Source organism: Gastrolobium bilobum, unplaced genomic scaffold, assembly GCF_033153095.1.
Source record: "Gastrolobium bilobum isolate Gb01-03AN ecotype WA unplaced genomic scaffold, APGP_CSIRO_Gbil_v1 utg24763, whole genome shotgun sequence".
NCBI classification, from domain to species: Eukaryota; Viridiplantae; Streptophyta; class Magnoliopsida; order Fabales; family Fabaceae; genus Gastrolobium; species Gastrolobium bilobum.
In genome coordinates, this window is record NW_026898295.1 from 433,359 (window position 1) to 505,447 (window position 72,089).

Consider the following 72,089-nt stretch of genomic DNA (forward strand, 5'->3'; position numbering starts at 1 on the left):
AACCTTTTGTTTAGTTATGGATTGGTTTACTTTTCGCTCTTTAATTTAATTGATTTATTCCTACTCTGTGCGTATTGCTTATCGTTTATATTAAATCTGATCAGTTTAGTAGTGAATGATAATCTGAGGGATAGAACCCTAGATAGGAATATTGGGGTTTTGGTCCAGAAAATGGGTAGGATAATAATTAACATGCGTGCTAGGAATAGACGCATTCTTGATTACAAACGTTTAATTTATCTGTGTAATGCTTGATCTCAATTGAAACATTGCAAGGAATTGGGGTTTTAATTGTGATTAAAGGGCTAAATTTGCAAGGAATTGGGGTTTAACTAATAATTGTTTGGATGATAAATTGTTTGATTGTTTATTTTAATTGAGCAATGTGAATCAATCTGTAGTGAAAAGAGGGGATCATAGGGCGAGTGTACTTACCTGCAATATCTCTCATATATTTATCCAAATCATTTTGCATCATTCTCTTATTTTTAAAATCCAAAAATACGTCTTTGTCTTTAATTTCTATTGTTCTTCAAATCACTTGGGTTTTATATCTTGAAAGGACGTTTATAAGATATTCGCTCACAATCCCTGTGGAGACGATAACTTACTTATCACTTTATTACTTGAACGATCAGTACACTTGTCAGATTGCATCAAGTTTTTGGCGCCGTTGCCGGGGATTGTGATTTCTTATATCTTATAATCTTGAATTTCAAGATTTTTCTTTCTTTTTGTGATTATTTTATTTTATTTTCTTCTGTTCTTGTTTTAATTTGTTTTGAACATTGCTACTAATCTTCTCTTGAAGTTTTATGCGAGGCAAGGTTGATCCTACAGAATTGTTATTTGATCCTGAAATTACAAGGTCTGAAAAGAGAAACATGAGACTTGCTCAGAAGAAATCAAAAGTGCCAAGTGCTCAATCTGAAGAAGCACCTGAAATCCCAACCATGGCAGCAAATAATGAAGCTGAAAATCCACTCATGGATACCATCCTCACTCCAGCCTTCAACAGGCCTAATTCAAGTATTGTCCAACCGAATATTGCTGACAATAATTGGGAGTTGAAGTCTTCCATAATTCAGTTGGTGGAGAGAGTTCAATTTGGAGGAGATGAGCATGAGGATCCTCACAGGTTCATAGACCGGTTCTTAATGATCTGTGACTCAACCAAGCACACTCGGGTGTCTGATGATGCTATCCGGTTGAGATTATTCCCTTTTGCTGTAAAGGGAGAAGCACTTAGCTGGCTGGAGAGGCAGCCTGCACGGAGCATAGCTACATGGGATGATTTGTCTACAAAGTTCTTTGCGGCGTTCTTTTCCATGGAGAGATACAATCAAATGGTGAATGAGATCACCAACTTCACTCAAACTGAGGGTGAAACATTGTGTGCAGCCTGGAACAGGTTCAAGGACTTGATGAGGAGGTGCCCTCATTATAATTTGACTGCTGGTAATCAAGTCAGAATATTTTTTAATGGCATCACACCTGAAGATAGAATGGTTTTGAATGGTGCAGCTGGTGGTACTATTAAAACCATGAGGGCGAATGAAAATCATGGGGTATCTTCAAAGTCTAAGAAAGGTAGCTTTCATCTAGAAAGTAATGAGTCAGTTCTGGCTGAAAATAAATTGCTAGCTCAACAAGTGGCTAGTTTGACTTCCAGGCTTGACAGGATGCAGATCGCTAGAGTTCAAGCTCAGTCTGTTGCCTTTGTCTGTGACTACTGTACGGACATTCATGCTCCTAATGAATGTCCATCTCTTGCTTCTTCTGATTCACCTCAACAAATGCAGGTGAATGGTATATGGTATGACCAGCGCCCTCAGCAGCCAAATCTTCAGAGAAATCAGAATTTTTCTGGTGGTGGTGGTGGTAACAATTTTCAGCGGAGAGCTCAGGGAGTTGGCATGGATTTCAAATCTAATAATTATACTCAGCCTTCACAGAATCAACAACGAGAGCCTACTGAGTGGGAAAAAGCCTTTGCACAAATGGCCAAGACTTCGAATGAGATGGCTCAGACCACTAATACCTTTATGGAGGAGACTAGAGCCAACAACAAAAATACAAATGCTTCCATAAAGAACCTGGAGAATCAGATAGGCCAATTGGCAAAGCAAGTTTCAGAAAGAATTCCAGGTACTTTCCCTAGTAACACAGTTACCAATCCGAGGGAAGAGTGTATGGCCATCACAATTAGAAGTGGAAAAATACTTCCATCTCCTGAGGTTAAAGAAAAGCTAGACACTGCAGGTGAGCCAGAAAAAGAAAAAGAAATTGAAAAACCTACTGAAGTGGTGAAGCCAGTGGAAAAGAAAAAGCATGAATTGAGTCCCGAATATGTGAGGGCTATGGCACCGTATCCTGAAAGATTCAAACAGGACATTCAGAAGAAGCATTATGAAAGGTTCTTGGATATTTTCAAAAAGCTTCATGTTAATATTCCATTTGCTGAAGCTTTGGTCAATATGCCAAATTATGCTAAATTCATGAAGGATCTTTTATCAAGGAAGCACAAGTTACAAGAGTGCCAAACTGTAGCACTTACTGAGGAGTGCAGTGCTATCATTACAAGGAAATGTCCTCCTAAGCTTCGTGATCTTGGAAGCTTCAACATTCCTATTGAAATTGGTAACACAAAAATCAGCAGGGCATTATGTGATCTTGGGGCTAGCATTAATTTGATGCCTCTTTCTGTTTGCAAATCCTTAGGGATCACAGAACTAAAACCCACTATGGTTTCTCTTCAACTTGCTGATAGATCTTTAAGGAAGCCTAGTGGAATAATTGAAGATGTTCTTGTGAAGGTGGACAAGTTCATCTTCCCTGCTGATTTTGTGGTGCTGGACATGGAAGGGGGAGCTGATATGCCTCTTTTGCTGGGTAGACCGTTCTTAGCTACATCTCGTGCCATGATTGATGTTGAGAATGGGAAGCTAGAGTTAAGGATGAATGATGAGTCCATTACCATCAATGTCTTTGACTCTATGAAACAAGCTTCTGGCAAAGGAGATTGTTTTAGACTCGAGCAAGTGGGTAAGGAAGAAAAATCTTCTAATCAAGAGCTTGATGAAGAACTTGAGGCGCATAAGATTGTTTCCGCTAAGGAAAAAAAGAATGTAGTGTTTGGAGTTCTTGAGAAAACAAATGATGACAAAGAAGATGGTGCCCCAAAATTAAAGTTGAAAGAGCTTCCCGAAACTCTGAAACATACCTTCTTGGGTAATAAGGAGGCAGTGATTGAAGTACTGAAGGAACATGAGACTGCCATAGGGTGGTCTACTTCAAATTTGAAAGATAAAGATCCATCTTCCCGTACCCACAAAATTCTCAATGAAGATGATGACAAACATGGGAGAAAACCCCAAGGGAGGCGTCATCCTATACGGAAGAAGGTACTGAGAAAGGAAGTGGTGAAACTCGTTGATACGAGTTGGAAGAGACACCAGGAGCTGAAGTTTGACAAGAGACACCGAGACTCTATCTCTCGGAAAAATCAAAGCTTCAAAGAGTTCTTAACATGGCTTCATGGTTTGGAACAAATCTAGGAATGATGGTCTCATACATCAAGGCATCCAGTACCACCAGATCTTCCATTTGCTGAGTCATCCCACGCTGCTGAGGGGGATGACATTGAGGGTTGATTATATCTCCTTGCTGACGGAGATTTTGTATATTAGTTTATTTTTCTGTTTCGCATTTTTAGTTGTTTTGTGTTGGTATATCTCTTTCTGATGTTTTAATGTGTGCATTATAGTTTATCCTATATGTCACTGTTTGTTCCATTGTGCAGGTTTTTCTTCCTTCTTGTGGTCTAATTATTGCTAAGGACAACAATTCTCTAAATCTGGGAATGGTAGGCTTGCATCTTAGAACTGCTGCAATTTTTCTATCAGGGGAGATATTCTAACTCTTTTAATTTTCTTAGTTATTATTTTTTTTTTTTTGTTTGTGTGCTCTTATAAAAAAAAAAAATTTGGAAATTTTGGAAAATATGATTCTAAAGCATGCCCGAGTTTAAATGTGTTCCCTATGCAACTTGCATGATTATATTTGAGGAAGCATATTTGTTATAAAAATCTAGCATGACATTACTTGGGTATGATTAGTTTTCATGATTGCTCGTTTGATTGAATTCTGTGATTTGAAAGATTAATGATGTTTGATGTTCTTGTGATTAAGTCTAGCTTGATAGCCATAGCTAGTGAGGTTTGAGCCTATATAGTTAAATTTTTCTTGAGAGGCCTCGCTAGAATAGCACTCTAGAACTTGCTCTATTTCTCTGTTATGCATGCATTGATTGAAATGATAAAGGCATTTTATTCTTGTTAGCCTATGGCCAAATAGCTCACCTTATGAATTTTCCATTGTTAGCCCCTTTGAGCCTGAGCCTATTTGTTCATGATACCTGATTGATTGTTTAACCTTGTCCATGCCTACCTTGATTGAGATTCAAATTGATATGTTGAAAAATAAATAAGAAATTGAGGTAAGCTCCACTAAGGTTAAGTAATTAAGGGTCATCCACAAAGAAAAAAGAAAAAAAAACAGAAAAAGAGGAAATTCTGGAAAAGAAAGAAAGATGATATGTATGAAGATCTTAAGAATAAATGTGGGTGAAAAGAATTGATTCCCGAAATTCTGTGGGAATGTTAGTGGAGCAACACCGTTGAGTTGAAAATGTTTTTGAGTTGTGAATTTATCAGTTTTTCAATCTCATAGTAAATTAGCCACTATCCATATATCATTACCCCTAGTCAGGCCAAGATACAACCTGTGAAGTCCTTTTGATCAATTGTTGCATGTGTAATATTCCTTATTTTTAGGAATTTAGAGAATATGGTCAAGCTTATGGTAGTGCTATTGTTGTGATGGACTGAGTGATTTCTATCCCCCTAAACACTAAGTGTTGAGTGATACATGTTTATCTTGGTGAGGGGTGATCAAGTTAGATTCTAATGTTCATGAGGGCAGAGAGCATTGTTAAGATTTCTTTGCATTGAATCAATTACTCATCCCATAATTGCTCCAAGTCAAGTACGCTTAACTATAGAGTTCTTCCGTTCTGGGCTACCAAAAAGTAAATGCATCTTGTTAGTATAGGTAACACCAATTAATTCTTGTAAGTTATCCCCAACTGTATCGTCCTATACCAGGACAGTCTTTGGATTCTCTATCTTTCAAGTGTTGTTTCGGTCCATTCATATACCCCCAGCTGCAAGATTTGGCATGAGCCACTAATTGTCCCTTCTTTTGCACGAAAATCACTCTTTACCCTTGCCAGTCCTTGTGATGTTACATGCCCACCAGCTTCTGCCTCATTCATCCTCGAATCACACCGTATTGGGAGAGAGACCCTGCTCTAATACCACTTGTAACGTCCGACCGCTTAAAGGATCAATGACTGTCCTCATAAACTAACACGAGACTTTTCAACGTGCTTTGTCCTCACTCACACACTTCCTGGAAAAACTTCCAATGAGGTCACTCATCCCATAATTGCTCCAAGTCAAGCACGTTTAACTATGGAGTTTTTCCATTCCGGGCTACCGAAAAGTAGATACATTTTGTTAGTATAGGTAGTACAAATTAATTCTTATAAGCACAGTCTATGAAATCCCTCTCTTTCGAATGTTGATTTGATTCATTCATGTATTCCCAACTGCAAGATTTGGCATAAACCGCTCATTGTTCGTGTCTCTTTTGCATCAGCGATAACTTCCTGCCTTGCCGGCCCTTGGGATGGTACAATATTCTATTGGTTTACTTTATTACCTTGTTTGTAATAAGTTAAATTAAATGGCTTAATTATTAAGAGAAAAATCCAAACAATCAAAATTAAAAAGAAAGTCAAATCTTTTTTTTTTACACATGTGAAATCTAATTTAATTTAATTAATATAAGTGGATTTATTTTTTATCTAAATATCTTGGTAGGTCTTTTTTATCTAATTTTTTTTGTGAGTTTATATATGTGTACAAAATTAAATAATTTGCAGCTCTTTAAATTTTCAACGAGCACTATATAACAAGAAAACCATAATACCCTAACGTGATGCACGTTCAATAATTCATTATATAAAATAAGCGCCGATGTATAATATAGAATAAGATATGATAGTATAAGACCTAATAAAATAAGACTTGATTGTATAAGACATGATTAAACTTTAATACTATCTAATGTTTGAGATGATATTTTATAAGATAAGTTATTGTATAAGATAATATCATCAAGTGTTTGATAATGTACTGTATAATATTAAATAAGATAAAAATAATTATTTTTGACAAAATACCCTGTAATAAAAAAATTTATATAATTATTCCAAATATGTCATATGATATTAACTGTTATAAAAATCTATTAATCAGTGTGTCCAAAAAATATATTAATTTTTATAAAATAAAAAATCTCCAATATTTTAAAAATTAATACATTGAAAAATTATTTTTTATTTTAATATATTAATATTAAAATAATATATTAACTTTTGAGAATTGCATTGGTCAATGATATTAATACATGAAGGGAAAAATTAATCTTATGTTATATGTGATAAATTTATCTCTTACACACCATTCGATAACTATGCCACCTTTTTTTTTCAGGTGGTGGAGCCCACAAGTTTATCTCTATGACATGAGATAACTTATCTCCTTTAACATGAGATTAATAAAACCCATACATGAATATATCAATCCCTTATTATGTCTAATCTCATCCCTTAGACCTAATTAAGTTAGACATCATTTTGTCTACCAAAAAAAAAAAAGTTAGACATCATTTTGATGTACCATGGATTCTACTGTATAAGCTTATACTATATGATAGTTATGGCAAATAACTAAAAATGTCATAACATATAGTATAAACTTAGAGTAAGGATATTCTAATTACTAAATTTTTTTACTACTAACTTACTACCCATCACAACACCATTGGATAAAGAAAGAAAATGTTAAAAAGTTTTTGAAGAAAGAGAAAATGTTAATCTAATGGTGATTAGATAAGGAAGTAAGTTAGTAGTGAAAATTTTTAATAGTGAGAATATCTCTCCTCATAAACTTATACTATCAGTCTTATACATCATACCAAATATTTCATCGTGAATTTAAAAAATCTCCCTTAGAAAAAGCTAGTTTTACCATAATATGGGTTTTCACCTTGAACAAGGTTGTATCTCAAGTGAAAAATATATGTGATTTATAAAATATATATATATATATATATATATATATATATATATATATAATAAGAAAATGAATACAAACATATCCAAAGCCAATCGATTGCCGGTTCGCATGGTGAGCCGGGGTTTCGACGAGCGCTAGCGGCCGATGACGGTTCGATCATCTGGACCGCGTGTCCGTACCTTGGGGTTTCCAAGGGTTGTTGTTTGAGGTGCCAGAATTGCGAGAGATCGTTCCAAAGGGTATGTAAGAGAAATTGCTAAACTTTTTCAGAGAATCAGTTACATACAGAATATTGTAGCTGAACATGATAGCGACGACATTATTTTTCCCACTATAGAAATATGCTTTAGATCTGTAGATATATCTTACAAGTTCCTCTAACATGCCCAATTAATTAATCATCTCCCAATGCAAGTTTTACGGTAATGGAATATTTCCATTTCAAGCACTTTCTCGATAATGGTTTCTATGGAATGATATTCCTAAGAATATGCAAACATCCGTTTATTCAACTTGAAATTCTATGTTAGGCTTCATATAACTGGTCTAACCTTTCACCGATGTTAATAGTAGTTTGAGTTTAATTCTCAGTTTTCCAGGTGATATGTTAATAAAAGGTGAGATTGGTTGTCTTCTATGCAACCCCTAATCTAAACTTTCAATTAAAAAAATAAATAAAAAAATTACTCGAAATTTTCGTAAAACCATTTGTTCGAATTCTGAAGGATATTTTATTGAATACAAAATTATAGATTAGTACAAGAACCCAGAATCATATCTGGTCGCTTTATTTTTCTTCGCGATGACATAGGATTACTACGTTGTAATGCATCTACAATCTAGATTAGTGAAAATTGCTGTTTTTTGTTGACTGAATGTATTTAAAAGAAGAGAGTTTTGTGGATTAGATTGGACTACTAATCTTATAATCCAATTAGGGTCCATATGTTTTACACTTTTACTTTTTACCCGACGTTGCTGGACCTTTGTGAAAAGGTAAACATAGTCGTTATGGACAAAGCATTTCTAAAGTAAATATGTATATAAAATGAGTAGGTCAAGAAAATATTATATTTTCTTTTGATTTAATTTATAATGTATCACGATCTTAATTCAATAATGTGTACTTTAGAAACAATTTTCCTAATTGTTACGTAGACATATTTTTACAAACGCTTTTATCATCCCAAAAGTAATCTCCCCTCCGGAAATATTATGAACCAAAAAGAAAAGAACGATTACCCAAAAGAAAAAAAGAAAAAGAAAATACATTGTCATGCTGTTTTGACCCTTTACTTCTATGGTGGTGGTCATCAAAGTTCGAATATGTTGAACTCATTGGTGTTGGTAATAGGCATTATCTGTTCAGTTTGTTGGTTTACCCTTCTTGTAGTAACTATAAAACAATATTTTGATATTGTTTAAACTAGCAACATCCTATAGACCCTCAGCATTTGCCTTTGTGTCCGTCACACACTTTTAACCGTTGATAGTGTCAGCTTAAGGCGGAACTCGCTGGGCTTATGCTCAGGAAGCAAACGCACTTGGTTGGCTAAAGGGGCTACACAAAGAATCATGGAGTCAGAAGTGTTTAACTTAAAAATATGCTGTTTTTAATGTTCCGGGTTCTTTGGAAAGAGTTTTGAATTTTGATGGTTCATTCTCTGAGTGGGGAGCAAACCAAAAACCAAAAATATTTGCTTTATTATATTAAGTGGTTCTGATTGGGGTGTACAAATCCCACAATTATGTACATAAGGGTAATCATCTAGGGATACTACAATGCATAATGCCCAGCTTAAAAAAAGACAGCTAGATCATTTTTGCGTAACCTCAACAAAAGGCATCTATTAAAGCATCAACATCTACCTTTGCTAATCACTCTGTTTAGCAGTAGGAAATGGAGACATTTCACCATCCTTATTATCCTTGCTAACAGGAGTTCCACTCCCATTCTGTTTGACAGCAAATTCTTGTGATTCAGCAGTAGGGATAGATGGAATCATTTATTCATCAACTGCAAGAGTTCGCTTTGAGCCCATTAGGGCAGCATCAAGAACAATATTCTCTTCCAAGGAAGGACTAACTGATGACGACGACACAATAGATTTCTCTTCATCTTGCTTTGATGGTGAAGAAGTAACAGAAGTAGTCTCTCCTCTGCCAGACTCATTGGATGTTAACAAAATAATTGGTGCTGTTCCCTTCCCTGCACTTCCTGCTCTTTCCTTTTGTAGCAATTTTGAGGTCTTCTGGACTGAATCATGACAACCCATATTCTGGGTTTTGGCTTGAGATATTGAGTTAGGTTTATCCTTGGGGTTCACACTGGATACCGGATGTCGGGGTCGATGTCGCATCAAATTTGTCACATTACTTTGAAGTCAGATGCCAAGGTTTCATCATTTCTGGTATCTTTCTCTTCATTTGTTATAGTTGAATGAGTTGAAGGCTTATCTTTATATGGTGGATCTATCAGTGGGAATGGATGGTTTGCCTTTGCCCTGGAACGCGTGAAAATGGTACAATCAAATGGATCAATTTCTAAATCAGTATCACTCTACATCTTCTGAAATGTGCGGATGGGCGTGGCTAACCGAGCTCCATGATGACTGACAACTCTTAGAAGATCCAAGAGGATTGCCTCCTGTAACATAATTACAAATTACAAATTACAAATTACAAATCACATAAGCTAAGTGAGCCACTTATCTATTAGCCAAACACAAAATTTTGAATATATATTAAATAATAATGATATTTTATGAAGAAATGCCTGCCAGAAACAAACTGATAAATTGGATACTTGGGTAACAATATTTTTCAAACATCACTTTACCCCAAGCTAGTTGGAGTCCACATTCAAAAACTACAATCATATTCTCTAACCACCATACCTATACCACCTCTAAAACATCCATGAAACAATATATAACAAAAATTTAGGCTACACAATATTTCTGGAAACACCTCTAAAGAGGTCAAAAAGTATAAAAGCAACCAGCCAGAATAGCCACAAATTTTAGGTCATGAAATAAACTGATACGATCCTAGTCAGCAAAAAGGTGTATAAAATAAGAAGCAGGGGAATATTATCAGTTGAGAGAGGGTATTTTGTGTGGCCGACGTGGATAACAGAATTGGAGAGGCTGTTGAGGAAAGTTTGGTTGTTTAAATAGGGGAAGATGCATTGGTGTAGGGGGATGGATATTGCTGGGACTTTTGGGCACCTCTTGGGTGATTGGGAGAGACTAGAGGCTCTAGAATTCCTCTAGGATTTTAGCTTCACTATTTCCTTTTCTATTATAGCATTTCCAGTTCATTGTATTTTCCTTTTCTTGTTAAATTGTTTCTGAGTTGTTACTATTTTCATATTGTAATACAGATACAAATACATCTATATACAGATCTGTGTTCTTTTTCCATAATCATTGTGTTAGATTTATTTTCTGGTAGGTTTGTATCATAAACCATCATGTGTAACTCAATTTTACAAATTTTGACCAAGTCCAAGTACTATGAATTACAAAAATAGTTAAAAGTTATCATCTGTAATAAAAATAGTTAATAAAAAACCATGGGTGAGGATATTAGTAGTACAATTGAGTTGAAATAACTGCATCAGCAAACATTCATAAGCATTATTATAGTACACCATCACGTTTTATGCATCAGCAATTGTTATAAGCAATCTAGTCTCACCTTAACACGGAGGTACTCTTCAGAATGTGAAGTTTTAACAAAGCAAGATATTAATATCTGTAACAGAAAAAAAATTATAAGATAATGGCAGTGGAGAAATGAAAAGGAGAAAAGTGACAATTCTTCGCAACGTAGTTAAGCAGATAACAATAAGTGGGGCAAAAAAGCAAATAAAAAAGATCTTTTGTAAGACTTCTGGAACATGTATGAGACATTTTAAGAGAAAGCCTTTGACTTTAGTCAGAGCTAATAGCCAACTGAGTCACCCATAGTGGCAAAGAACAGCAAAACATATAGGGCTAAACTAAGTTGTTTAACATTTTTCTGATACTTTATCAATTAGACACCAGAATTACTTAATAATCTGTCCTGGAATTTAAATATCAAAAACAGACATCTGATCACGTATAATAACAGTAGAAGCATAAGAATGAAAGCTACAAGAAACTATCTAAAACTCATCATGCCTTGGAGAAAACAGAATATCTAAAGCTGCAAACATGAGTTGAAGACTATGTTTTAAACAGCAATGGGGATGCGGGATCACTGGAGAAAACAAAAAGAAGAAAAAAAAGTAAAAAGAAAAGAGGATCACTGCTCATGCTACTTTAACGTAAGTACTTCTAGTTTTTATTACAATATTGTGAGTACTGCAGGATCCTCATGTAATTTTATTTTTTGACTGATAGAAATAACTCCCTATCTAGAGCTTGGGAGAATTTTATTAATCAAAAACAGGGAAATTACAGAAAGTTAATACTCCCTGCAAAGGAATAGATCCCCTTGCCCCATTAATACAGAAATACACATGTATCCAAACTATACCATAAACTACTCCTAAATACAGAGCACAAACTGTAGGTTATTAGCAGTTACAAGTCTTACATCCTTAAAACTGACCACACCCACTTCTAAAAATAACTACTAAAACAATTGAACAATAATTTGATTTTATTCTAGGCATTCGAACATGTACTTTCAGTGGTTTAGCTATTCTAGTTTCTTCATGTGACTCTTCATGAAGAGGTGCATTCATATCAATATCTGTAAATTTCTTTTTATTCATGTTACCTCAGTCAGTTAGGGTGAGAATCGTGAGATCTAAGGGCAGGTATTTATTTGAATTCCAGTTTCCATCCTACGAAGTAGTTCAAAATTTTCAAAATAAAAGAAGATTTTGTTGCAACCTAGAGGTTTTTGTTGTTGTTGCTGTAGGGTTTCTATCCTATATAAAGGGCTTTTCTTAAAGCCGAAAGGATTACTTAAGATTTTTCTTAATAAAAGGAGTTTTTCTCCTATAGTTATTATGTCTTAGTGTCTTTCTATTCAAGCTACCTGAGATGGCTAAGATTAGATGTAATGGGAGGGCTACGACTTATTTTGAATTAGAGCTTCGATCCTACATAAAGGGATTTTGAAAGCTGAAACAAATAGTTCAGGTTTTTCTTAATAATGAAAGTTTTTCTTCTATATTCCCTGGTTGTCAACGAGAAGACCAGCCCTCTATTGGTTTTGTGCCAGATCTCCTTGCCTATTCTTTTCTCTTCCTATTTCTCAAGCACTACATTACTAACCCTTAGGCTGTTGCCCTACGTCAGATAGTATAATGCATGATGCTTTTTATCTATAAGGTGAGGTCAGATGTAAGCCACAAGGCATTGAATTGGCAGAAGTAATTTTTTCATATGAAGTAGATAAAATATAATTATCATAGATAAAAGCAAATGTTTTTAAGTTCAAAATTCAAGTATCTTTAAATACACATTTAAATTTATTTTATCTCATAAAATGATTAAAAAATTAAGAATAAACTTTCCTAAGTTGATGATGATATAATGGTAAAGGGCATAGTTACTAATGGTAATAAAAAGGTATTCCACAAAGAATATAAATATGCCCAAAATTTTCATACACTTGATCACTAGCAGAAGAATCTAAAAAGGAAAATTCTAGAAATTTGAACAAGCACAGGAAAGCAGTGCTTTTCATTCTAAGCAATGAGGTATTCTGCAAGATGCATCTCAAGGTGAGCCTTAAGAAAGCCTTTCAAAACAAATATTGAAGATAAAGGGAAGAAAACAAGATATTGGAATTTGTAAGCTCATAAAATATTGTATAAAACAATGACAAGAAAAGGTATCAACCATAAGATCCTGATTTTCTGGATTGATATCCTCTAGAAAAACCCTTCTGTGCAATTTTTTCTGCTCTACTTGAGGATTTTTGGACAAAACCTTGCGCATATCAGCTATAATACTCTGCATAAAGAAATTAGGAAAGAGATTACCTTAGTTTTTCAGATGATGTGATAGACATCAGAAAGTCCCTGAACAATTTTTAAAGGCAAGTAAACCAAGAGAACTCACATTAATCTTGTTAACATCCAAGTGACTGATAGCAAGGTGAGCCTTGATGCGCCAATGAGTTTTCTTACTAAGATTCCTCACAACATTTACACTCAACTTGTGATTAGGAATATGAACTGCTTCACAATCAGCACCTCTAACTATTGTTGGGGACCACCAGCCTACATGCTAAAGAAAATATGAAATTTGAATACAACAGAATTGTAATTATAAAGATATATACTTAAGAAAAATATCCCCTATAATGGAAACAACTGACATTGGACTAACATTATGTTTTCTGCTCTCCAAAACAACCTTTTCAGCAAGTCAGATAATAGATACAAACCTCAACTTTACCAGAAACCTCATATCCTTTAATCTTTGTTTTAATCCGCTCATTCACAACAAATGGTCGAGTTGCATGAATCATTACACTTGATAGGAAGTTTGTAAATATCTGAACGCATCACAAAAATGAAGTGAGAAAGGCAGCAAATAAGAGTCTACCTGATTGATAATGGCTATGCCTAGAAGAGTTACTCTTACAAAATTTGTTGAAATTGGTTATAAAGGATGATCCATAAAATATGCAATGACAAAGACAACTTAATCATTCTCGTTGACAGTACGAAAGAGCCTATACTGTACCTCACGACCAGCAAGGGAAAGCAATACTGTGCCCAAACCACCAGCAGTCAACCACTTCTGTGCGGAGAAACCCAGCAACTCCATGAACAATGACACAGCAGCAACCCAAATTGCAGTATATACAGCTTTCCCAGTAAAATCAAAGCTCATCTGTCATCACAGTACAATTTTTCATTGAATGAGGTTTGCTTTCACACTTCAAGAATGTCCTTAGGAGTCAATAAACTAGATTAACAATTTGAAACTCCCTCACCAAAATATCCAACGTGAAAATGAGGAAAATTATCCTATAACACTACCTCATTCAACCTGCATACTCAAAGTTGTTAAAATGATACTCACACAATCAAATATTTTATTTCCTAGTGGTTGACTACTTCTCTAATCTTCATTTGGAATAACACAACTCAACTAAAGCTTCTTTTAAGTGGTCTCACAACAAAATTAACCCATTCAACATCACCTTTATCCCAAACTAATTGGGAGTCTGCTGAACAAAATTAACCCATTATTGCTGCAAAATGTTATATGCAGAGAAAGGGAAATATGGCAAGGATCTGTAACAGAAACATACATTTCTTTCATCACTGGAGTCATTTGTCTCCATACAGAACTTCTGTACTTGTCGAATTAAGCTGAAAGTAGGAAGTACAAACATAATAGATTATAATTTAAACAAAACACAGGACTCCACACACAGAAATGAGCAACTGAAATAATATTATTTAAAAAAAAAAAAAAGACTACAAGAAACAGGACTCAATACTTTATTTTATCAGCATATTAGTTAAATAAATAAACAAAAACTATCAAATAAAAGGTATAATTGAATAATTAGAATAAAATATAATAGAATTATCTTAGATAAGCAAACTCCTCATTGTTTCTTCACCTTTTTTTTTTTAGAAAAAAGATTTATGCTTTACTACTAGTTACGCATATGTGCTTTACTACTAGTTCTAATAATAAGAAAACAGAAGCTTATCTTACAATTAAGATGCAATATAATAGTAACTTGCTAGTTTACCAACAACAGTGGGGCATAATTCTGCCAGAAATCAAATCTACCTTGAAAAACAGTGAGCAAATGTAAGCACTGTTGACAAAGATCTAACAAAATTCAGCAGCCGTTGCTTCATAATCTGACTGGTTTGTGATGGAAGGACTAATGGATCAAAATCCCTGAAACAGTATATGCTTAGGTGTATCAAAATAGGACTTCACAAACTTCCAGTGGAAAAGACTTATTGATCCAAAAAGATACCTGCAGATGAGCATTACCCCAGACCACAGCAACAAAGGTTGAAAATAAGATGTCATAATATATCGCGAACTACTTTTCTTCCAACTTCTATCAGTCCTCTGAAAACATGTCATGGAACAGAAAGTCAAATAATGATACTACTCAATTAATTTAGACAAACCATGGAATATAAGATGCTAACTTCTTGGAGAAATAGAATCCTGCTCAGGCGCAGGAGCGGCTCAAGACCAAAGACAGCAAAGCCAATGATACCAAGGGCAGGGATCAATTGAAGCACAATTGGTCTTCCTGGTATAGCATTATACGACCTACATCAATTTCAAAAAATAAATATCTTCATAGAGATTGCATTCAGTAATAGATACACAAAAAAGGAAGAAGAGATACAATAAGGACAACAAATTTTAGCACCAGATGATATGACTTACGGTGATAAGACTTAGTGCAAACAACATACGTCACAATTTCAATCAATCTATAAGTAAGGTTTGGTTGATTCCCAATTTCTACCCACTCCACCACCAGCACCCCCAAAAGGGGAACCGGAGCTCAGTACCTCAGAAGCCCAACACAAATCTCAACAGAATATGAAAGAGATACCAAAAAGAAAAGATGAGGGGAAGTAACCATGCAACTGTAGTGTGACACTAGATAGCTAACCACATGTAGTGGCTTGGAGAGGAGTCAAATTGTCACCTAACATATCAAAGAAAGTCCGCTGGCAGGATATACCTCTCAATCACAATTACTCTCCGAATTTACAACCAGTAACATGTCAAGTAAAATAATTTGCAGAAAATACATAAGTAACAAACATGGTTGTTTATAAATGTAGCATTAGTCACGTGACATGTATTTATCAGTGCAGAGGAAAGCCATTATCAGGAAAGCCTATATATATATATATATATATAACACATGGACATGCATATCAACAAATTTGTTGAAACTTCTCTCAACTATAAGGAGAAAAGTAGAGAGAGTGACCTTGACAAAGAAATAGTAGCCACTTTCACAAGTGGGGCCTCACACCCTCCAGCTGGCATTAGGGAAGACCGGCACAACAAAGCATTACATCTAGAAGGTACTGCTCTAAGTGGAGCATGCAATCTGGAAAGGAGGAGTGCTGAAGAATCCTGCCTCTGTCAATTCACAAACAATGTTCTCCATGGATTCAGACTATAAATTAAAGAAACACATAAATCCGATACAATTACTGTATCCATGAAGCAATACGAATGAAACTGACAGACAAGGCAACAAAACTTTAACAAATAAATTGCAAACTAACTTAATGGTTTTATATTATATTTTCTCTAACACTAACAAGTAACAAATGTATCCATCACACAAGAGGAAACAAACAAGAAGGATGGAATCTTTATACATTAAGGCATGAAGGCCATACCAAACCATGTGGCTTAAGATTGATGGTAACAAAACATAATCGATCACCACGCGTCGGCTTCTGTCAAGAGATAAGTAAATTGAAACTCAACATTCTAATTCTACACTGTAAGAAGAAAGCTCTAGGAAAATAAACCAAATCAAATAACCACATACATGACATAAACTACAGCTACCATTATTATTGTATAGCCTAACGTCGCGAGACAATTGTGTTGAACCCAAATAGCTCATTGTTGAATTGAACTGAAGTCCAAGGTCATGCGATGAGCACAACATCATAAAATAGATCGAAACTAGTTTACCCTTTGACAATTAGACCTGCATGAGAGACAACAATAACCTTAGCACCAAAGAAAATACAAGGTTTCATTGCAAATAGAATTATTTCCCCCGTTGTTTTCGAAGGTAAAGCAACAAAAATGTGTTTACCAAAAAAAAAAAAAAGCAACAAAAATGCAAAAAAATTCCAATCATTCCTTAACAATTTTCTCATCAACTGAATTAAGCTCAGGAACATTCATTTATATGAAACTAAAAAAAAAAAATTGCAGTGAAGAAGAAGATTAAGAAAAAAAAAAAAGCAAAGCAAAGTTCATGGGAACAGAAGCTATTAATCACCAAATAGTTAGTGCTTCATTCAACATGCAAAGAGAGATTAGAGAGCACGGACTAAACTGAAATTCCAAGATATGCAAAGTATCTGAGTAATATGCTGATTTCTGATACTGATATTACAAAGATGTGGGAGTAAAGAAAATATAGTAATTTTCGTCGGAAACAATCGCCACTTTGCAAATGTTACGAAACAAACATTTTGATTTTTGGACTTACAAGAGAGTCGTGTCGGAACACGAAATCGTTTCTCGCACGATGACAAATTAGCAATCAAATTCTCATAAGAAAAATAAAAAGCAACGACACGGCATAAAATGGAATAACGAATAATTCTCTTTAAAACTTTAATCGAATCCAACCCGAAGAGATTTGCCTCCCGCGAGAATAGCCGTGATTTATCCAAAATTAAAATAAAATAATTCTCTTACCATTTACTGTTTAGAAGGCGGTTACTATTCAAAGGTTTTAGGATTCTTGTTATTAAATTAAGGGTAAAGAATTTCTTTAACGGAGACAAGTTATCTCACAGAGTTTAAAATGATCTTGTTTTAGGATATAAATTAAAATATTTTTATAATTTTAATATATTATAGGATTATATTAGTATGTATCATTATAATTTTAATGGAGATATTCTTCGTCTTTATCTTTAGAATTTTAAAAAAAATTATATAAGTTTCTCAAAAAGATTAAGAAAAAGTTTTATTTACAATCTATTTTTTTTTTTGGTTTCTCAAGTATCCTTCAGCATTAAGTAGGTAAACCTCTTCCAACAAAGCCTTTTTTTCATACACACGGCCAAGAATCTAACTCCTGTTAGCATGTTTAAGGAACTCAGCTATCTACTGTGCTTTGTTGATGTTTACAATCTATTTTTCTTTACAACTTCTTACCACTCATATCTTAACCGTTGATTTCTGTCAATCAACGGTTAAGATTTTTGGAAATTAAATTTATTAATTCACGATAAATCTTAATCATTGATTGACAAAAATCAATGGTTAAAATATGAGTTGTAAAGAAAAATAAGTTGTAACTATAACCTCCCAAAAAAATTAATATGAATATTTAAAAAAAAATTAAAATGGATTCTATATTTTTTGTAGAGGAAGAAAACGATATTTACTCTTTAAAAAGTTTCATGTACAACAGTATTATACTATTATTATTACGATTATGAGTTATGACTAAGATTATGATGTCCGAGATTTTGTTTCAAAAGTAAAAAATAAAAATTTGAGTATTATTATTAAATTTCATTGTTTACCAAAAAAAACCTCATTGGTTAAAGTGCTCCACAGAAAAATGATGTAGCTTTGGATTTGGATCCCTGACCTGCAGAATGCAGATGAAGATGAATCCATTGAACGTCAACTGGGTTGATCCATGGCAAAACGCAGTGTTTCAATCATCAGTGTAACAAACTCTTTTGTATGATTCTCATTGCTACAATGAGGTTTCATCTATTCGACCAACTAACCCACTCTCAAAAATCTGCTTTTGCTGTGGTTTTCGTGATTCTGTTGCCCCCTTTTTTCCCCAATCTTTTTCACCCTTTGGGTCGTGCTTCACCTTCTATGTTCTCTGTAAGTCCTAATTTTCCTTTTTTTTTTATTTCCTTAATTTTTTTTAAATTAATTGTGACTTGACCCTGGAAAACGTTTGTTTGTGCTTGCATCCATGTAAGAAATAAAGAAAGATTTTATTTTGATGAAAACCCAAATTTTGTAATCAATTAATTGCCATTGCAGGAGTGGAATGCTCCGAAGCCTAGGCACTTGGCTTTGTTAGAGGGTGCTTTGCAACGCCAAACAGTGAGTAGAGTGCATGTTAATTTGACATTTTTTTTTTGTCTTTTAGTTGTTTCAAGATTACCAATTGTTTATTTATTTTCAGTCTGTTGAACTGCAAAATAGTCTTTGGTCTCCCTTGGCTTACCAAGGATGGAAACAGTGTATTGAGCCTCCAAAATCACCTTGTGAGTTCAAATTGTAAATTGAATTCTTATTTTTCTTTTATACATTGAACATTTATATCTCTTGACAATGAGGATTGTGTTGTCAGTGAGTAGTGCCTGCTATTTTCATGTTCCCTTTTAATTTGTTGCAGCACTACCTGAAAAGTCTCGGGGTTATATCCAGATTTTCCTGGATGGAGGTTTGAACCAGCAGAAGATGGGGGTATGTAAATTAGACTGTGTTGATAGGGTGTAATTTGATCTTAGAAATGAAGAAAGAAAAAGAGTAGTATTTTATCATGTATCTCATTAGCGGCAAGTTATTTGCCTCAACACTTGATCACTCATCTAATATCTGTCTCCTCTTTCTCTTTGAAAGATATGTGATGCTGTTGCTGTTGCTAAGATTTTGAATGCGACGTTGGTGATCCCACATTTTGAAGTGAATCCTGTTTGGCAAGATTCAAGGTACATACAGAGTAGCATATTTTTTGCAACCTTTATTTCTTTAATTTTCCAACAAAAAGTAGCTGTTTATCTGAAATTGTTATGTTTCCACAGTTCATTTGCAGATATATTTGATGTGGATCACTTCATTGATGTCCTCCGTGATGAAATTTCTGTAGTGAAAGAGCTTCCTAGTGACTTCTCATGGAGCACAAGGGAGTTCTATGCCACGGGCATAAGAGCTACTAGAATTAAAACAGCACCAGTTCAGGCTACTGCTGACTGGTATATAGAAAATGTCTTGCCTGTACTTCAGAGGTATGTAAATAGCTTAACCTCAGATTCTGCTATGTTCCTTCTTCTTTTTTTCCAAATGTACTTCGGTTTACCACCATATCCATTGCTTTACTTACATATCTACTTGATTTCTGTCCTTGTCAACATCACTTAGAAGCTTTTGATACTAGTAATTAGAGTGGATTTCCATATTATAATTTGTAGGTGTCGTTTCTTTGGATACTGATCATGGTATATAAGCTTCAATATTGAACATGAAAACACATTTCCATGAATTATTGTCTCATTCATTGAAAACAAAAATAGGGAGACTGGGTGAACTTATGAAATACATTCAAATGGAAATACTATTGTAGATTTCTAATACCAATCAAGCCTTTTTGTGTGTGTGTGTGTGTGTGGCAAAACTGATGGTTTAAAGGCTTCATTTGTTTATTCTATTGAAAGTATAAATATTTTCCAGAAAAAAGTTGTATATAAAAAAAACTACAGAACAAGATCATGCCTTTGTAGCCACCTATCACCCAACTGTATCTGTTTTCTAATAATTACCTAGCACTTGCAGTGAATTGCCAGGCAGGCAGATACTTTTTGTGGTCAAACGCCCACTGTTGATTGGCCCTAATAATTGTTTTAGGATAAGTAATTGATTGTAATTCATGGATATACCTATGATCAGAAGAGTGTGTGTGTGTGTGTATTATACTTTGGGTGGAAGAAATTTCTTTTGTGGTGTCTCTTTTTTTGTCATGTAGATGATGTTAATGAGGATTCAAGCTGCATTGATTTTTTTTATTCTTCCTAGAATTATGTGCAAAGTATTCTTATAACACAAAAACTATAGAGGTATCAATCTGTGATATTCACAAGGCCATAAGCCACTCAATGTCTTCCTTTAGATATACATTATTCACAGAAATATCTATTTTCAAATGTTGTAGATTTTCTCGTTGATACAGTTATGGAATTGCTGCCATCGCACCATTCTCTCATCGCTTGACATTCAACAACTTGCCATCAGAAATCCAGCGTCTTCGTTGTAAGGTCAACTTTGAAGCACTGGTCTTTGTTCCACATATCAAGGAATTAGGGAAGGCCCTTGTTCATCGCCTCCGCTACACGCCTACCATCAACCAAGCAGAAGGCAATGACTATCTGCTGGAGGAAACTCACAAGTTTGGAAAACAGCAAACTGGGAAGTTTGTCGTGTTGCATCTGCGTTTTGACAAAGTATAGTCTTTATTTTGGTTTGAGCAGTTTACTAGGATTCAAAGCTTGTGCATGTAGCTTTATAAAATTCTCTGTCATTTGTTATTCTAACTTCATTTGGAAAGTCTTGTTATTGAATTGGGGTTACAATATTCTGTGCTGCGTGTAGTTTTTTATGTAGTTGCAAGTTAGTAGGCTAATTGCTTTATTTGTTTGGAGTAGAAGAATTCATTCAAATATCTTTAGCACCAAAATATTTTTCCTGTGGGTTTGTGTAATTGTCCTTGCATGTGTGTTTGAATGATGAATTGATGATCTATATGCTTCTCTGGTAGAGGAACCAATTAATACACGCTTCGATATAAAAAATATGTTGATTCTGTTGTAAAGAACTTTTAGGGTAACTACAGCTTCAAGGAACTACACATTTATGTTGCCTCTATGTGTGTGTAAGCATAATTACATGTATTTGAATGATGAATTATCCTTCTGCCGTAGACTACCAATTACATGCTTCTATGGAACCAAAAAGTTGGTTCTGTTGTAAAGGCCTTTTAGATTAACTGCAGTGTAAGGAACTGCACATTTCATCTTAAATTCTCTATGTAACCTTGTAGTATCAATGATAAGTTATGTATTTTTCAGAAAACTGAGGCTCCTATTTAGTTTCATAATGGTCACATTTCTGTCATTCCAAATTTCCTCTGCAGGATATGGCTGCTCATTCAGCCTGTGATTTTGGTGGCGGTAAAGCTGAGAAGCTTGCTCTAGCTAAGTACCGGCAGGTGCTTTGGCAGGGAAGGGTATTGAACTCTCAATTCACTGATGTAGAGTTGAGAAATCAGGGGCGTTGCCCACTGACTCCTGAAGAGATTGGGTTGCTCCTGGCAGCTTTGGGGTTCAACAATAGAACACGGCTTTATCTTGCTTCCCACAAGGTTCATTAACAACATATGACAGGATTAATTTGTGATTATGTGACAGCAAAGATTCATTCTGATATTCATAATGATTAACAATCTTAATACACCTTTATGGATTGGAATTTTGTGCTGTAACTTGGAACTTAGTCCGGATTGATTGTATTCTTTCAGGTTTATGGTGGAGAAGCTCGGTTAGCAACTCTAAGCAAGTTATTTCCTCTTATGGAAGATAAGAAGAGCCTAGTCTCTGCAGAGGAACTGGCCAAGGTTAAAGGAAAGGCATCACTATTAGCTGCTGTTGATTATTATGTGAGCATGCACAGTGACATCTTCATTTCTGCTTCTCCCGGCAATATGCACAATGCTCTGGTAAGAATCATTGTTAAATATTCTATTTGAAACTGAGTAGTTATAAAGAATTACATTACTTAACTACTTATAGGTATAAAATAGCCTTAGCAGAGCTATAATTTGTGTTGTATTGGCACAAAAAATGAAGTAAATTCCCAAAATTTACCATTTAAACCAAACGTCTTTTGCATCTTTAGGTGGGACATCGTGCTTATATGAATCTGAAGACTATCAGACCAAACATGGCACTGTTGGGCAAGCTATATCTGAATAAAAGCATGGGGTGGTCAGAATTTCAGCATGCAGTTCTTGATGGACATAAGAACAGACAAGGGCAGATAAGATTACGAAAGGAGAAGCAATCAATTTATACATATCCTGCTCCAGATTGCATGTGTAGAGCTTAATGGAAACAAGTTTTGGCAGTTGTAAATTGATATTGAGCTTAATCGCTCTTTGGCTTCTTTAATTTCACCAAAGTCCAGTTTTTCTCCCCCGAGTTGAAATTGCAGTGGTTTTGTTCTGATAGTGTTCGAATTCATGCAGTTCGGATATTGTCACGGAACTCTTTTTTGTGAGTGGCACAATACTCAGCACAAGCGTCACCTAATCATTTTATGTTACGTAAACAGTGCTCAGTATATCAAACTAATATGGGAACTTAAGTTGCATCAATCTGTCACCTAATCATTTTATGTTACGTAAACAGTGCTTATTATATCAAACTAATATGGGAACTTAAGTTGCACCAATCTGTAACTGATAATTTTGTTGAAACTGAAATAAGGGGGCCAAAATTGAAATTTAGTAGAAGTAGGACCAAAAGTGTAACTTATTTTCAGTGTACTATAATAGCATATAGATCATTGTTTTCATCTCCTGCTCATTTGAACAGTGTGTGATACAATTTTTTTTTTTGATAAATCACAATATCTCATGGGAAGGCAATCCTGTTCGAAGCAGCTCCAGGATTAAGATTTTAAACTCCTTCCAAAGATGGTATTGGAAAGGATCAAATACATACTCTCATCTCCACAACTGAACTACCATCGTTTGGTGGAAATAGATATTGTTTAAGAGCCCATTTGCATCCACTTTTGAAAAAAGAAATTTTAATAAATGTTAAAATTATTTTATGTTAGAATGAATTATATTGTGTAAAAAAATTTATTTGGATGTTAAATTTAATAAATAAATTTTATATAAAATTATTAAAAAGGATAGTAAAGTTATTCAATTACGCAGTATATGATCGTTAAGCTTTCGCATGTTTTACACCATTACGCTTGTCCTTCTCTTTATTTATTACTTACAACAATTTTACGCCCCATTCTCGGAGTAGGGAACAAACCATAAACCAAAAACGCTATTATTCAGAGATTCTGAATGAGACAGTTATAAAAATCATGAAAGAACAATTATGTACATAATCAGCTAGGGAGAATACAATGCATAATTCCAACTTAAAAAAAACAGCTGGATCATTTTTGCATAATTTTCAATTGAAGGCATATACTAAAATATCAACTTCTACTCTGCTTATTTTGCTACTAATCCTTCTTATCCTTGTTAGCAGTTGGAAATGAAGACATCTGACCATCCTTCTTATCCTTGTTAGCAGGAGGTCCACTCCCATTCCGTTGTACAGCAAATTCTTGTGACTCCACAGGGATAGGAGATGGAGTCATTTCTTCCTCAATTGGAAGAGTTCGCTTTGAGCCTTCTAGGGCAACACCAAGAAGAATATTCTCTTCCAAGGAAGGTCTAACTGATGATGAAGACACAGCAGATTTCTCTTCATCTTGCTTTGAATGTGAAGAAGTAGAACCGGTCTCTCCCCTGCCAGACTCTTGGGAAGTAACAGGAGAAGTTTCAGGCACAGCACTTTGTGCAAGGTTTTTAGATACATTAACCGTACTTCCCTTTCCTGCATCTCCTGCACTTTCCTTTTTAGGCTGCATGGTTTTGGAGGTCTTCTCAACTGAACTATCAGAACCCATATTCTCATGGGAAGTAACAGGAGAGGTTTCAGGCACAGCACTTTGTGCAAGGTTTTTAGATACTGGAACTGTACTTCCCTTTCCTGCATCTCCTGTACTTTCCTTTTTAGGCGGCATGGTTTTGGAGGTCTTCTCAACTGAACTATCAGAACCAATATTCTGGATTTGGGCCTCAGAAATTGACTTGGATTTATCCTTGGAGTTTACACCAGGTTGGGAGGTTGATGTAGCTGCAAAATTCTCTTCTCCTTTCGAGTCAGATGCCACAATTTCATCAACCTTGGCATCCTTTTCCTCATTTGCTCGAGTTGAACGAGTTGAAGGCTTAACTTTATCTTCTCCATTAACTTTATATGGTGGTTCTATCAGTAGGAATGGACGATTTGCTGTTGCTCTGGATCGAGTGAAAATGGTGTCCCCAAAGGGTATATTTTCTGAGTCAGCCTCACCATATATTTTCTGAACTGTGCGGATGGGAGTGGCTAGCCGAGCTCGATGATGACTGACAACTCTGAGAAGATCCAAAAGAATTGCCTCCTGTTTTGTTATATGTAAATCACCTTAAGTGGGCCAATTATTTGTTATAAGCAAAAATAAAAGAATAGTGATCTTAAATGCAAAAAACACCATAGCACAAAATTGATGACTTTATAATTAGGTCAAGATCTTTTTTTCACAAGGGCACATGAAAGCCCAAGAATTCAAAATGACAGATAAAACAATATTTAATAGAAATTAAGCTTAAGAATCTATCTTTTAACATCTGTAAAGACTTAGAAAAGTATAAAAGCAAACAGTCTGAATATTAACAAATATCCAGAGAATAAGCATTTGTGAAACAATAAATTCCGCAAGATCTCACCAATTGAAGTCCAAGTACAGCAAATTACAGAATTAGTGAAAATAGAAGTCGGTGAAAAATTTGATCAAGATGGATTATATCATAATAAATGGCTTGTCAGCATCTAGAAAAGATCAGGATTATAAGTTATTAGCAAACACTTGTCAACATACAACATATTACATCATGAGCAACTGCAATTGCTGTAGGTCCTATCTTACCTTAACGCAGAGGTACTCTTCAAAATGTGAAGTTTTTACAAAGCAAGATATTAATATCTGCAATAAGAAGGACCGTTAGTAAGTTAATGGTAAATTGAGAAAGGATAAGTGAAAGAGCCATATTTCTTGAGACACTACAGAAAACATCAAAATCTGCAAACTAAAAGCTGAAGACTTTTGCCATATATATAAAATATAAACAAATGAACAGAACAGATGCTTACCATAAGAGCCTGATTTTCAGGATTGACATTCTCCAAAAACACCCTTCTGTGTAATTTTTGCTGCTCTACTTGAGGATTTTTAGCCAAAACCTTGCGCATATCAGCCACAATACTCTGCATGAAGAAAATGGAATGGGGACAACATCAGCTTTCACATTAAAAAATGCACATCAGAAAGTCCTTGAACAAGTTTTTCAAGCATGTGAACCAAGAATGCTCACGTTAATTTTGTTGACATCCAAGTGACTGATAGCAACGTAACTCTTGATACGCCAATGAGATTTCTGACTCAGATTTCTCACAACATTTACAGTGAATTTGTGATTAGGAATATGAACTGCCTCACGATCATCACCTCTCACAATAGTTGGTGACCACCAGCCTACATGCTGGAGAAAAAAAATAAAATTTGAATACAACATAATTAAAGTGGCACAAATAAGAAAATCTACCAACAGTAATAGTTCTTCTATTTTTAAAATGATTATGTAGACCACTTAAATTTTTTTTACTCAATCAGCATCATACATCTTATACTTGTAGAAGTTCCTTTTAAGTAGAGATACAAACCTCAACAGTACCAGAAACCTCATAACCTTCAATCTTTGTTTGAATCCACTCGTTCAGAATAAATGGCCGAGTTGCATGGATCATTATACTTGAAAGAAAGTTTGTAAATATCTGGATTAATCACAAATATGAACTTAGAATGGCAGCAAACAAGAGTATTAAATAAATGATTTTTTTGGATTAAAAATCACCTAATTGATAATGCCTACTAGCTCTGGATATACACATAGAAGACTTACTTCTACAGAATTTGATAAAGTTTTTATGAGGATGCACCAGAAAATGCAATTAAGAGGAGGACTTAAACAAACTATACTAGTAGACAGTACAAACGAAATAAAACTGTACCTCACGACCTGCAAGAGTGAGCAATACTGTGCCCAAACCACCAGCAGTTAACCACTTCTGTGTGGAGAAACCTAGCAACTCCATGAACAATGACAAGGCGGCAACCCATACAGCAGTATACACTGCTTTCCCAGCAAAATCAAGGCCCATCTGTCAGTCAATTTTTCTAGAATGAGAAGCTGGTAAATAGATTAACAATTTTGGGATCACTCACAGAAAGATCCAAACACGAAATGAAGGATATAATATAACACATTCAATCCATGTACTGAATAAAAATTGTAAATAACATACAGACAATCAATTTTATATTTCCAATATCATGAGTATATTCCTAATCTTAAATTCTAATGATATTAAAAAAATAAAAAAAATAAAATCTAAGGCTTCGCTAAAATCCCCTGACAACAAAATTAACTAGTCAGTATGATTGCATTAAAATGCTATGCACACAGCAAATGAAAAATGACAAGAACTGACAAAAGCAGTAAATGAATATGTAACAGAAACATACATTTCTTGCATCACCAGAGTCATTTGCCTCCAGAAAGAATTTTTGTGCTTGTTGAATTAAGCTGAAAACAAGAAAAACAATCATATATATAACATTACAATTGAAACACAATACCGGACCCAATACACCTAATAGTGAGAAAGAGCAACCGATAAAAAGAGAAAAAAAGAAAGATAAAACACTATCTCTTCATGAATGGTACAAGCAGAAAACCTTAACAAATTATCAAGAGCAATGCAAACTGATTACAACACTAGAGATGCAGGGGGAAGCATATTTTTAATTTAGTGAGGTAATAGTAAATAAAATAATACAGAATACCATTTATGAAAAGCATTTCCAATTTCAACCAGATGCTTCTTCCAGAAATCAGTACCTTGATAAACAGTAAGCAAATGAAATCACTGTTGACAAAGATCTCACAAAATTAAGCAGCCTTTGCTTCACAACCTGGCTGGTCTCAGATGGTAGGACTAGTGGATCTAATGCCCTGAAACAAAGAATGCTATGATCAATACTGCTAGGGCTTCCAGGGAATATACTTGTTGATCAAGAACAAACCTGCATATGAGCATTGCCCCAGTCCATAACAGCAATGGCTGAAAATAAGATGTCATCATATATCGCGAACTACTTTTCTTCCAACTACTGTCATTCCTCTGAAATTATTTTTCATAAATCACAAAAAGCACTAATCATAGAATTCAATCAGATTGAAACAAATGAAGAAATAAAAATGGATGGAAAATACTTGAAGAAATAGGGTCCTGCTGAGACGAATGAGCGGCTCAAGACCATAAACAGCAAAGGCAATGATACCAAGGGCTGGGATCAATCGAAGCCAAATAGGGCTTCCACATAAAGCATCATATGACCTGTATAAATATATAAAAATAAATGTTTCCATAGAGATTGTGCATTAAATGATAGATTAAATAAAAAATAAGGAGATGCAACAATAAAAATATAAATTTAGCACCAATTGATACCAGTCCTTCAGAAACAACACAAAAATACAAATTAAACATATTGTAATATCATCTTGCAGATTACTTCACAAGTTCATATAATAATTAAGTTTAATCCTAGTGGGTCCAGTCAATGCCAAATTATATTCACTCCTCAAAGAGAAAAGAGAAACAGATCATCCGACAGGTTGAAGTTACTCCAAAATACATGTCAACTAGCAGATAAAGAGATACCAAAACCAAAAGAGAGGGGAGCAGGAGGGGAAGAGTAACCCTGCAGCTGTAGTTTGGCACACTGACAACATGCAGGCGGTCTAATGATGAGTCAAATTGAATTGAGAAAGACATCAAAGAAAGTCTACTCTCTACCACGATATGATATATAATTAAATACCTCTGAAGTCTAAATCATAAATACAAGCTGATTATAATATAACCATTAAATGAAATTTAGAAGAGGTGCAGAAAATATTCATGGGATAAGCTTGATTGTATATACATGTAACATTATGAGAAAGGATATCAAACTTAAATTTTATTGCATAAAATTCAAGGGTGCACACCCTAACAAACATAAATTTTTATGGCAAAATGAAAAAGACTGAATTGTAAAACTATATATAAATATGCACATCCATATCCGCTAACTTGTGGGAACTTTTCTCAATTAACAGTAAAAAAGAGAGAGAGGCCGACCTTGTTAAAAAAACAGTAGCAGATTTCATGAGCAGATTCACATTCCCTCCACCTGGTGTTAGGACAGACCGGCATACGAAAACATTACATCTGGAAGGCACATGCCGTATTGGGGCATGTACTCTAAAAAGATGGAGTGCTGAAGAATCTTGCTTCTGTTAATTCCAAAAGAAAGTCCTCCATTGATTCAGATTTCAGATTAAATAAACACAATCAACATTAACTAATATAAAAGCAAAACAACAATTGTATAGACAGAGTAAGGGTGCTCAAGACCCAACTCTAGCCAATAACCCGACCAATCCCAAAGCTAATTGGGCTTGTTTCAGGTTTTAAAATATCTTTTGGGTCATGCTTTAGGTTGGCCAGCTCACTACAGAATTTCTTGACCTAAATATCTAATGCATAAAGGGAAAATCCTGGTGCACAAGACAACCCGAGTTTGCGAAGGTAGGGGTGAGAGTCAACTGTACGCAGTTGTACCCTTATATTTTTGCAAAAGGGTTGTTACCAAAACTCGAACCAGTGACTTTTTGGTCACAGAGGAGCCACCTTATCGCTGCTAAGGCTTGCCCTCACCTCTAAATTAATATTTGTACATTAGGTCTAAATTTTGGCTCACCCTGGTTCCAAAGCAGTCATTAATCAGGTAAAGAACAAGTATAAAATTTGATCCAATCAAAATACCAAGCCAATTTAAGCTTAGCTAATGAACACTTCTAGCACAAAGGAATTCAAGTGACACTGAAAAGCAATAAAAAATCTAACAAACAAGTAGAAAAGAAATAGATAGATCCGTCAAACATATATAAAAGAAGCATGGAAATTATAATCCACAAAAGCCATACCAATCTACATGTTGAAAGATTTATGGTGACCAAATGTAATCGACCAACCCCCATAGGATTCTGTCAAATGACATGGAAATGAAACTCAGCATTCTGAATTTAAAAGAGGGAAAATGTAGTGAATTACCTAAACATTCAAATTCAAATAAGCACTTACATGACGGAAACTACGGAACCCGCTATTACTGTTGAGCCTAACGTCACGAGACAATTGCATTGAACCTGGGTAGACCATTGTTAAAATTGAAGCACAAGGTCATACGATCGGTTCGCTGATGAAAACCAGATATTACCCTTTCAACCCAATGCCTCAGTTTCTTGATGGGATAACAAAAAATAAAACATTTCAGAATTTAACAGAAAATAAGACCTGCAAGAAACAAGAAAAAAAAAAAACGAGAACTCTAATTTCACTGCAATCTTGATCTTTTTTTCCCCCTTTGTCGAAGGGAATATTGATTAACAAAAAAAAATGCAAAATTCCATTTTCTCACAATTTCTCAGCAACTGAACTAAGCTCAGGGACATTCATTTAAATTAAGAGAAAATTTAACTTCAATAATGAACAAAATACAAAAAAAAAAAAAAAAAAAAATTAAACAAAAAAAAAAAACAATAAATAAAACCCTAAAAGTTCGTCCGAACTCCGAAGTAACTTGCCGAATTTATAACATAACCATATGATAGGAGTTTTTAATCACTAAAAACATCACGTGATTCGACATGACATGTGTTGCAGACTCATGAAGTACACTCAAATACCTGAAATTTGAGATTCAACTACCTGAATGGTACTACAGATAATATTCCCAGGTTCCTGGAAGAAAAGATGTTTTTTTTCTCGGAAACGAAGGCAGAGTCTTCCAGAAAAAATCGAAAGGAACACTAGGAGTTTACCCTGGGAGCAAAACAGAAACGAAATTTGCGAGTGGTTGGAGAAGGAGGCAGTGGTAGAAAAGCCAAACTCGGTTGGCTATGCTTGGTTCTTTTAAGTTGCGCCGATGGACGGGTTTCTTGTACGTGGTCCTATCAAAACGCACTGTTTCGGATTAATATTTGTTCATAACCCGCTAAAAACACAGATATCTTGTGTGCATTTATGTGGCGCCTAGAAGGTGGCTCTTCAATCCTGAATAGTAATAATAACGTAAACGAAATGTCTACCTAGAGTTTTCAATTTTTAATTTTCAATTTTAATGTTTTTTATCTCGATATTTCATGATGGTTTCCTCGTAGTCAACGACCAGCGAATATTGATTGTATAGGATTCAACAATAGGAAAAGGTCCAAAATGATGCATATATATATTATTAAAAAAATTGTGGAAAAAAAGAACTTAGCCTTGTTATCGAATATGTTTTATTTTCAGAATATAAAAGTGTGTAGAATTTATATTTTTTTTTCTTCTTTCTTTTCATATAATCTTATATGGGTCCTATATATTTTATATGTGTAGAAGATAAAAAAAAAAAAAAAACATTAATCCCTAATATCATATATCCGTTTATCATTTATATAACAGAAAAAAGAAATGAGAGAGATAAAAAAATATGTTTAATTATTTGGGTGGATAATACAAGCGCAGAGAGCATATTGAGAACTTGTCCGTATCCATGAAATGGACATGATAAGAAACGTGTTTCGTGTGCTGGATTGCTGAATGCTGATTAGTTTGTTTTTCCTAGTGAAGTTAAATTGTATGATTTTGGTAAATTTATGTGAAATGGGGGCTGCGGTTCGGCAAAAAATGATTTAGTTCACTCCATGTGTAAAAAAATTAAAAAATTAAACTGAACTATAAATCGAACCGAACTGTACTTAAAATAATTGATTTTTAAAAATCAGTTCATGAACCGAATTAGTTTTTTAAAAATCAATTCATGAACTAAACCGATTTTTAGAATCAATTTAAGAACCGAGCTATTTCCAAACCGAACCGTTTTTAAATCGAACCAAATTAATTTTTATAACTTTATTTTTAAATTTTTAGTTTTTCTTTTCTTTTCAAAATAGGGTAGACCCGAACCGATTATGAACCGAACCGAACCGTTTTCAACTAAATCGAACCGTTTCCAACTGAACCGAACCACATCCGAACAGAACCAACTTTGAACTGAACCAAATCATTTAAACCAATTCGGTCCAATTTTTTAAAAAATTCGGTTCGGTTCGACCCATACACATCCTTAACTCTATCTTATTTTTAAGAGTGAGTTAAAAAACTCGGTCCGTCTCAAATCTTTTTTATATTAATTTGTCCTACCCCATCTCTTTCCGTCATCAACCAGTCAAAAAATGAGTCAGTTCGTTCACCCCGCTCTTGAGAGTGGGCTGTAAAATTTAGCCTGTTTCGCGTCGTTTAGGGGACTAGGCAAGTCTGTCCGCCGAGTCGAGCTAGTTTTGCTGGCCCTACCCACCAATGCTATTTTGGAGAGGGCTATAAGATCTTAATCATTTATTTCTCTCGTATTTGAGATTAGTTTTATAACAGATTCAAAGAGTTAAAATTTATAAAAAAAAATAAAAAATTAAGATATAAAAAAAAATTCAAAGAGAGCTCCCCTGTCGAATTTGAGATGTTTTTATTAAGGGAGTAAAATATCAAATAATTAGTTATGCACAAATATGAATTAAAGAAAGTACTTAACTAATATTTATAATTTATAAAAAAAACTTGATAAATAAAAATCTTGATTAAGTACATAAAATAAATATATTAAAATTCCAAAAAAATAAGAAAAGATATTAATATCATAAATAACATATTTATCATCAAATCAATGAATTAAAAATAATACAAATATTACCGAACATGCACGTCAACTTGAAAAAAGTAAACCTTATTAATAACTTATGGCATATAACAGCCAATAAAAAAAATATAGATAGGCTTTAAATGCAATGCCACTAATAACAAAAATGAAGGGAGCCGTGATGTTGTTAATGACATCATACTATTCATTTTAAACTTAATATTAATAAAAAAATCAAGGAAGTAGCCTGTTTTTTTAAAATCCAAGGGTGACAGTGAAATTTCAACCAATAACGTCATATAGGAGCATATTACAGTCGCACCAATCATTAGGTGAGGCAAGTAGAGTTTTTGGACAATTTCATTAATTTATATAGACACAAAGATTTATGAATCCACTGTACAATGATATATTTATATTATGTATTATCGGTAATATATAATGGGTAAAGAATTTTTTCAGTCAATTAAAATAAGTTATTTTCAGTGAGTTCAAAATGATGTCATTTTAGGACAGAAATCAAGATGTTTTTGTAATTTTAATATATTGCAGTGTTATATTAGTCTTTTTTAATTATAATTTTTTAATCTTATAACCCAAAACGACGTCGTTTTGAGTTCACTGAAGATAACTTTATTTCCGTTGATTGGAGAAATACTTTTCTCATATATAATATAAAATATGAAAGTTAATTATTTTTTTCAGTAATAATGGACATGGCACACTCCTATAAGTTTGTTGTATCTACTCCCGTAGTATACTAGTTTTTTGGGTCACAGAGATAGAAATTATCTAATTCCCTCATTATTATAATGGTTTTGAAGTAGTTTTTCCAAATAACTATTTTTCCATAAAATAGTTAAACCAAAAATATTTACCATTTTAAATGACATAATTTTATGTCATTTTAATTGAAATTAACGTGTTTTTGTGAGTTTTTATCTTCTTTTTCCTTCATAATATTATCCTTTTCTTTCTCTTCCTGATTTTGCAAAAGATAGAAGGTTAAAACCCGCAAAAATACAGTAATTTCACTACACAAAGTTGTGTCATTTAATATCATAAATGTTTCAGGTTGATCATATGGACTTAGGCAAGCACAAATAAAGCCCAGATTAGAGTTAGGATAACTAGGTAAGAAGCATCTTTTAAGCACGAAACCGGCAAGAGAGCCCAGAACGTGCCTACGACCCAATCGTTATTGGCATAAATGGACTCCACCACGATCTTGATAATGGCTTTACCCCATGATAATTATAACCGTCGAATATGGTATATATATATATATAAAAGAAAAAACCCAGTGAGACACACGGGATAGAAAAAATTAACTCATTAATGTTCGTCCAGAATAATAAATATTTTTCTCAAATATTAATTGATCTAAATGCTCTTAATGTGTCCTTATTTTCAGCTAGTCTCAGACCATTCTTCTTCAAATGCAACCTGCATTCATCCCCTGTCTGTATTTCATGTAGGACTGCTGCAAAACAAAACCAAACAGCAATCAGAGACATATGAAACCTCTAAAACCAATAAAAACCCACAAAATGTTTTGTTAATTAAACAGCTCCATATCTCTTTTAACTATTCAATAGAGAACCCATCTTTCACAGCCACCTTTACCAATATTATTTTCATAGAATATATCTACTGTGCCTAATATTTGATTTCCCTCTTGACTCTAAAACCCGAAAAGAAGAATCGAGAGGATAGGAGACTAGCCTTTGATATCAATTTAATCTCAATAAATAATAATTTTTGAACTATTTTGATATGAAATACCATTCATTTAATGATCAAATAGATATAAAAATCTTCATTTACTTATGATTAAAAGTTAAAATGATCATTTATCTGAAGTAGTTGTGTATTTTTTTAGTAGATGTTATTATGTATTTACATGATGGCAATCATCACATAACAAAATATTCATTAAAAATCGATATTTAATTATTGGGTTATAAGTTTATCCTATTACATGAGAAACTTATAACTCTCCTACAGATTCATGAAATCAAGGGACTGACCAATTTTTTTAAAAAAAAAGATTAATGGGACTTTTTTTTATTTGTGCAGAAAGAGATAAGTTTTTCATGCAACAGGAGAAAATCATTCTCCTTAATTATTATTTGGCAAGTTGAATATTTGTTAATATGCTAATCAGCTTAACTATATTAGGAATAAAGATAAGATAATATTATATTTGAATTATGTAAACAACTTCTATTTGTATCTGATCAGATCAAATACGGTATGGACTGTCCGATACGTATTGAGTCCAATCATACACGGTTGAGACTCCTTCAGTGGTTATTGGCCTGGGCCAGGTACTGCTGTTAGACCAAGCTTGAGCCCTTTGTCCTTCACGTTGCTCCAAATGGGGGGTACCTGCGAAGACACTCCGATGCTTAAGTCGGTATCAGAGGCAGGTGTTTTATGTTGTGAAAGTAAAGGATGATCGTACTTTGGTGGTATATCGTGTGTTTATATAGTAGTTGTGATGCCGCCTTTGTTAAGGCGGCATGGCTTCTGAGTGGCCAGCCTTGGGCTGCAGGTCAGGCAGGGGACCTGTTGTAGCCTTATCTTCCATAGTGTCTAGTAGTAGAGTTGTAGCGAGCTGGAGCTGTCTGTTGCTTACTGGTGCTAAGGCGCGATGGAGTTGCCTTGGGCCTTAAGTTTACTTCCTATAGAAGGCATCACATGCGAGGTGAGAGTCGCGTGCCGCGATGAGGCCATCACGTATTGTGTGCCGCGATGAGGACATCGCGTCTTGTGTGCCGTGATATGGGTAGCGCGTCCGTGCTTGTTCCTTGTGCTTTGTTCTGGGTTTTTACTGGGCTTGAATTTCCATGTGTTACTGGGCCCTGATTGGGCCTATATTTTATCTGGATCAGTTGCCCACTAGCTTGCGGTGTTGTCATTTGGCAAGGCCGTGAGCTATATTGCTCTTGTATGAGGCGCGATAGTTTGTCACTCATATGTCCTTTTTCTGTGTGCCGCGGTAATTATGCCTTATAGTGTCATCATGACCTTCAGCTGCTTAAGAATGGTGGATTAGACGTCTAATCAGTCAGGAGCATTAAATGTTGTTGTGATTACGTGGGGGTTTAAGGACAGGCGTGAGTGGTTTTGTAAGTAAAACGCTTCCCTTTCCTGCCACGTGTCCCTATTAACCCGTTGTGTTTAACACGTTTCGTGGCTTTTGGTCTATCCGTTGGAAAAAACCCTTCGTATTTGAGCCTTTTCGTTTGGAGGGAAAATCATTTCGGTGACATTGTGGAAACTCTCTCGTCTCTCAGAGCTCTCTTCTGCATTTCTGGTGGTGACACGTCTCCTGGTGTGAACTTCCGAAGTATAAAGCTCAGGTGCGTTCTTTCTTCTTACCCCTGTTTTATCTGTGTTTCTTTTATCTTGTTCAGCATTTCCTTCTTCTTGTTTGTGGCATGTCTGATAGTCGCAACTGAATCAAACTGTTTCCAACTGAACCGAACCACTTCCGAACAGAACCAGCTTTGAACCGAACCAAATCATTTAAACCAATTCGGTTCGATTTTTCAAAAAATTCGGTTCAGTTTGACCCATGCACATCCCTAACTCTATCCTATTTTTAAGAGTGAGTTAAAAAAATCGCTCTGTCTCAAATATTTTTTATATTAATTTGCACTAGGTAATCGTGTATGATAATCGATTACCTAGTGCAATTGTGATAGCAACACACTAGTTTGTTAAAATCACGATATCTCGAGATACAGAGCTTCAAATTGAGTGAGGTTTAGAATTATGTGAAGCTAACACATAGGTATAGAACCCTGTAAAATTTCATAGCCATTAGATAAGTGGATCAATCGCAGTGTTAGTTTGAAGTCGCGACTTGGTTGTTGAAGATTCAGTTTGTATCAATCACCTTGCAAAAAATATAACCGGAGTTATACAACTCCGATTGAGACATAAAATATGTCGTTGGAAAGCTTAGAATGTCTAGTTTAATATATTAAAATATTAGAATTTTTGGTGAAGATTTGCAATTAAATTTTTAAAAAGAGTAAACATGGTTTTGTATTTGGGGGCTTTAGGAGTATCCTATAGTCACTAAACGAAAAAGAAAACGTAGTCCAATTAATTTGAAATTTTGGGATATGTGTATTAATAAATTTTTTGGCATAAATATAATGTGATTATGCTGTTTGGTAACCCGTGGATTGTTATTTGAACTCTTGAGCTTGAGTACACTACTTGACATGTAAGTTTCGTGTTCTCCGGGTTAATCGCCATTTGTTCCACCATACTCCAAGAGGGGGATGATAGTTTTATATGGTATATGTGCTTATCATTTATTTGAGATGATGAAATGATGCACTCTTATATATGTATGTTATGTGGTATATTACACACAAGATGGTAAATTGGTAATACTTGAGTGTAGTGTGAAGCTGCACAAGAGTGATATTCCCTGAGTGTGGGTATAGGGTAGGTGCCCTATGCTTTATGCGTGTAGCAGACATGCGTAAATGATGTGTTCTCTGGCTAGTAGACTTGTTAGCACACATGCATGATATATATATATGTTGTTGCATTATGTGATTATATTATTACTGTGAAATTGTTATTTTTGAACTGTTATACTGAAGTGAGCTTGGGGCGGAGGAACTCTTCGAGAACTCTTGCTTACTGAGATTTCTGTTTAAAGATCTCATCTCGTGTGGAGCATATTTTCAGATATAGACGTCCATGAGATGGATGCTTCTCGAGGCAAGAGGCCGGAACAAAGTTGATTTATATGCATGTTTTATTTATATAATTTGGACATGATTATTGTACCTGAGATATGACTATTATATTTATGTTATATTTGTTGTGAGCATGGGAGTTGTTCATGCCTTATTTGATATTTGTATTTTGTTGGACATATATGTTTTGTATATGCCATGAGATATGGATGTTAGTCATGACTACGTGATGTAGCTTCATGACTTAGTATTTACTTATGTTATGGAGGCATTTCACGATTTATATTATGGTTTTGCAATTACATAAGGATATAGATGAACTGTTATATTGCATGATAATAAGGAAAAAGTAACCTTGCATGTTTGATAACTTAATTTATTTTAGCTTCCACATTTAATTGAGTTGCGCTTAATACCATAATATGATAATAAATTTGGATGTATACGTGGTGTTACAACCTCACTGATAGTCCTCTCCTCCAAATGTTGGTTTTTTTCCAGAAGTGACTCCATCTAATAGGTAGCCATTTTCTTTCTTAAGTCAAATGATCGGGTGTTGCTTCATCTCGCTGATAGCCCTCTCCTCCAAGAGTTTACATTTCTCTTGAGGCGGTTCCATCTAACGGATAGCTCTCTCTTCCCGGAATAAATATCTATATATAACTAGGTGCACCTAGACTGTTACCCTCGCTAACGGCTACGGGATTCTAACATGGATCCCAAAAATATTTATAAAATATTTTAACAAAGCAACATTTAATTAAGATAAATTTATCTGCAATGATAAATATAAATTCCAAAATTTCAATATTTTAAATTAAATATTTTATAATAAAATTTATATCCAAAATTTATAAAATAATTACAAATGTCAAAAAATCATAAATATAATGTCATTATATAAAAATCCATATCATGTAATTTTAAAATGCATAAATTTGACCAATCACATTTTAAAATATTTGCTTCCCCATGCATTTGTTATTAAACAATAATAATAAAATAAAAATTAAACTATAATAATAAAAATAAAATATGTCATCATAATCGCCATCTACTCACAGCTCTGAAGAACCAATTAAAGCACTTGCAATGACTTTGGGTAAGCAATTGAGCTATGTTTTAGCCAAATATGAGCATCACAAATATTTTAAGCACTTGCAATGGAAAATAGTAAGATAGATTAAAACCTTAAATTTAGTCTTAAAGCTTAATAATACAACAACCTTATGCAAATGTACAGATTTTCTCAAAGCCTTAGATAATAGGTTTACATCAAGGAGTCAAAAAAATCAATTATTGAGGCTTGGGTTTTCCATAATTTTAAAAGTCACTCAAAAAATCTACCTCGAAGAGAAAGGAAGAAGAATAAAAAAAAATGGTAAAACTTCAAAGTTTCATCAAGCTTTCACAAGGATTTGGTGAAAGAGAGAACAATGAAGAGGAATGAAGAAAGCAAGGTGAAGAGAAATGAGCGAAAGACGAGGAAAGGGGTTATGTGGATGAACCCATTCTTGAAACCTTTCATCTATTTTTTTTTAAAGAAAAAGACTCATATGCATTTTAAATAATACAATGCGTTTCAATTGTGTTAATCATAAGGTCAGTACATACCTAAATTCACCAATGGAAATGAAAGCAAACAAATGGCAAGAAAAATATAATTGGAATAAATATTAGATAACAAAGGAGGAGGGGAAAAAAAATAGTTGAAGTGTGCACGTTTTTAAGTAAAAGGCAAGGAAATCAAGTCCTAGTTGTCTCTCCATAAAATCCAATCCATAATTATTCATTTTTAGTAGGCTTTCTCTGGCTTCATAGATATCACTCACAAAATGTGCCCAACAGGGACTATCATACCGTTAGTTTCCCATTCACGTGACATGCGCGTGATCATATTCCGTATTTGAGTTCGGACCTGAGCGCCTTTTTCTCCAATTCAGTTAAATCCAAACCCGACACGTCCAGATTCAAATTTCCGTTTTTCAAATACCGAAACGAAACGTAAACTGGTTCGTTTCGTTCTGTTCTGTTGCTTCTCCAACGATCACGACGACGCAGAGAGCCCTCTCTTTTCTGTTGATTCTTCCTTCTCTTCTCTGTCACACTAGGCAAGCTCACACACCAAATCCCCTTCTGCTTGAATTGTTCAGAATTTCACCAGCTTCAGCGCTTCATGTTTTTCACATTCATCACGGTTTTTAAAATAATGCGGTGCTGACTTTCGCGATCGAATTAGGGTTCTAGGGTTTCCAAGACGGGCTGAGTTAGGTAGAGATGGAGAACTCGGATGGGAGGAACACAGATTCAACGCAATGCGTGCGAGTTGCCGTCAACATTCGCCCCCTGATTACGTCAGAGCTTCTTCTAGGTTGCGCAGATTGCATTTCCGTTGCTTCCGGCGAACCTCAGGTCTTATTTTATTCTTGCATTTTATATTTTTTGCTCAACAATATAAACTATTTGGCAATGTTCAAGTTTAAGCTTTGGTGTATGTTGGAAATATAAAAATCTATGAAATTGGAGCCTTATAATTGTTGGTGTGTTCGGTAGGTGCAAATTGGGTCTCATTCGTTCACCTATGATTATGTATATGGTAGTACGGGGCCATCTTCGTCTACAATATACGATGAATGTGTAGCACCCCTTGTGGATGCACTCTTCTCTGGCTATAATGCCACGGTTCTTGCATATGGACAGGTATAATTTTCGTATGTTGTTGGTTATGTATGCCCTGATGAATACGAAAATTTCATTTTAGAAATATATGTTTTTTTATCAGTAGTCTGCACTTTTATAGTTGTTAATTGTAATTGAGTTTTCCCCTCATTTTGTTAGACGGGCTCTGGGAAAACATACACTATGGGTACCAATTATAATGGAGAGGGAAGTAGTGGTGGAATTATACCGAGGGTATTAGATACCATATTCGAAAGAGTCAAGGCATTGAAGGACTCCAGAGAGTTTTTGATTAGAGTGTCATTTATTGAGGTAAATAATACTATCATTAGTTATGAATTTCCTTGTAATTGGCAATTGAGATCAGACTTTTGAAACTTGATCTGCTGAAAAATGACAGATATTCAAGGAAGAGGTTTTTGATTTGCTTGATCCCAATTCTTCTAGAGGAGAAGTGACATCTACTGCAAATATCGCTGCGCCCACCAGAGTCCCCATACAAATCAGAGAAACCGGGAATGGAGGAATAACACTTGCTGGTGTGACTGAGGCCGAAGTTAAGACAAAAGAGGAAATGACATCTTATCTCTTAAATGGTTCATTGTCACGTGCCACTGGGAGTACAAATATGAATAGTCAATCAAGGTAAAATGCCATAAAAAAGTATCCAGATTTTTTCGCTTATGAAATTTACATTGATGGGAAATTAGTTTATATAGTATGTTAACTGCACGGTTCTTATGCTTTGTCTAGTCGTTCGCATGCTATATTCACAATCACAATGGAGCAAAAGAACGGTGATGATATCTTATGTGCCAAGCTCCATTTAGTGGACCTAGCTGGTTCTGAACGTGCAAAACGAACTGGTGCAAATGGCATGCGTTTAAAAGAAGGTATTTATCACTGTTAATGATACAAAAGAATTATGCGGTTAGGAATAGAATTAATACAAAAATAATATTGATTCTGTAGAATTGTTAACATAAAATTTTGAAATTTGAGTTAATTAATGCCCTTTCTGCAAGCTGACTCCTTTGTAAATTCAAGTTGTCTGTTATTTAATAATTAATTATTATTTTTCATGGATTAGGAATTCATATCAACAAGGGCTTATTGGCTCTTGGAAATGTAATTAGTGCATTAGGAGATGAAAAAAAGCGAAAAGACGGAGGCCATGTGCCATATCGGGATAGCAAATTAACACGCCTACTGCAGGTTTGTGCAATATTTGTTTAAGCAATACAAGTAGTATACTTCATAATTCTGCCTGCGTAGCCCATTTTATGGATGATTCTTTCTCAACGAGAAATAATGTAAGAAACAATAGGAGGACATAAAACAGTACTTATATATGAATGTTCACTCATGAATTCTTGTATTGTTTAAAGTGCGCCTCGTCATTTTGTTTGGTATATGAAAACTCTCGAGCTAAAATGTCATGTGGGTAGGATTTATTGCCATTCCTATCTCGGAACTCTGTCATGTTTAGTTTAAAATATCTACGCCATGGATTAATATTATCCTATTCTGACATCAATTGGATAATGAAAATGTAGGATTCTCTTGGAGGAAACAGCAAAACGGTGATGATAGGTACACACTCAATGCATAATAAGAGTTTTGACATTTTTATATTTTCCATCGTCGCATGTATCATATAATCTGCTGGGAATGTTACAGCATGTGTTAGTCCTGCCGACACAAATGCTGAAGAGACATTGAACACTTTAAAGTACGCAAATCGTGCTCGCAACATTCAGAACAAGGCAATTGTAAGTGCTTTGTATTCATCTTTTTCTTCTCAGTTTTTTAACTCAGGGCGGTGTCGTTTGTTTTTCTTACTCAGAACAACGGGAATTTTCTTGTATCAGATTAATCGTGATCCAGTGGCAGCTCAGGTGCAGACAATGAGGAGTCAGATTGAGCAATTGCAAGCTGAGCTCCTATTTTATAGAGGTGATGCCAGTGGACCATTTGAGGAGCTTCAGGTACATCGTTATTGTTATTGTTAGAATATCCGAAAAATATCATATCATATCATTATTCTATCGTCGAACATATCATTATTATGAGTATTTCTTTTATCTCTCTTCCTCGGTTTTTACCTATATCCTATATTTTCGATCAGCTATTTTGAAAAGTATCAGCAGTGTTTCTAAGTTCTTAATATTCTTTATTGTTTTTTTTTTTTTTGTTGTTCAGATTCTTAAACACAAAATATCCTTACTTGAAGCAAGCAATGCAGAGCTACAGCAGGAGCTTAAAAGACGTCAAGTAACTTGTGAGAGTTTTGCACAACATGCTCTCGATTCTCAGGTCTTCTTTTGATCCCGTGTGTTCTCCCTTTTCAGTTGTGATAAATGTTGTGAGTTCTTTACGATATATTTGTCGTGCTTTTGACTTCAAGATATTGGACCTCACTCAAGGTTTTTAAAAAATAATTTAGGTTGAAAAAGACCAATTGATTATGAAAATAGAATCAATTCGAAACGGTAAATCTTGGGATGAGATTGACTCAAATTCAAATCAGGTTTGAATGCATAAAGTCCTTTTTAATGCATGGTTACAATTTTCAGAAGTAGTAGATCCATCACTGAAACATGGTCTGAACTCATATTTAGGATTATGACCTAGTGAGATCTTATGTCTCAAAGATCCAAGAACTGGAAGGGAAAATCCTACGTTTGAAAGCTTCACATGCCGCGAATTCAAGCCGTTTTGTTGATTGTGTTGATTTTGATGATGATGGGTACGGATCAAAGAATGCTTTATTTGCACCTGATAATGAGTTTTCATCTGATTGTGATAGCAAAGCTGTGGACATAACAGGTAGTACTTTGGACAATTTGTTTAATTTTAGTATTGTGGCACAATGCATCTTTTATTGAGTGTTAATGCTAAAAATTTGTTTTGGTTGAGACGAGTCCATCCATCAAATTTTTAGGATAACCTATTAGATTCTGAAAGATACTGCAGCAGCATTTGGACTTCTTAAACAAACGTTTTTTACTTTGTTTATTTGGATTTTTCTATCTCTGTAAATTGGCATTTCATCCTAAATATCAATGGATATTTTTTTGAATATTTGTACGTTGTTTACAAATGAAATAGAAGATGATGCAAAGGAGCAAGAACACTCATCTCTTCAAGAAAAGTTGGATAAAGAGCTCAAAGAGTTGGATATGAAACTTGAACAAAAGGAGGTAGAATTTACTTTATCTTGCTGTAATGATTGGTTAATACCTTTCTCGAATTATGAAAATTCACAACACTTATGCTTTCAAACCGCTAAGCTTGGCTTAAATGTATTGTATCACATGTTTTGTAGGGATATGATTATTTTTAACATATTTCTACTTTTTAATTATTCTTTTTTCTCTGGTTGAAGGCTGAAATGAAGCTGTACAATAATGCTGATACTACATTTCTCAGGCATCATTATGAAAAGAAACTTCTTGAGATGGAACAAGAGAAGAAAATTTTTCAGGTAATTATTCTGTGCTCTGATATCTTGGTTTTCTTACGTTTCAAAAGTTAGTGTAATAACCGTATTCCTCCCGTATATTATTGGTAGAAAGAAATTGAGGAACTTAAGTACAATCTAGCAAAAATTCCATACACCCCTGATGACGGTGCTCAAAAGTTAAAGCAGGATTATCTTCAAAAGTTGAATGCTCTTGAAACACAGGTGACTTATTATTTGGATTGTGTCAATGCTCAATGCCCATTCAATCCTATAAACTGATTATTTGCTTTTCAGGTCTTTGAGCTGAAGAAGAAACAAGATGCTCAGGCTCAACTTTTGAGACAAAAACAGAAGAGTGATGAGGCTGCAAAACGTCTTCAGGATGAAATCCAGAGAATTAAAGCTCAAAAGGTGGAATGATCCTTGCAAAACTTGCATTTTCAGTTACAAGTGGAAAACTTTTTGTCCTTTTGGGGCATTACTCATCATAGTTTATTTTCTTTAGGTTCAACTTCAACAAAAGATTAAGCAGGAATCTGAACAATTTAGGTTATGGAAAGCTTCACGCGAAAAAGAAGTTCTTCAGGTAAATCCGTAAGGGAAGAATTTCCTTTAATTTTTTAAATAACAATCTCGTTGTTACTTTGTTATTCCATTCAATAGTCATATAGAGGTAATCTTTTCCCAACTTCTGGTAGTCTTTTTTACATCTGATACTGGTCTTATCTATACTTTTATCTCTTACCCGTGTAGAGGGATCAGGGATTAACACTTTCTAGTCTTTATCAGAAGCACGGCAACATCTCTAACTAGAACTGTTTCAACAAATAGATTAATAATGAATGATGACAGTAAGTCTTCTGATACATATTTTGATTAATAACCAGCTTAAGAAAGAGGGCAGAAGGAATGAATATGAGATGCATAAGCTGTTAGCATTGAATCAGAGACAAAAGATGGTGAGTTGGTGTTCAAATTAATTGTTGTTGCTGTCTAATTTCGATACTGTTTATCCCACTATTTATGTGTCCATCACAGGTATTGCAAAGGAAGACAGAAGAAGCTTCCCTGGCCACAAAAAGGCTGAAAGAACTTCTGGAATCTCGAAGGGCTTCCTCGCGTGAAACTATGGGTTAGGAGATTTACTGTGTCATGCAGCTCTTTCTCCTATTTTGTGAGCTTGCTTACCAATAACTGACAATATATTGTTTTATACACAGGTGTTGGAGGTGGGAATGGTCCTGGAATTCAGGTACTGATAACTTTATGATGAATTTGTAAATTGTACACAATGATTAATTTGTTTATTAAACATTGATGTGTGCTTGATTTTGCTGGTTATTAACTTCTGGTTTCTTGGCATACTGATTAGACTACGCATCATATTTTCATGCATGGTAAGGAGTGGGATGTCTTGGTGTTTTGGTTTCACATGTGTTTTTCTCTTTGAAGGCTTTGATGAAGGCAATTGAGCATGAGCTAGAAGTCACTGTCCGAGTACATGAAGTACGTTCAGAATATGAGCATCAAATGGAAGAGTATGTGTCCTTTTCCACTTTAAGATTATTCTAAAATCCGTAGTTGGAGTGCCTGATTAAATTTATGAGCATAAGTTTGAGTTTTGAATGCAATAAGGTGATGGATGAGAGGTTGGAAACCCCATTTTTTTTACATCTGTAAGAATATGATAATTTATGTTATTTTCACCTTTTTTAAAATAGAAGTGAAGTGTGGATTAGCCAATTCGAGACACTAGACATATTAATTATGTCAGCATTGTATTTATTTTGTATGCAAGATTTGGTGTTTTATACCTTCCCCATACAAGCCAGACTTGAAAGATGAGAAAACTTGGACTGATTATTTTCTAATTTTCTTGGCATACATGTGTTTAGGAGTTAGCTACCTGTGGATGTTATCAGCATTGTTTTTGAGGGATTTTTCAAAACGATTTCCTACTGTGATTATTTTGGTCTGTAAGCATTCAACGGCAGATCCTAAAGAGAATAAATGTAATTATGGTTAATTTTTTGCAATGAAATAAAAAACTTAGTAATTTAAGTTGAATTCCCAGTGATTCTAGCAAGCTGGTATGACAATTTTATAGCGAGGACTAAACATTCTCTGTTAAGCATTCCTATATGTTACGACGGTAAATATTTCTACAACCACTTTAGATAAGGTTATTTACAACTACCATTTATGTACTACCGGTAGTACATAGTTATAACATTAAAGTTATTTTTTTTTTCTCCTCCTTAGTCACTTTTCAGAACCCGTATGCTAATGTGGAGAAAGAGAAAAAAAACAACTTTAATGTTATAACTATGTACTACCGGTAGTACATAGTTATAAAGGGCAGCTGTAGATAACTTTATCTAAAGTGGCTGTAGAAATATTTTTTCATATATATGAGGTAGGATCCTTTGACACCGGTGTCAAAGGATCCTACCTCTATATATATATAGGGGCAGGATATTCTTATACCGGTGTAAGAATAAGAAGTTTTACACCAAATCTTGATCATTGATTTGTTTATATCTAATGGCTCAAATATTTAATAAATAAGAACCATTAAACATAAATAGGATCAACAAACAAAATTGAGAAAAAGATACACTATTAATTTTAGCCATTGACCGCACTTACATCTAATGACGCACATGATTAATAAATTTGTAGTAAACAGTTAAAATTAGGTGTAAGACTTATTATTCTTATTTATATATATATATATATATATATATATATATATATATATATGAATCTATATATATATATATATAGATTCATTTAATTATTGCTTGTCATTTCAGGAGAGCTAAAATGGCCAAGGAAATCACCAGGTTAAAGGAAGAAGCAGATATGATGAAGCAAAATAATACAAGGTGAAATGCCTTGCAGTTAACTATTTTTCCTTCAAGAACTGTACAGTCTTGTGTTTTTTCTTTCGCAATCTTTGTTTAACAAACTTTCTCATTGACTGGGTGTTAATGTAGTGATTGGCCCATATCGATGTCTCCTGGGGCAAGAAATTCTAGGATATTTTCCCTTGAAAACATGCTTTCTACTTCTTCCACAACATTAGTGTCTATGGCATCCCAGTTGTCAGAGGCAGAAGAGCAGGAACGGGTTTTTAGTGGCAAAGGACGTTGGAACCAAGTCCGATCCCTTGCTGATGCCAAGAATTTGATGAATTATTTGTTCAATATGGCGTCTTCGTCCAGGTTAATGCTTATCTCTGTGTCATGTTTTGGTCCATGATTTAACCAAGTAAAATGCAATGTGATTATATGACTGGCATTTTCCTCTCGCTTCTCTTTATCTCAGGTGTTCATTGCGAGATAAAGAAGTAATCAGCAGAGAAAAGGACATAGAAATAAGAGATCTTAAAGAAAAAGTAGTAAGGTTAAGCTACTCACTTCGACAGTTGGAAATGATAAAAGCTGAACTTACTTCTAAGTTGAAGTTGCAGGTAGATTGTACCCATATATTGAAACTTGTCAATCTTCCTCCTTCCCAAATTTTAGCAGTACTTTGTATGATTGAAGTTATTATATGTCCTAATTTAGCAGTTTGATTCCCAAAAATTTTAGTATTTTCTTTTTAATAAGTTTTTCCCATATCATTTGAACTGTATGGTAGAGTGAAGCTTTGAAGAGATACTCAGGATCTGTGGGGGATTCAGAATATTCTGACTTGAATGTTGGAGGTCACAAGTATGATTTGCGCAAGCCGGTAGGTCTCACATATCACTAGCTCTCACAACAATGCCTGCAAAGGATTCTATGTCATAATCAATTGCATTTTTAGCACTGCAGTTGATGAGCAATTAGTTATCATTTAATTCGCTGCTACTTATTTTAACTTTAGGAACACCGCCGATCTACCCTTCTACTGGAGGACATGGATATATCTGAGACAGAATCAGATGATTATGATGTAGAGGCAACAGATGATGAGTGGAAAGAGTCAGGAAAATTAAGGGTTAGGAAAAGGAAATCCAAAAGCAGACACTCGAGCATGGAAAATAATCAGTTAAATATTATCAATGCAGAAGATTTCGTAGACAATTCAAGAGATAGACTTGTAGGTGCATCTGGGGAAACTGCATCAGATATTTGCTGCTCTTGTAGTAAAACCTCGACGTGCAAGACAACAAAATGCAAGTGCAAAGCTATGGGCAGCAGTTGTGGGAGTTCTTGCGGTTGCCTAGCGACCAAGTGTGCCAACAGAACATCAATCTCGAATGAGTCAATGGAGCCAACACAATCGGGATTGGTTCAAAGGACCGGAAGTATTGACGAGACAAACGGAGACCGCCTTCTAGCTACTCAAGGTGCAGAGTTACTTCAGGGAGCACTGGTTGATAGGCTTGCCGAGACAAACAGTGACCAAGGGCCAAGGAAACCTCTGTCTGACATAGGAAATACACAGGTGCGCGTTAGTCATCCTTTGAAAAGCCAACATTTGATTTAAATCATCTCATTTTTTTCATGTCACTATTGCATTGGAGCTGCAAGTACTACAATCTGTTTGAAGTTTTGACATATATTTACAAATTTTTACGAACTAAACTATGAACTGGTTATATAATTTAGTTTGTAAGTACAAAATTTGTAAGTATAACTCTTTCCTTATTTTAGATCGATGACTTTTGAGTTCTATTCTTTATTTTTCACATTATTTGTTTATTTTAAAAATGTAAGATATTCCTCTTATTCATTGCATGTTTTGTTATTACTAAATAATATAATTTATTTATTTTCAATTAACTTTATATCATTAAAGGATTAACTTTATATCATTAAAGGAATGCATGTAATGCATTATAGAAACCACTATTAAATGAAAATGAAATGTCAATTTTAATTCAATAATAATAATTATTATTATATTTGAATTTGCTATCACTAACTATGCATTTTAATAAAGTTTGTAATTACTTTTACAATTACTTTTGTATTTAATGATATTAATAATTGTCAGTTAAGGAAAAAAAAATTCTTCTATAATAAAAGTAGGCTGGTAATATAATCCTTTCAACACACTTTTACATTAACTGTCAATTTTAATTTTCTTTGAATTGGCTCTATTTGATCATATCAATGATTTCTTTTCGAATTGTCTTAATCTTTAGCCAGTATTCTGGGTATCTTAATTATAACCATCTCAGCAAGGGTTATTTTATATTTATAAATTATAAGAAAAGTTTACCAATACTTCTGTGGTTTGCTTCAGAATCACCTATGTCCATGTGGTTTTTTTTATAATATATGCCCCTGTGCTTTGTAAAAAATAAAAAACCACAGGGGCATATGTGATGAAAAAACATACCCTTTTGCAAACCACAGGAGCATATGTGATAAAAAAACCACAGGGGCATAGGTGATTCTAAAGCAAATTACAGGGGCATTGATGAACTTTTCCTTAAATTATATTAAAAATTTGTATGTAATTATTTTTTAGATGTTTTAAATAACAAATCTCGATTTTGTTACATTTTTTTATATTTTTTTAGTATGATTTTAGGGAAAAGTGTTTGTCATTTTAAATGACATAAAGATGTCATTCTAAAAGAAAATATATGTCATTTTAAGAGAGAGATAGACACAAAAAATAAAAATCATGGGAGAGAGAAAGTGACAAACACCAAACCCATGATTTTATTAATGTTTTGACTTTATATATTTAATGATATTTATAACTTTTCCTAATAATTTAATTAAAATTTTCTCTTTCTTTTACTCTGATTTAAGCTGTTCCATTTTCACGTGTTAAATAATTGTAAAACATTCTACTATCTTAAAATTAATTTTTTTATTCTATTTTCGATCAAAGAATGATGTCGCTTTTAACTTTTTTATTTAAGTTATAAATTTAGTTTTTTTATTAATAATTTTTTTTATAATTTTAATTTTTTAAAATTATATTTGGTAGATTTTAAAAGAGTTTTATTAATCTCATGTTAAAAGAGATAAGTTATTTCATGTTAAAGAAGATAATTATCTCATGTCATATAGATAAATTTGTAGGCTCCACTACCTGAGAAATAAAAATAAAAGAAAAGAAAAAGATGGCACAATTATCGAAAGGTGTGTAGGAGAAAAATTAATCACATGTAACATAAGAGTATTTTTTCCCATTTTAAAAACCCAATATTGGAAATACTTTTCAGAGAATCCAATGTCTCAAATGCTTTTGTATCTTCCCAGGGGCATATCTTCAGCATTATTAAATTTAAAGGACTTCAAAAATGCACGAGTACATAAGTAAAGATATTTTTTGTCCTAGCCCAGTTAAGCATAACTGTCTCTTATTGCAGGTCAAATCAAATGCCCTGAAGGGTAATCAGAGAAAGAAATTGCGGAAATCCACCATAATCCTTATTTCAGATCCGCCACCTTCCTCGCAGCCACAGAATTCTGAAGTCTCCAACCCCAAGAAACAAAATAGTAACATTACAGAAACAAATGTCCCTGTGAAAATAACACATAGAAGGCGCTCATCTAGACCTGAAAATGCTGCCTCTGTTCCCAGGGCAGAGGGAAATATTGTGGACCCAGATTCACCATTGAAAATACCAAGGGCTGTGCGAAATGCAGCATCATCGAATGGTGGCTTGCCATTCTGGGACAGGAATGCTGGTAAGTCAGATGAATCCGTAAGTAAGGATTCCGAAATTGTTGCAGCTAGAAATGCGCAACGACAGAAAAGAACACTGGAGGAAAAAGAGAACAACAGACGCTAATCTTATTTTCAATTCTCACTCACCCTTTCCGATGTTACTATTTATGACGAATGCCATTGCCATATTCATACTGTGGTTTTGTTGAAGAAAGAAGACTACGGTGGTGTATAGGGTGGCTAGAAAAATTGTGTATCAAATTGATTTCGTTGACAAATAGATGAATTGGCTTGATTTTCTTGATTTATTTGAGCATTCTGTGCTCAATAAGGTTTCAGTTGAAAGCCAGAAACGGCTTTACGTATTCAACGTGGTTATCTTCTAATCAACGAGGGGGTATCATTTATTCACATCAGGTCAAAAGTGTTGTGTCCAAGCCGGCATTTGAGCTGATTCCATCAGTTGGAAAATCTTTTCTGTCCAACTGTGACGATATTTGTTGTAAATAAAGACAATTTGTGTTTCCTTCATTTTTATTTCCTTGTTGGAGGAGGGTGCTTTGCCGTTTTTCGTCATGAGAAAGAATATCAGTAAAAATTTGAATGTCATTTCATGGAAATTAGATCTAAAGTTTGAGTTTGTTATTACAGGTCAAATGAAATGAAATAAATTACTTGATTTTATATTGTTATCCAGTTTTCTAAAAATAATAATAGATTGAGGATTTCAAAAAATAACGTACCATTAAATATCAATTTATATGCTTACGTCTTTGTTAGATATGTGTATTTTTAAAAAGTGCATTGAAAAGCAAGATGCCCAAATATAAAGAGCTTGGTGAAGTTATTTTTTTAATTTAAGTTTAAATTATTTTCAGTTAATGTTTCATATTCTACTGCTCAAAGTCAAACTATGATTGTAAGTACATAAAAGTGAAGTGTCAAAATTTCTCCTATTTAAATTTTAGCTTTGATATTTCTTGTGTTATTTGATAAAATTTACACATAAAAGTATGTAAGACTCAATTTTTTCTTTCTTTTTTTTCTTCTGACATGCTCCCATTTAGATCTCATATAATTTTATGTGTGTATAGTAGATAATTTTATCTCCTAAAACATCGAAAACATTAAACCCTTAAATTTTATTTTCATAAATATTGAATAGGTTTTATTTGTTGTTGTAAGTAACAGGGCATTAGGGTTTGTTTTTTTGTTTTCGATAAACATGAAGGTGTACATTTATAACTTCATGCAATCGATCAAAATTATTCATCACTAGTTCTCACTCGTAATAATTCGAATATCTAATTTATACAACTTTTTTTATTCACACAAGCTTATAACTAAACAATATGATTATTTTCCTCTACTATTATTTATTGATTATTTAGTAGTATTAAAACTAAATTATGAAAGCAAATCAGCTTTACTAGGTTCAAGTATTAATTGGACTCAAAATTACTTCTAAATGTCATGGAATTCATATAAAAAAAAAGCATATAAGATTTCGATGTTAAGATGCTTGTTTTTTTATCAGTTAAAATATAATAATTGTGAGATGCATATTAAATTAAAAAAGATACCACAGTATGAGCATAAAGATTTTTTTGCATTTTATTAAATTATATAATAACAACAATATTTTTTTATTTTATTTTTTCGCAATGACTATCAATAAATCTCAAGGACAGACACTTTCTCATGTTGGCGTTTATCTTCCTAAGCCTGTCTTCACTTATGGGCAATTATATGTTGCACTATCAAGGGTAAAAAGCAAATAGGGATTGAAAATTTTAATACTTGATGATGATGAGAATGTTACAAATAGCACCATTAACGTTGTCTACAATTTTTTTATTATCATACAAGGGTGTTGATATGTTTTTTGATTTTCATTTTTTTAATTGTAATTATTTCCTTCATGTTAAGCTGAAAATTGAATTTTTTTATTCACGTGTTTTCATTCGATTTATTTTGTAGTATTGTTGAATCAATGAAAAGAATTGAAGACTAATATAGAGGATAAGTTCATTTTATATTGTATTCACAGTTGTTTTTTTTGCAGGATATTTGTTTTTTTTCATGTTTTTTTTTTTGTCTTTGTAGGGTGCTATTAATGGTCCTGGATAGTGTTGAGTGCAAGAAATTTGGCTCATGTTTGGATCATTTCTATTTGGTAAAACAAAATGCATATCATCACTGTTGCTGTTGTATACATAGTTGTATATTAAGATATCTTATTATTGATTGAGTATAACTACGTTTCTTTCTTTTAGCGAGACGTACGTGCGACAGACGCCGACAAAAATTTAGATATTTTTATCCTCCCTGGGTACTGCACTAATTTTATTAAATTATATAAGGGGAAAATATTTCTACAGTTACTGCAGATAAGTTATCTGCATTTATTTCTAAAACGACGTTGTTTTGGTATTGAAATCTTAAAAAAATATAAATATAAAGACCATTATAACCCTGAAATAAATTAAAATTTTAAAAACACTATGATTTTCCTCCCAAAACGATGTCGTATTGAGCTTACTGCAGAAAAAGCGAACCCATTATATAATAACAAGAATATTTATTTTGAATTCAAAATCCTATGAAAATAGGGATATATTTTTCTTATGTTGTAGGAAAAGAATTACCTCATGTTGTAGAAATAAAAGTATAAGTGGGACCCACATGTAAGAGGAGAGAGAAAAAAAAAGTGGTGGGACCCAACCCTTTTTGTGTGTGTAGGAGAGATGTTTATCTCATGTAAAATGAGATAAACATAACCCATGAAAATATATGTAAAAATATAATTTATAATAATTTTAAAAACTTGTATATGTTTTTCTGGATTTTTTTTTAAATAAATGTTATACTAAAACAAGATATTTGTTTTTAGAGAAACAAAAGATATACGGCAAATACAAATAGTATATATTCCAGACGAAGAAAATTTGAATCAAAAAGCTTTCCCTCCACAGATCGGCATACGTGGCACCTCACGATTGGTTGTCTCGTAGGCCGAGATAGCGCAGTATTGTTATATAGCCCTTCTTGGTTGGATTTGTCCGTTCGTCATTGGTGTCTCTTTCGTTTTTGTCTTTGAATTTCAATTTTATTTTTGTCTATTATTACCCTTTTCCATTTACACACAGCCAGTCATGAAGAAGACGAATCGCCGATCTAAACAATCGAGTCCGATCGATGCCTCAGCTTCGGATGCAAACAAAAATGAACTGTATAAGCAGAGGATTCGCGAGCTGGAGCAAGAAAATAAAGCATATAAGGTCAGTGTTTTGAATTTCTTCATCAATTAAATTATTACTTATCGGATCTGATTTCTCGGATTTTCATTTCCGGTGCTGCAATGATGTTTTACTAACAAAGCTTAACATCAGTGTTTGTATTTGGCTTGATAATGTGCTTGAAAGTGGATCAGGAAAGGCTTCATAGATTTGGTACCGCAAGGGTTTTGAATTTTGAGACGGAATCCTTAATCGACGGTTTTGAGAAGGGAGAGCATTTACGATACGGAAGTGCTAATTTCAAAATATTCCAAACTTTAGGAAGTGATTGTTCTGCTGAATTTTAACAATTTCTGTACCGATTGAGTCTGTTAATCGACCTGACCCTTCCTTTGCCTAACTGGAGTTTTATAGCACCAAATATTAAGAATATTCTTCTATTAATATTAATAGTTTTATAGAATATATTTCTAGAATATAATATAAAAATGATTATTCAAAATGTTCTATTTTCATTCTATTTATTTTCTTATTTTTATTGATTATATTTTTCCACTTTTTGTTTTTTGTTTTTTTGTTTAGGCTTACGATATACCATATTAAGTATATGATGTAAGATTTTTTCTGTTGAACAAGTTTGACCGCCCCTGTTAAATGATGTGTAATCGAAGCATAATGGTTGGTGTTGTCGCTATGTGATTTGGAGGTCACATGTTTGATTTTAATCAGTTTCGCAAAAATGAAGGTAAAACTGTATATTATTGAGTATAAAGACCCACGCAATGCGTCTGATATTTCTATCAATTGGGTCAGTCAATGTGAGACAATTTCTGAAAGTTTATAGAAAGAAGTTATTACATTAGTTTATTACTTCAGAGTTCAGACTGTTGTTCCTTGGAGAACCAAAATCTTAGGAGAAGTTATTCCTTACTTCGGGTACTGTGTAATTTGTCAGATGGAGATTGAAGAACTAAGGCAGCAACAGGGGAGTGATTCTTCTGCTTCTAACAATGGAGTTGAAAAGCTTAAAAAAGATTATCTTCCGAAGCTGAACTTACTTGAAGAACAGGTAAACATTAATTTGCACAAGCAGAGTGAAAATGTGTTTAGTAGTGGGACCATGTTACTATGATTAGTTTCGATGCCGTGCTGTTGCAGGTTACAGAATTGAAGAAAAAACTTGGTTCTCAATCCCAATTTTCAACCCATAGGAAGAGGGTCGATGAATCAACTAAGCAGTTGCAATTTGAGATTCAGACTTTAAAGGCTCAGAAGGTGACATTTTCTATGTGGATGGACTCTTTTTTCAGTGCTGCTTTAGTTCTTATTCATCCTCTTTTGCTTTGAGCATCAAACTTTGTGTTTACATATAGGTTCAACTGCAATGTAAGATCAAATTACAGTCAGTGCAATTCAGATTATGCAAGGCCTTGCTGGAAAAAGAAGTTCAGCAGGTATCTATTCAGTTATATTCTCTAACGTCTAAGATCCGGATGACTGATGATTTAATTAATAATTTTTTTAGTGGACTGATTATTTATATATTATCTTATGGAATATTTGTTCCTGCATCATCAGCTTAAGAAAGAAGGCAGGAGGAATGAATTCAACACCCACAGTTTGCTGGCTTCAAATGAGAGGCTTAAAAGGGTTGGTTCATTGTATCTTCTTCAAGGACCTTTATATTCTTTTATCTCTTTTTGTTGTGGCTATCTGCCTGTTATTTTTCTTACAGTTGCCACTTTTCTCTCAATTTCCTTATATCAGGTATTGCAGCGGAAGACAGAAGAAGCTTCTACTGCTAATAAACGTCTAGGGGACCTGATAGCAGTTCGAAAAGTTATATCAAATAGATCAGCTGGTTAGAAGACTTGAATACCTGTTTTGTTTGAATCTTTATTTATTTGATTTATGTTGGCCCCTCTACATTTATTACCTTTCTTTTGTGCTGTTTCTCATGTAGGTGCTAGAAATAGAAATGGTCAAATAATTCAGGTAATTTTAAATCAATTGAAATTGCTGATTGCTTGTAGATTGAACATTTTATAATTTGGTGTTATTTAAATTTGACAAGTACTTTATTAGTGTTCCTGACACTCGCTCGCGGGTCTATTTCTAGGATTCCTGTATTTGACTGAGTGCTATATGGCTCATAAGTTGTGCCGAATAATGATATTTTTAACCTTATCCTACTTATTTCCTCACTATTGTGCTCATAGTTTCATGGTCCGTTTTGGAGATTGTATCCAATATGATATATTGGACATCCTCTTTGTCCTTTTTGTAGTAAGATGTTATGCTCTAAATTTTCACTGTTTATTCTTTAGTGGAGAATGTTATGTTTTGTCGTTTGTAGACTTGATCAATCAGACACAGGTTGCTTCCGTTGAAAATGTATTTTGAATGGGTTTGATTACTGTTTTGTAGCACTAGTCGGATTTATATGTTGGCCTAACTTATTAAAAACATTACTAAAAAATGGCTGGTGCAGGATGCTGAGCATGAACTTGGAGTCACAACTCAGTTACACAAGTTATGCTCTCAATACGAATCCGAAATGGAAAAGTAAGTTTGATGTCACCTCTATCTTCTCTTCCTTTGCTCATACTTATGCCCTGCTTTACTCTGTTATTCATTTCATATTTTTATTGACTTTCCTCACTTGTAATATATCTCTTGATTTAGTAACGATGAAACGTATTTTTATTACTAAATACTGTTTGAAAGCTAATAGTATGTATTTGTTGGTAGGATTCTTCTAATGTGGAAATGTATCTCTTGCTCTAGTCCATGTTAGAGCAGAAATATTTACTTTCAGAATAACTGTTAGCATTACAAACTGTCAAAAGCTGAAACCATTCTCCATTAAACCCGAATAAACAAAGGTGGGGCAAAAGTATTCCTTGTATACATTATTACCCTTATATATTTACAAATAAACCAATTTCAGGATTTGAACCCATGACTTTTCACTGTTTGAAAGCTAGCATAAATGTATCAGATTTTGCTAACTTTAAATTTGATCTTTTGAACTGATGTTAATGTATATCTGGTTTGAACTTTGAAATGTCAACAACATTGAGTATTATGTACTCTCAGCAACAAGATAGGAGGTGCCATTTGGTTTATCTTAAATTTAATTACGTGGCTTCATATTCCTTTAGTTATAGGGATATAAGTAGCTTTCCCATTTGATTTTTATGCAATTGAAAATTTGAAATTAAAGTTGATTGACGTCGGGATAATAATAGGTTTTTTTTTGGGGGGGGTCCCACAATTACCAGGAAAGAAAATGTTAACCTGGCATTCATCATGAACCAAACAATAGCTTGCCGTGAATGAAAAGCTTTGACATTGATTCAATTGTGCATCGATAGTTCGAATTTTTCTGATTACATGGTTTGTGAAACAATCTTTTTCATGTCTCAGTTTTCGAGTATGGTAGTATATACTGAGTATTTTATCTGTATATGCATGGACCGTAACCGAACTAAATAATCTTGTACTTTGGAGCATTCAAAATATAATTTGATACGTCATACAATATAATCTCTTGCTAGCATGAACATTTTCGTCAGCATGATTTTGTGAAACGCATATTTTAATGTAAAAGCCCCTATTCTAACAATTTGGAATGTTCAGGATGGCTGAAGAGATTGCACAGCTGAAAGAGGAAATTGAGATGCATAGGCAGGAAAAATTAAGGTGAAAACTGTTACTCGTTTTCCTTTAGCAATGTTGAATTCTTGAATTCTACAGCTAGCAGTACCATAGAGTCCACTCACTAATTTAATATTGTGTTTCAACTTTCTTCTTTGTTACTTGAAGATTTCCGTTACAGGAGGACGACTGTGATAGCCCGGATAAGGATTCTGATATCCAAGATTTAAAGGAACAAGTAAACAGCCTTAGTTGTCTACTTAGAGAATTACAATTGCGGAAGGAGAAGCCTGAGTCCAAGGATAAGAAGCAGGTTTGGGCCATCGACATCAAATTAGAGAAATATGATATTTTTTTTAAAAAAAAAAAAGGATTATTCAAAACTTCGCTGCTAATTTCGTAAACTGTGGCATCTTCTAATTGGCAGGACCTGGGTCAGCCTCTTCTCCCTGATGAGAGTAATGACAAGATAAAGATGGACACCCCCAAAATGAACAGTTCAAGTGAAAATAATGTTAAGAGGGAGAGTACAGCTGAAGGGCTTTGCTGCTCATGCAGTAAGAAATCCTTGTGCAAGACTACAAAATGCAGATGCCGATCCAGTGGTGCGGGCTGCGGAGCATCATGCGGCTGCACACGTTCTAAGTGCACAAACAGGGAACTGAGCGGAGAGACAGAAAATGATCCACCAAAATCAGAGAATACAGAAGGTATTATGAATGCTTCAGCTGTTGACAAAAATGGAAATATTATCGCTTCTGAATGTGCCAAACTACTCCAGAGTGCACTTGTTCAGAAACCTGCTAGTTCCAGTGACAATCCCGGGCTCATAAAGAAGCCATTACGTGACATTCAGAACTCACTGGTATTCTCCATCCCGAAGCCCTGATCTCAGTCACCAAAACCCTTTATTGCTTTTGGCACCGATTATAATGAACTGGATGAGATTTTCTTACTTTGTTTTAACCCCAGGATGTACTACTTATACTTGGTATCTGCTACAGTTCTTCAACTTGCTTACTAATCCACCGCACAATTCGATTGCAGGGCCAATTAGATGCTCAAAGGCAGGGCAAGAAAAAGAAAGCGCGGAAGCCAGTAATTCATATCGTTACCAAGGATTCGCCAGAAAATAACAGCAGCACCGAAGCATACAAAATTGAAACTCAGGAAAATAATGCAATGAAGTTGGACAAGGCGAAGAAAGCAGCTACAGATAGTAATTCTGGTCAGCCAAATGAATTGGCGACGGCCATCAGTGACGCAGCTGGCTTTCGTCAATTAAGAAATCCAACTCGACAGGCCAAATCTGCCGTCGGGAAAGAGAACTGTTTTGTTTGACTCGTCATCTCCCATGCGAAATTTTCTTTTCAGGGGATAATATGAAAAGCTGCAAGTATTTCTCTGGTTATTCCTGAGTGTTGATAACTGAATCAATGCGGAATTGTGGAGTACGGTTACGATGTTGATTTGGATCCCTCACCTTATTAAGTTGATAATTTCATAGAGAAAGATGCAAATGAATTAAGTCTTACTATAATTTCTTTGCTTTCAATTTATGTGATATCATGATTTCATGTTAATAACGAACGCAAGAGAATTTAAATATGATTTGTTTCATGAGAAATGATTCGTTCATAAATTTTTTTTACAAATTTTTGCAAATTAAGTGATGTTGATAGAACATAGTGTAACCTAGTGTTTTTGATAGAACGTAATATAACCCAGTGTTCTATGGAGATAACATAGTATAATTTATAAGAGTTTTTAAATAAAAAGTTTGTAAATATAACTTTGGGGAAGAATTCGTTTACAATTTTTTTTTTCAAATTACATTAAGTCTAATCGGTCATATACTTTTGATTAAAATATAATTGATCACATATGATGTAGTTTGTAAAAATTTATAAACAAAAATTTTATAAATATAACATTTCCTTTTTTATTTATATATAATTTTTAATGTTTTTTATTTTACTAAATTGTGATCTAGCTTGTATTATTTTTTATGAACAATTCAATTTAAATCCAATATCATACCCTACTTGTAATTTAAAATTTTATTAACAGTTTGTATAAGTAAAGTTAATGTCACATGTCACTCATTTATTAGTTTTTCCCTTCAGATTTTTGCTCTTTTGAAGTAACCTCATCAATAATTAAATACTCTTAGATTTTAAACTTACGATTAAATGATATTTGAACGTATAATAGGTTTTTCTATTTCATAAAATTTCTTATGTTGATTAGTGCAGTTATTTTTCATAGTTTTCTTATGTAAATTATGGGAATGATCTGTTTACAAATTTTTTATTTTATAAATTACACTAAGTCTGATCGGTTATACACTCTTAATTGAAGTATGACCGGTCAAACATAATATAGTTTGTAAGAATTTGTAAATAAAAAGTTTGAAGGAAATTATAATGCTCAAGATTTTTAAACCATTTTAATTCCAATACTGTTCTTATTGTAATTATCTTCATATTAAGCCTACTAGTATACATTTTGTCAATTTATAAGTATTCATATTTAACTGAATCCAATTGGAATTGCTAAAAAATTGATTTTAAAGTTGAATCTTCACGGATTAATTCAAGGATATAATTTATTTTTTTTGTTAACTTTTATCATGGAAATTCGAACTAATTAGTTTGCTAATCACAATATATTAAGATTTTAAAGAATTTAAGTACACACCGACACACACACACACACACACTAACAATCTTATTATAATTAATAATAACTTAACAAATATGCATGTGTCTTATTTCAAAAGCAAAGTACGGGATATAAAACTAGTTTTTATTAAACGTTGGCATTCAAGATTGCTTAAACAGAAGCAAACTTCACCTTACATTGTCAATTTTCCATTTTAATATTAAACTGCAACAAAGACCAAGCTTTGTCCCATTTCAAATTTAGACATAAACTTACGCTTTTTGTTTATCCTGTAATTTCATGTTTTTATTTATAGCTTATAGAATATAATTAATGAATATAATCTAAACACAGCTCTAATTTAAAATATATTTGGGGGTACATACATATTGAGCGTATATTAACAAAAATATGCTGATTAGAATAACAATTAATGCTGATCATATCATAAATAATTTAACTGTTTTTTCTCAAGCAACACATCTCAACTCTACCCGTCTGGCGGCCAAAGAAATTCATACTGCATGTTGAAATTTTTACTACCAAGTCATGGGCCAAAAATCAACGCATGCCATCAAACATAAAAAAGAAGAAGAGAAAAACCAACTACTAAAAAACACTGGAAACAACTTTGAAATATTAAAGCAGTACTAAATACATGTTCTAATAGCACTCTTCACTTCATTTCAAGTTTTTTAATCCAATAATCAAGTTGGCTGGCAACGCATGCCGACCCAGTGGAACCATAAGAGCTGAATTTCAGGATCGCATTTTCTGCTCCGAGATATTCATACACATCCTCCTCAAAGACTGGATTTATACTTCTCAGCTCATCAAGACTCGGGTCCAGCAGTTGGCAGCATGTAGTTAAAATTAGAATTTTACTTAAAATCGGAAGAAAGAAAAAAAATCATAAAACGTAAAATTTTAACGTATACAAATCGTAAAAACATAAAAGCGTTTGAAATTTTGATAAAATCGTTTTGATTAAAAAAAATCGTAAAAGCGTAGATTTAAATCAAGATTTTAACTACCATGATTCACATTCCTTCAATATACATAAAGCAACAGATTTTCCAGCGATAACATGAGACGTCCTAAAGGGCACTCCCTGAAATGTGAAAGAAAAAGGATAAGAATCTGTGGTAAATTTGCAGATCTACGTACGAAAGGAGAAAAGGGTAATGAGTCCAGAAATTAATATTATGATATACAAGGCTTTTATGTCTGTTCACTCGCTTCAAATATTAAATAATTAAAATTTTAATTAATGTATTATTGATAATATTAATTACTATAATAATTATTCTCAAATTAAAATTAATTATATATGATTTTTACTAATTTTCATATCCTTTATGTAACGTGTAAATCCATTAGTTGATTATAATTGATGAAACACTATTGAAAACTTTAAAGGAAATTTTGTCGATTAATTGATAAATTCATATAATGTTCAAATACATATAAAATCAATATTGATCGATTATATTTAATACTTGAAGTGAGTGAGTATAGAAAAATAAATATTTCACAGTAAAGAGAAAAAATATTTTATTGATTGGTTACTTTTAAAAGGTTATGGACAAAGCAATTACGCCACATGGTGCAATGTGGTGCCATGTGATATAATTTGATTGGTCTATAGGAACAATGACCAAAACGTCATTGTTTACCAATTTTTTTACCTAAATGCCACGCGAACAGTGTTATTTCTCAATATGCCGCGGGGCAAGTTCGCTACCCTGTAGCGAACTCGGTTTGCTGACGTGTCACATTTTTAATGGATAACAAGTATCAAATTTAAAAAAATAATAATAATAAAAAAAAAATGAAGGTCGCCTGCCATGTAGGCGAACTTGGTTAAAATCAAGTTGGTGTCTACTAGAAACGTGACACGTCAGCAAACCGAGTTCGCTACACCGGGTAGCGAACGTGCCCCCGTGGCAGATTGGGAAATAACACTATTTGCGTGATATTTAGGTAAAAAAGTTGGTGAACAGTAGCATTTTGGTCACTGTTCCTGGTCTATACCCTTATCAGTTTAAATTAAACAAAAAAATAAAAATGAGTGTTGCGACACTGACCACCCCATTAAAAAAAATGTGTATTGTTATCAAAAAAAAAAAAAAAATGTGTATTGACTTTAAAGAATAAATTCAATCCAAAAGTTTAAACAATTGGACGAAATATTTTTTAATGGTTTATATAAGACATGTGAATATTGCACATGTCTAATTTTGGTTTACCTTTTGTTTATTTAATTTCATATAAAAGTGAGGGGTAATAAGGATCAAACTCACTTGTGACCTCATGGTCACTAAAACTCTGATACCATATAAATAATCAATTTAATCCAAAAATTTAAATTGTTAAATAAGAATCTTTTTAATAATTTATATTATTCTCTAACATTGTAGATGGGTCAATAAGACAGAAGGTGTTTGAATGATGCAAGTTACACTTGATTGAATGAGGATAACTATTACTAGGTGGCAAAGTGGATCGACCCATAAAAAATGGGTTGAAAATATTAACTCGCCCTGTTTAATGGAAGATTGGTGGGTCAACCCATTTAAAAAATAAAAGCTTCGAAATAAATCTTATTTAATGAGTTTTATAATGTAATTTGATTCCATTTCATACTCTCATCTATTTTTTTCAATCTTAAATGTAAATATATGTTAATATGCAATTTTATAGTTTCTATGAACTCATTTTAGCTTCCATATATAAATAATCTTTGTCATAAAACAAGTGTTTTCTTCTTTATTTTTTATAGACAAGTGCTGAAATAAAAATTTTAATATCACAAAAGTTTGACATGACATATAAAATAGTTTTTGATATCTAAAAAAATGACCTATAAGTTAACCCTTCCCTTCCCAACCTGTGGGTTGATTTACTTTAACCCGCCTTAATATGGTGGTGGTTGACAGGCGGACTGATTCCAAACCCGCCAAAGTAAATAACTTTTCTAGCCCTGATCGGACTGATTAGGCCCATTTTGTCAGGCGGGTGGCATGTAGCTTTTAAGTTATTTTTTCCCTGCTGGGCTGTCATGTTTTCGATGTCATAATTTTTATTACAAACAGAATAATTATTGAGAGATGGCTAATCAATACATGTGACTTACCTTCTTAATAAGATAATCAACAAGCGTGGTTGCATTAAGATGACCAGCAGATAAAGCCTTTTGCGTTCTTTCCTTATTGAAAGTAATGTTCCGCGCGAATTCAGCTGTTACCTCAAGCATCCCCAAAATACTTTTGAGGCTGTCAAATACTGGTTCTTTGTCTTCCTAATTCCAGAAAGAAAACAAATTAATGCAAAAACTATACACAAGCAAAGAAAACATGCAAAGCAAGAAAAGCAACATGAGGAAGTCCTCTGCACAACGTGAGAAGAATAACCATATCTCCAATGACTCTGGCGCACTTCCCACGAACAAGTTCCATTGGATCCGGATTCTTTTTCTGAGGCATCATACTACTTCCAGTTGAAACAGAATCGCCTGGTGTGATAAATCCAAATTCCTCTGTAGCCCACAATACCCATTCTTCACCAAGCCGAGAAAGAAGCACTGCCACGGAGGCATTAGCGAAAAGAAACTCCAATGCAAAACCTCGGTCAGTAACTGTAGCTATACTATTTAAGATAACACATAACTAGTTAGCAACGAAAAAGAAAGAGATGCATATGAATATTTAATGTCAATCACATGCCTGTCATAATTACATAGACTTACTTCACACATACAAAATTAATACTTGTTCCTCATGGGAGCTGTAAATCCTAAGGTATTTGAAGTCATGAATCGATCAATGGGTAGCCCTGTATCGGCTAATGCACACGCCCCTAAGGGGCAGAAATTCATCCTACCTCTACAGTCTACCAATCGACCAGCCTCGCACTCAATCTGCAAGAAGGTTTGATGTTAATTTACTGTCAATAAAACTGATGAGTTTAAAACCTATCATAGAAAAAAAGACTGATTATTCATAAATAATGAAAGGAAAATTTTCTCTTTTTTGACAACAATGATAATAGTATTGAGTTTTCAAGCTGTTCATAGATGAACGAAGAATATGCGGCTAAAAACCTAGTGGATTACTTATACGGGGCAGGTAAAGACAACTGACAATGGGTGGGATTAGACCAGATATCTGCTATGCAGTGGGAGTAGTAAGCTTGTACAAATCTAATCCTGGAGAGGAACATTGGATAGCGGTTAAACATATACTCAAGTACCTACGAAGAACGAGAGATTATATGTTGGTCTATTCTAGTGGGAGTCTTGAAATCATTGGTTACACAGACTCAGATTTCCAAGGAGATATTGACTCAAGAAAGTCAACATCGGGATATGTGTTTACACCATGTTTGTTTATCTTTGCAGATGTTTAGAATTGATCGAACCTCACCTGTTGGTAAATCAAAGAATGAAGACTATTTAATTACCTATTTAAAATAAACTCAGGATTTAGAGCAATTACATAACTACAGTTAACTGGAGACTTGATTCGTTATGATAGAAAAACAACTTTAATCAAATCTAGGAGACCTGAAGGGTAGAATTCACCTTTTGGAATTCTCCATGCTGAACCTGGCAAGTATTTTGTCAATGTAGTTAGACTGGGATAATGCCAATACCCTATTCTTACAGTCTCGCAAGAGTTTAATACCAATAATTGGGATCCAAAGTAACGCAATATCTTTTCTAGTGCTTTATGTGGATGATATTCTCCTCATCGGAAATGATGCAGAGCTATTGTCAGGCATAAAGACCTGGCTGAGCAAGCATTTTGATATGAAGGACTTGGGAGAGGCCAATTATATTCTTGGTATTAAACTCTTGCGAGACCGTAAGAATAAGGTATTGGCATTATCCCAGGCTAAACTACATTGACAAAATACTTGCCAGGTTCAAGATGGAGAATTCCAAGAGGGGAATTCTACTCTTTGGTGTGTTTCTGATGTCTGTAACACTTGGAGGCACTAGAGAGAAAAGAGAGTTTATATACCTTGCCCAATCCAAAACTAACCTTAAACTTCATGGGTTAAAATTAGACTTTGGGCTCACTCTCACTAAAACTATTGGGCTTCAGTGAAAAGAGCATACTAAATCCAACAATCTCCCACTTGCTCTTTTAGACACAAACTTATAAACCCAAGACTATGTAGCCCATAATCCATCATCATATGATTATACAACCCACCCCTTGTCTCAAGCTAGCCTGGGAATCTACCATTTGTCACTCATCAAGGCTCTGATAATCTTTGAAAGATTATCTAATTCGGCGCTACTCCACTATAAGCCCGAATGTGAATATGCATTGCCCCTTTACAGAATGTCTATAATTGATTGATTAATTTTCTGTAATCCAATCAATTATTTATTCATTTGACTATCATAGTTTCTCTAATGGATTAATTGTGTCTTTAATATCCAAGTACTGAAACATATCAAGAAGACATTTCCTATAAACTCCTTGTTGTTTATCTCATAAATACCGGTAACCATATAATCTCAATCCCAATATACCGAGTTATTGGCCGTCAATTGATCGAACCTCACCCGTTGGTAAATCAAAGAATGAAGACTATTTAATTACCTATTTAAAATAAACTCAGGATTTAGAGCAATTACATAACTACAGTTAACTGGAAACTTGATTCCTTATGACAGAAAAACAACTTTAATCAAATCTCTCCTTGATCCTTTCAATGTTAGTATTAATTCACATCAATATTTTACAATAATTTGGACAAAACCATTTCATAAAATATTGCAGCCTAAATAAAGTGCCTAACTTTATCAACGACTGTGAATTTATTCATCAATTGTGAGAACCAATGACCATGTCCTCCATGAACGTATTCATATGGTCATATACTCCACAATTGATCCGGACCTTAGTGTTTGTAAATAGTGTGCGAAATAAATGAAAAATACCTCATTTATAACATCCAGAAAAATAACAATGCCATAATGTCTTGCTCAAAAAACACAAAATAGCAAAGTGAAAAATTAACTCCACAAATAACAATACCTCTGCATCATTTTCGATTAGGAGAATATCATCAACATAAAGCACTAGAAAAGATACTGCGTTACCTTGGATCCTTTTATACACACGCGGCTCATCAGGACTTGTCAAAAAACCATAAGACTTAATAGCTTGATCAAATCTGATGTTCCATGCTCCGGATGCTTGCTTAAGTCCAAAGATGGACCTTTGCAACTTGTATACCATATTTTCTTGCCCTTTGGCTATGAACCCTTTTGGCTGCTCCATATAGATATCCTCTTCCAAATTTCCATTTAGAAAAGCGGTTTTGACATCCATTTGCCAAATCTCATAATCAAGATTTGCTGCAAGAGCTAAGAGAATCCGGATGGACTTGAGCATGGCAACCGACGAAAAGGTTTCTTCATAATCCACACCTTCTATTTGGGTGTACCATTTCGCCACCAATCTAGCTTTGAAGGTTTGAACCTTTTCGTCCGATCCTCTCTTTATCTTGTAGATCCACTTGCATCCAATGGGTCTTGCCCCTTTAGGTGCTTCTACAAGAGTCCAAATTGAGTTAGAATACATAAATCTCCTACTACGACTGTGCTGCACTTGTTGCTGAGCATCATGCTGAATTTTTGGTTCTGTTTCTGGTTCCTGTGTATGTTCAACTTCAGGCATATCTTCCCCTCTTTGAACAAATAGGGAATAAAAGCTGGAACCCTTGAGGTTGAGGCGAAACTTGATCCGAGTCTAGCTCATCAAGTATAACCGTACTACTCGGCTTGTGATTTGCCATATAGTCATCCTCTAAGAAAGTCGCATGTGTACTCACTAAGACCTTCTTTTCTTTCATACTATAAAATAACCAGCCTCTAGTTCCTTTAGGATAGCCTATAAACATGCACACTTCTGTACGAGAGTCCATCTTATTTGGCTTCTGTTGTAAGACATATGCCGAAGCACCCCAAATCCGAATATTGTTCAAGCTGAGCTTACACCATTTCCATAATTCCATTGGTGTCTTTAAAACAGATTTTGATGGAGCCAAGTTCAAAAGGTACATAGCAGTTTCTAAGGCATATCCCCAGAATGAATCAGGCAAAGGGGAATAACTGAGCATCGATCTTGCCATCTCTAAAAGGGTTCTATTTCTCCTTTCAACGACTCCATTCTACTGGGGTTTCCCAGGAGAAGATAATTGTGAAATTATCCCCTCTTTGGTCAAGTAAGACCTGAACTCGCCAGATAGGTATTCACCCCCTCGGTCAGACCGAAGAGTTTTAATTTGAACACCAAGATGCTTTTCTGCCTCAGCCTGGAACTCTTGGAATTTACCAAAAGCCTCAGACTTATGACGCATCAGGTACACATGTCCAAATCTAGAGTAATCATCAATAAATGTGATGAAGTACTGATACCTGCCTCTGGCCTTGACATTCATTGGTCCACATACATCAATATGTACCAATTCCAGCTGAAGTGTGGCACGATTCCCTTTGGTTTTGAAGGATCGCTTAGTCATTTTTCCCGCTAAATGAGATTCACATACTGGCATTGGTTCAAAGTCCAGGGAATTTAAAATCCCACTTTTCACCAAACCTTGTATCCTGTTAGAATTAATATGACCCAATCTCAAATGCCAATGGTAAGTTTCATTGGAAACTTTTTTTTTCTTTGAAGAAAGAGTATGCTCATCATCCTCTAATTGAACATGATTAATTTCACAGGGTGCAGGACTAAGGAAATAGAGACCATTAAACAATTCACTGGAACAGATAAAAGAAGATGAACTTCTAATAATAGCTGAGGAATTAAATTAAACTGTCAAACCATGTTTAAACAAACAACTAACAGAAATCAAATTCCTCTTAAAATTCGGAATAAACAAACAGTCTTCCAAAACCAAAGTTCTGCAATTATTAAAAGATAAAATAACTTGTCCTACTGCTAGTGCAGACACAAGTTCCACATTGCCAAGCTTCAACACTCTTTGTTCTTCACTGATCGACAAACTATGTTTGAACCATTGCAAAAAGCAACAAACATGGTTAGTGTCTCCTGAATCAATGATCCATATATCATTGTAATTCTCCACTAAACAGGCCTCAATCACAAAAAAATTACCCATACCTTGCTGATTCACACGGGGGCAATTTTTCTTCCAATGCCCTTTTTGTCCGCATTTGAAGCACTTGCCTTTCGGCTGCCTCACTGCAACAGGCTTGGCTATTGGAATCCCTAATTTCTTCTTTTTCTTACCCTTGGGTTTCCCCTTAGGTTTACCAGAACCCTCACCATAAAAAAATGCACTGCCCTGCTTGACCAGAGACTGTTCAGCACTCTCAAGCTCGTGCATCAGCTAAGTGAGATCAAGATTCAACTTGTTCATATTATAGTTCATCTTGAACTGATTGAAGTAATCAGGGAGTGATTGTAAGAGAAGGTCAACTTTCACTTCTTGTTCAAACCTAACCTCATGATCCTCAGCCTTCTTGAAGTTTGCAATCATTGACAAACAACGATCTTGCACACTTCCTCCAGACATTACTGTCTTAGTGACAGAATACAGCGCAATCTGCCTAGCATAGCTGCTAGACGTAGCAAACATGCCATCAAGAGTATGAAGCATAGCTGCTCCACTCTCAACCATGCTTACCTGCTCCTGAAGGTGATTGGTAAGACTGGCTAAAATGTAACAGCGAACTGCCACATTTGCCTTCTCCAATTTCTCCTTCTCCTGCTGAAATTGGGCTTTTGTTGCCTCAGGCGCATCTTCAGCAGGCTGCGCTGGGATAGGGGTGGTCAATACAAAGTTGAGCTTTTCGTATTGTAGAACAATATTAAGTTTAGTTTTCCATTGTTTGTAATTGGTACCATCCTTAGGTTTTTGGCTCAAAATAGTTGCTAAAGGATTGAATGAAGACATTTTTCTGGAAAAACAATCAAAGCACACTAATTACAAACTAGTATTAACAACAAACAAAAAGATCGCTAGTAGATTCTAATAACTACTAATCGTTTATTGTTTACAATCCATTAGTTATCTTTACAAGGCTTACGATGAGAAAGGTACATGTAAAACTAACATTGTTATTTTGGGCCTTTAGTTCCATTGCCAGAGCCTCGATGAGAGGGTTAACAACTTTACCTAAGTTGAATGTATTTAACCATTGTTTACTTTCAAAATTCTCTTTAGTGTCTAAGTGTTGTCGACGATAGGCCGTACAAAACTTTACTAAAATTCTGAAAATATTAAGGTTTAATCTAGTGAAATCCGATTATCCTTATCCGATGGGGCTTCAGCGATATCCATTCACTAATAAACTCACAATTGGAGCCCTTAGGTTTTTGAAACTTAATTTAAAAAAAAAAACCTTCACCCATTCAATATTTTAAAATTTTAGAATTTTCCAATATCCAAGAAATGTTTCATTCGAAAATAATCTTTTTTGAATTCAAAAACTATGTAAGTAAGTGCGCCGGTAAATGGGCACTTAGCTTAACATAATTTTGAAAGCATTAAATTCCTGAAATTCGGTCACTTTACGTTAGTGTGTGCTCCACACAATCATGATACATGAATGTTGTATGCAGCGTGTGTTATTCCATGACCATTTCAGAAAACCCAAAAAATTTATTTTCTTCAAACAATTTTCTCTTAGGAAATTATCTTGCTAATTTGTCTTGATTTTAAACTCCAAAAATAATCAATTTGATTATTCTATATTTTACCAAAATCATAATAATTAATTAATTTTCAAAATTAATATAACCATTAATCTAGATTTTGTTTCTAAAATCATAATAATCATAATTTTATTTTACCTAGATATTTAAAATCTAAAACTACGCGCATAAACTATCATACTAATCAGTAATGACATAATAGTAAATATGCACGTATGACATGTGATCATACAACAATATGGCACCTTCCTATCCTATATGACATTTTATCGCAAATATCATGTTAATCGCACATATAATTCATACCAATCAATAAAAGTATTAAATAATAAATTCTAATTACTTTAATCCATGGCCTTCCTATTAAAAATAAAATAAAATATTACAACTTTGGAATTCGACTTTCGCCTAGCCCATAGTATCTGTCTCAAGCCTCTTTAGGGTTTCCATGGGCCCAAAAGCCCAAAGACCCAATCCTTTAGCGAGAAACCCTAGGACGCGAAAGAGGAGCCCTAGCCGTCAGGTCTGCCGCGCCGTCACCCGAAGTCAACTCAGGCCAAAAACTCCAAGGGAAGGACCGCCACAAAGAAATGAGTGCATCGCCGCCGGAACCACCCAAAAAGGTGGCCCCACGCTCCCACACGCGCCCATTCCTTGCCGGAGACTGGCGGCGTGTGGAGGCTCTAGTGCCGACAATCCACCAACCGTTGTGTTCGTCTTTCGTCCTCTTTCCAACTATAGATGGATCGCCCCATTCTGAGCTCGGGAAGTCCTCGAAAAGTCTCTAGCAGTGCTGACTGTGCATTTTCCTGACAGTTTCTCGATATTGAACTTTTACAAAATATTGGAAAAATACACAAAAATTCTGAAAAATAAATAAAAACAGCAAGGAGGAAACCTAATCATATGAGATTAGCCTCCTTGTTACAAATCGAGAAATACACGAGAGACCCTAACATGGATTAAAGCATTTTTCTCGAATAAAATTTAAACTTTTATGAAAAAGAACTATAAAGAATCAACAACATGAATATAAATAACAGATACAGAATAAAGGTGCCATATTTTAAAAATCCCATAGAGAAAAAATAAAATAAATCAAAACTGATCTTAATCCCCATCACAATCCGACTCTGATACCTCATGAAGGTTTATCATCAGAAACGCGGAAGCGCAACATACCGTTGCGATGAAGAAGAGAGACACTATTTTGATTACCTGAGGTGAAGTAGCGAGCGTGACAATTTCTCACGTTCAGTTCTCTTTCTTAAGCCACACGATCTGCAGCAACGCACCACGAACGGTCGCAATTCCGCTCTATGGTTGATCTTCCAGGCTATGACTCAAGGGAATCAGGGGGTCGTGTGGGCAACCGTTCAGATGATGAACGTCTGACTATTTGGTGTGTTTCTGATGTCTGTAACCCTTTTTTTGGCACTAGAGAGAAATGAGAGTTTATATACCCTGCCCAATCCAAAACTAACTCTAAGTTTCATGGGTTAAAATTAGACTTTGGGCTCACTCTCACTAAAGTTATTGGTTGGGTTTAGTATGCTCTTTTACTTAAGCCCAATAGCTTTAGTGAGAGTGAACCCAAAGTTTAATTTTTACCTATGAAGCTTAGGGTTAGTTTTGGATTAGGCAGGGTATATAAACTCTTTTTTCTCTCTAGTTTCTCAAAGGGTTACAGATATCAGAAACACACCAAAGAGGCAGACGTTCATCATCTAAACGGTTGCCCACACGACCCCTTGATTCCCTTGAGTCATAGCCTGGAAGATCAACCGTAGAGCGGAATTGCGACCGTTCGTGGTGCGTTGCTGCAGATCGTGTGGCTTAAGAAAGAGAACTGAACGTGAGAAATTGTCACGCTCGCTACTTCACCCCAGGTAATCAAAACGGTGTCTCTCTTCTTCATCGCAACGGTACGTTGCGCTTCCGCATTTATGATGATAAACCTTCATGAGGTATTAGAGTCGGATTGTGATGGGGATTAAGATCAGTTTTGATTTATTTATTTATTTTTCTATGGGATTTTTTAAAATATGGCACCTTTATTCTGTATCTGTTATTTATATTCATGTTATTGATTCTTTATAGTTCTTTTTCATAAAAGTTTAAATTTTATTCGGTAAAAATGCTTTAATCCATGGTTAGGGTCTCTCGTGTATTTTTTGATTTGTAACAAGGAGGCTAATCTCATATGATTAGGTTTCCTCCTTGCTGTTTTTATTTATTTTTCAGAATTTTTGTGTATTTTTCCAATATTTTGTAAAAGTTCAATATCGAGAAACCGTGAGGAAGATGCACAGTCAGCACTGCTAGAGACTTTTCGAGGACTTCCCGAGCTCAGAATGGGGCGATCCATCTATAGTTGGAAAGAGGATGGAAAGACGAACACAACGGTTGGTGGATTGTCGCCACCGGAGCCTCCACACACCGCCACAAGCGGCTGCGAGTGGCCGCCACTCTCCGGCAAGGAATGGGCGCGTGTGGGAGCGTGGGGCCACCTTTTTGGGTGGTTCCGGCGGCGGTGCACTCGTTTCTTTGTGGCGGTCCTTCCCCTGGAGTTTTTGGCCTGAGTTGACTTCGGGTGACGGTGCGTCAGACCTGACGACTAGGGTTTCTCGCTAAAGGATTGGGTCTTTGGGCTTTTGGGCCCATGGAAACCCTAAAGGGGCTTGAGACAGATACTATGGGCTAGGCGAAAGTCGAATTCCAAAGTTGTTATATTTTATTTTTTTTATTTTCCTTTAAACAAGAAGGCCATGCATTAAAGTAATTAGAATTTATTATTTAATGCTTTTATTGATTAGTATGAATTATATGTGCGATAACATGATATTTGCGATAACATGTCATATAGGATATGAAGGTGCCATATTGTTGCATGATCACATGTCATACGTGCATATTTACTATTATGTCATTACCGATTAGTATGATAGTTTATACGCG

General features: G+C 34.3%; 5 protein-coding genes and 2 pseudogenes across 6 annotated transcripts; 3 read left to right on the top strand and 4 right to left on the bottom strand.

Annotated features, from left to right (window-relative positions):
• Window positions 1–8,911: 8,911 nt before the first annotated feature.
• Window positions 8,912–17,301, bottom strand: LOC133314578 (mechanosensitive ion channel protein 3, chloroplastic-like; annotated as a pseudogene).
• A 1,192-nt stretch (window positions 17,302–18,493) lies between these two features.
• Window positions 18,494–22,905, top strand: LOC133314590 (O-fucosyltransferase 31). Its single transcript, XM_061516084.1, has 10 exons — window positions 18,494–18,778; window positions 18,944–19,006; window positions 19,089–19,170; window positions 19,302–19,372; window positions 19,529–19,617; window positions 19,711–19,914; window positions 20,853–21,123; window positions 21,813–22,040; window positions 22,197–22,394; window positions 22,574–22,905. The coding sequence occupies exons 1-10, from the start codon at window positions 18,626–18,628 to the stop codon at window positions 22,781–22,783; spliced, it is 1,569 nt and encodes a 522-aa protein (XP_061372068.1). The 5' UTR covers window positions 18,494–18,625; the 3' UTR covers window positions 22,784–22,905.
• An 841-nt stretch (window positions 22,906–23,746) lies between these two features.
• Window positions 23,747–30,645, bottom strand: LOC133314582 (mechanosensitive ion channel protein 3, chloroplastic-like). Of its 2 annotated transcripts, none has more exons than XM_061516074.1 (14): window positions 30,391–30,645; window positions 29,764–29,828; window positions 29,607–29,666; window positions 28,759–28,913; window positions 27,846–27,969; window positions 27,656–27,753; window positions 27,471–27,584; window positions 27,095–27,155; window positions 26,581–26,730; window positions 26,233–26,343; window positions 25,884–26,051; window positions 25,663–25,776; window positions 25,439–25,495; window positions 23,747–24,913 (listed from the first exon to the last, which is right to left on the bottom strand). In XM_061516074.1, the coding sequence occupies exons 2-14, from the start codon at window positions 29,821–29,823 to the stop codon at window positions 23,927–23,929; spliced, it is 2,259 nt and encodes a 752-aa protein (XP_061372058.1). In that variant the 5' UTR covers window positions 29,824–29,828; window positions 30,391–30,645; the 3' UTR covers window positions 23,747–23,926. The 2 variants fall into 2 exon arrangements, with proteins under 2 accessions (XP_061372058.1, XP_061372057.1); XM_061516073.1 differs by having other exon boundaries at window positions 29,764–29,923.
• Window positions 30,646–39,366: 8,721 nt separating this feature from the next.
• On the top strand, window positions 39,367–49,985 carry LOC133314589 (kinesin-like protein KIN-4C). The gene is made up of 28 exons (XM_061516083.1): window positions 39,367–39,501; window positions 39,643–39,789; window positions 39,928–40,080; window positions 40,169–40,413; window positions 40,522–40,661; window positions 40,859–40,983; window positions 41,325–41,361; window positions 41,449–41,540; window positions 41,640–41,756; window positions 41,971–42,084; window positions 42,215–42,298; window positions 42,390–42,598; window positions 42,872–42,971; window positions 43,157–43,255; window positions 43,343–43,456; window positions 43,529–43,645; window positions 43,740–43,820; window positions 44,122–44,193; window positions 44,273–44,366; window positions 44,455–44,486; window positions 44,687–44,772; window positions 46,051–46,122; window positions 46,234–46,461; window positions 46,565–46,709; window positions 46,880–46,972; window positions 47,108–47,671; window positions 49,560–49,689; window positions 49,780–49,985. Exons 1-28 carry the CDS (start codon window positions 39,367–39,369, stop codon window positions 49,983–49,985), a joined length of 3,831 nt encoding a protein of 1,276 aa, XP_061372067.1.
• A 3,031-nt stretch (window positions 49,986–53,016) lies between these two features.
• On the top strand, window positions 53,017–58,101 carry LOC133314600 (kinesin-like protein KIN-4C). Its single transcript, XM_061516097.1, has 12 exons — window positions 53,017–53,142; window positions 54,056–54,169; window positions 54,259–54,375; window positions 54,474–54,554; window positions 54,679–54,750; window positions 54,868–54,961; window positions 55,064–55,095; window positions 55,592–55,665; window positions 56,743–56,805; window positions 56,929–57,111; window positions 57,202–57,625; window positions 57,808–58,101. Exons 1-12 carry the CDS (start codon window positions 53,017–53,019, stop codon window positions 58,099–58,101), a joined length of 1,674 nt encoding a protein of 557 aa, XP_061372081.1.
• A 1,998-nt stretch (window positions 58,102–60,099) lies between these two features.
• Window positions 60,100–63,484, bottom strand: LOC133314601 (argininosuccinate lyase, chloroplastic-like; annotated as a pseudogene).
• A 4,319-nt stretch (window positions 63,485–67,803) lies between these two features.
• On the bottom strand, window positions 67,804–68,370 carry LOC133314602 (uncharacterized). The gene has a single exon (XM_061516098.1). The coding sequence runs from the start codon at window positions 68,368–68,370 to the stop codon at window positions 67,804–67,806; it is 567 nt and encodes a 188-aa protein (XP_061372082.1).
• Window positions 68,371–72,089: the final 3,719 nt, after the last annotated feature.

Coding starts and splice junctions, on each gene's coding strand:
- LOC133314590 (XM_061516084.1), top strand. CDS start 18,626: ATGATTCTCATTGCTACAATGAGGTTTCATCTATTCGACCAACTAACC. Junction 18,779..18,943: donor CTTCACCTTCTATGTTCTCT/GTAAGTCCTAAT, acceptor TTGCCATTGCAG/GAGTGGAATGCTCCGAAGCC. Junction 19,915..20,852: donor GTCTTGCCTGTACTTCAGAG/GTATGTAAATAG, acceptor TCGTTGATACAG/TTATGGAATTGCTGCCATCG.
- LOC133314582 (XM_061516073.1), bottom strand. CDS start 29,841: ATGGTCTACCCAGGTTCAATGCAATTGTCTCGTGACGTTAGGCTCAAC. Junction 26,731..27,094: donor ACTCTGGTGATGCAAGAAAT/GTATGTTTCTGT, acceptor ATTGACTGACAG/ATGGGCCTTGATTTTGCTGG. Junction 25,496..25,662: donor CTGAAAATCAGGCTCTTATG/GTAAGCATCTGT, acceptor TTCTTATTGCAG/ATATTAATATCTTGCTTTGT.
- LOC133314589 (XM_061516083.1), top strand. CDS start 39,367: ATGGAGAACTCGGATGGGAGGAACACAGATTCAACGCAATGCGTGCGA. Junction 46,123..46,233: donor ATGAAGCAAAATAATACAAG/GTGAAATGCCTT, acceptor GTGTTAATGTAG/TGATTGGCCCATATCGATGT. Junction 46,710..46,879: donor CTTCTAAGTTGAAGTTGCAG/GTAGATTGTACC, acceptor ACTGTATGGTAG/AGTGAAGCTTTGAAGAGATA.
- LOC133314600 (XM_061516097.1), top strand. CDS start 53,017: ATGAAGAAGACGAATCGCCGATCTAAACAATCGAGTCCGATCGATGCC. Junction 54,751..54,867: donor CAAATGAGAGGCTTAAAAGG/GTTGGTTCATTG, acceptor TCCTTATATCAG/GTATTGCAGCGGAAGACAGA. Junction 57,112..57,201: donor AAATTAGAGAAATATGATAT/TTTTTTTAAAAA, acceptor CCTGGGTCAGCC/TCTTCTCCCTGATGAGAGTA.
- LOC133314602 (XM_061516098.1), bottom strand. CDS start 68,370: ATGTCTTCATTCAATCCTTTAGCAACTATTTTGAGCCAAAAACCTAAG.